The 71,626-nt window shown below is 40.4% G+C and overlaps 2 protein-coding genes across 3 annotated transcripts; both read right to left on the minus strand.

Moving 5' to 3' along the window:
- Positions 1 to 3,759: 3,759 nt before the first annotated feature.
- got1l1 (glutamic-oxaloacetic transaminase 1 like 1) lies at positions 3,760 to 24,160 on the minus strand. 2 transcript variants are annotated; one of them, XM_039802264.1, is made up of 9 exons: positions 23,636 to 24,160; positions 20,725 to 20,906; positions 19,468 to 19,591; positions 18,438 to 18,655; positions 18,181 to 18,331; positions 16,654 to 16,819; positions 14,899 to 15,041; positions 12,702 to 12,766; positions 3,760 to 3,947 (listed from the first exon to the last, which is right to left on the minus strand). In XM_039802264.1, the coding sequence occupies exons 1-9, from the start codon at positions 23,808 to 23,810 to the stop codon at positions 3,921 to 3,923; spliced, it is 1,251 nt and encodes a 416-aa protein (XP_039658198.1). In that variant the 5' UTR covers positions 23,811 to 24,160; the 3' UTR covers positions 3,760 to 3,920. The 2 variants fall into 2 exon arrangements, with proteins under 2 accessions (XP_039658198.1, XP_039658197.1); XM_039802263.1 differs by lacking the exon at positions 3,760 to 3,947 and having other exon boundaries at positions 12,017 to 12,766; positions 23,636 to 24,159.
- Positions 24,161 to 30,212: 6,052 nt separating this feature from the next.
- On the minus strand, positions 30,213 to 47,581 carry adrb3a (adrenoceptor beta 3a). Its single transcript, XM_039804308.1, has 2 exons — positions 45,756 to 47,581; positions 30,213 to 31,390 (listed from the first exon to the last, which is right to left on the minus strand). Exons 1-2 carry the CDS (start codon positions 47,054 to 47,056, stop codon positions 31,363 to 31,365), a joined length of 1,329 nt encoding a protein of 442 aa, XP_039660242.1. The 5' UTR covers positions 47,057 to 47,581; the 3' UTR covers positions 30,213 to 31,362.
- Positions 47,582 to 71,626: the final 24,045 nt, after the last annotated feature.

The raw sequence follows: 71,626 nt of genomic DNA on the forward strand, positions 1-71,626 counted from the left end.
CACAGCTATTCATTCAAGCATCTTTTTGGGCCCTCCTCACATGAGGGCCCTGGGTACTCAGTCCCCTTTTTCGCCCCGGTCCGACTCCCCTGCGCGAGGAGCTGCCGTTTCAGCGGCTGATGCAGTTAAGTTTAGCCAACAAAACGACTAGTTAAGAAGAAAAAAAAGATTGTGGTAGTGTCAAGGCACAATCCAGCTATTGTGTTGTGATTAAAGGAAGATTGTGAGCAGCTGGGAGAATGGACATGTGTTGCTGAGAGTGACTGAAGCTTTCCTCTTTTCACATCAAGTCGTGCGAATGTTATGTCCGCTTGAATGTCTACAAATGAAGCGGCGCCCGGAGTTGAGGACCACGGCAGGCCATTTCATCCTTCATTTCAGCCTGGCGAACCGAGTATTTACTGAAGATTATTTCGGGGTGAAGTCTTGTGTTTTCCACGGGACACCAACTCCGCTCCCCTGCTTGACCCAGAAGTCATAGTGGTGCATACAGCTATACATATGAAATACATACAAAATACAGTGCATTACTTTTCATAGCGAAATTTACAAACGGTTCATGAGAACAGCCTGAATATTGGTATTTAAACAATCCCCTTTATTCATGCTGGGATAACTGCACATGGAGTTTTAGGATGCATGTACACACACACACACACACACACACACACACACGCGCAGTTTGTATGAGAAAGTTGGTTTGTCTTCCTTTATACAACCCTATAGAATGGAACAACACTGGTACATTTTTCTTTATAAGGCCATATTACACAAACTGGGCCCTATTTTAACGATCTAAGCACACGGCGTGAAGTGCGTGGCGCAGGTGCGTTTAGAGTGTGTCCAAATCCACTTTTGCTAGTTTGACGGCGGAAAAAAGGGTCCGAGTGCCGGGCATTTTACTAATTTGCTGTTAAAATAACAATGAAATGCTGCGCTATTGACTTTAGACCAGGTTTTTGCTGGTCAATGGCGCGATCACTTCCCGCTGCCTCGAGATGACAATACGCCCAGAATTCACCTGAACACACCTCCCTGTAAGACCAGCACGCCCATGGGCGCAAAGATAGGCGCAGGTCCATTAGCTGTTTAAACGACGCGGGCGCTGGACGGGAAACGGACAACTGCGTCGGTCTTAAACTAGCAAAGACACTTGGCGTCGGGCTTTGTGTCGCGCTGCGCCGGGTGCGAGATAGGGCCCACTGCCTCCTTGTTTACGTTCTCTACTGATGCCTAAAACTATCAGTAATTTCAACCTTCAGACACATGGACACATTATGTATGTCATTCCTTGAACCCGTACTGTTTGGTAAAAGTGCTTTTTAGCTTTTAAAGTTTTTGACCCCTTAACTTGGAGTGAGCTACATAGTCACAGAAAACTAGATTATTTTATTAGCACGGAAGATTTATAAAAAAAAAAAAAAAAAAAGGTTTAAGGGCTATTTGACCATTACTACGGTGGCCGGGAAGTGCAATGCAACATTACAAAGAATGAAACACTTTTACATTTTGGAAAACAAATTTACATTTTGGAAAACAAATTTACATTTTGGAAAACAAATTTACATTTTGGAAAACAAATTTACATTTTAGAAAACAAATTTACATTTTAGAAAACAAAATAACATTTTAGAAAACAAATTTACATTTTAGAAAACAAAATAACATTTTAGAAAACAAATTTACATTTTGGAAAACAAAATAACATTTTAGAAAACAAATTTACATTTTGGAAAAACAAAATAACATTTTCGAAAACAAATTTACATTTTAGAAAACAAATTTACATTTTGGAAAACAAAATAACATTTTAGAAAACAAATTTACATTTTCGAGAAACAAATTTACATTTTAGAAAACAAATTAACAAGATGCAAAACACTTTTACCAGTCCCGAAACAAATTTACAAATGACAGATTCTTCACGGAAAGGGAATGTACCACATACCGGAAGTGATGAGGTGTTGTTGGTGAGCGCAATCAATTTGTGTTGTTGTGAGTGAGTATATGGCGTGAATGAAGTTTATGGTTGACGTGTGGTCGGTGTTTGGAGTTTTTGTATATGCCGCACCTGACGGGAACACAGGGAACGTATCGACCGCGCGGCCGGATCGGCTACAGCAAGGGGCAGCTGAGTCCGTCTGCAGCTGCAGAACCTGGAGCTCACTGCCCATTCCTGGGAGCCAAAACCGACACCACGCAGCTGGAGACCCAGGCCGTATTGCTGGGCCCGCTGGAGGGAAGGGAAGCCCGGGAGAATCAGATCCAGGACTGAACGGAGCGGACTGTCACAGCCTGCTGAAGTTTAAATCACAGGTTTCCTAAAGGGAGTCTGGCGGGACTCGGACTGGGCGCGCGAAACACGACTTAAAGTCTCGTTAAATAAATAAATACATGCAGAAATAAATGAATCATTAGTGGGGGAGTGAGCCTGGACATTTCAGTCTGTTTAAACTTCACTTTGAAGCAGAACCTCTTAGTTCAGAAGGGTGAAGTTTCCGTTTGTACTCATATCTGTGAACTGATTATAATAAATATTCTTTGTATTAACACATTAATTAGTCTCTTTGTCTTTTTGTTTAAAAAAACTAGAACATCGCATGAGATTTTGACGATTTATAGTGATTTTATTTCCGTTAGACCTTTGCCTACATTGACGCTGATGCATTAAGGACGGCCCATAGACAGTATATAAGGCAGTGCCTCCCCTGTTCCAAGATGGCGGCGCTCTATTGACGCATTCGATCCATAACTGCCGTAGTCAAGGGCGACATGTATACAAAACCTCATCACTTCCGGTATGTGGTACATTCCCTTTCCGTGAAGAATCTGTCATTTGTAAATTTGTTTCGGGACTGGTAAAAGTGTTTTGCATCCTGTTAATTTGTTTTCGAAAATGTAAATTTGTTTTCTAAAATGTTATTTTGTTTTCCAAAATGTAAATTTGTTTTCTAAAATGTAAATTTGTTTTCGAAAATGTTATTTTGTTTTCGAAAATGTAAATTTGTTTTCTAAAATGTTATTTTGTTTTCCAAAATGTAAATTTGTTTTCTAAAATGTTATTTTGTTTTCCAAAATGTAAATTTGTTTTCCAAAATGTAAATTTGTTTTCTAAAATGTAAATTTGTTTTCTAAAATGTTATTTTGTTTTCCAAAATGTAAATTTGTTTTCTAAAATGTTATTTTGTTTTCCAAAATGTAAAAGTGTTTCATTCTTTGTAATGTTGCATTGCACTTCCCGGCCACCGTACATTACAATGTTCTGTTACTGGACACTGATCTTTCCTTGTTTGAAGTAATTTGCTGTTTTTTTGTTGTTTGTTCATTTTGTGGAACTCTTTGTGCTGCTGTCTTGGCCAGGACTCCCTTGTTAAAGAGATTCTGAATCTCAACGGGAATATTCCTGGTAAAATAAAACACAAATGTAAAGCACTTATCCCAAAGTTGAAACCTGTGAATGAGTACAGGATCTGCAACACCGTCCACATGTAAGCCTAGGGCTGGGCAATATATCGATATTATATCGATATCGTGATATGAGACTAGATATCGTCTTAGATTTTGGATATCGTAATATCGTGATATGACATAAGTGTTGTCTTTTCCTGGTTTTAAAGGCTGCATCACGGTAAAGTGATGTACTTTTCTGAACTTACCAGACTGTTCTAGCTATTCTATTATTTTCCTTTCCCCCACTTTGACATTATGTCCACATTACTGATGATTATCTAAAATCTAAGCCACCAATTGTCAACCCTAGAATATCGCTGCAATATCGATTTTGAGGTATTTGGTGAAGCATATTGTGATATCAGATTTTCTCCATATGTCCCAGCCCTATGTAAGCCAGCTCACATACAAATCAAAGGCCTCCAAACAGCTCCGAACTAATGGCTCCGACTCTGTATGATGGTTGTTGATTAGCCTCGTTGTTCACCCGTGGGTCGCTGAAATGAAAAGCGTGCCTCCATTAAACACCTTGCTGCAACCTGTTCCAAAGAACTTAACAGCATCCAGTCAAAAATAATAATCTCACAAATGAAAAGAGAGAGTATTAAGATAAAATAAAAGCCGTTTGTTGTCCAAAAAAAACAATGATGCTGCCACACAGACACGCATGACAGAGAAGAGGATTACTGATTGATACATTCACATCATTTGGAAATGTTTCTTAGTTGAAAGGAAATGTTACGTAAAACATTATTTGGCAGTAAAACCCCCAACTAACCAAATACCACTCTTTTCATAAGAACGGTTACGCTGTGTGAAGCACCCAACCTCCTAAACCTGCAGCAAGAATATTATTTTTTAAAATAAATGATTAAAATAAAAATCAGTTGGCTTCTTCTTTCTTTAACTTCATCTTTCTGCCGCTTTGACAGTGAGATATGATAATGTTAAATGCAGTCAATTCATAAGAAGGAATTTGTAATACAAGGCAATATACTGTATATGCATGAGTCACACTGATGTTGTGTTTTAAAAGAATTAGGAACGGCCATGCATCACGCTGACGTATGGAAATAGGTTTACACAAGAAGCACAGACGATTGTGTCAATGTTCTCGTCAAGGCTGTTTACTCAGCGAACCCAGTTTAATTATAAAGACGGCTGAGATCTGGCGTGTACGCAGCATGTGTTTTAATATATTTGAGATTTCATTTTCTGACTGATGTTCACAGCAACTGAGGAATTCATGAAGCTGGAGAGTGTCCTTTTGCTTTGAATGCAGTAGGCAAGATAAGTTCTTCTGAGGCATATCTGTGTGACAGCTTCCCTCTGGCACTGATAAGCTCTTGATTTACCCTTTTATTAGACTGTGCTGGTGAGTGAAGTCTGGACATCATGTCGCTAACAAGGTGCAGCATATATGCCTAGTACCTAATACCTTCTTTGGTTATACAAAATGCATTTCCTCGAAAATGTATTGAATTTGAAACAAGTATACACAAATATACACAGGAAATGTGTAGAGTGCACACCAGATGTCTCAATTCAACAGAGCACGTCCATGTGAGAGAAGCACAGCGTGCAATCTTGGCTGGTGGCTGTGGCTCAGCTTTGACTCAACGTTAACCCAATACCCAAATTTCTAATATAAAAACTTTGAAAATGGGTCAATTTTACGGTGGCCCTGAGAGGCCACAGCACGCAACAATAAGACAACACATGCAACTAAACCACAGCACGCAACAATAAGACAACACATGCAGCTAAAACACAGCACGCACTAATAAGACAACACATGCAACTAAACCACAGCACGCACTAATAAGAGAACACGTGCAACTAAACCACAGCACGCACTAATAAGACAACACGTGCAACTAAACCACAGCACGCACTAATAAGACAACACATGCAACTAAACCACAGCACGCACTAATAAGACAACACATGCAACTAAACCACAGCACGCAACAATAAGACAACACATGCAACTAAACCACAGCACGCAACAATAAGACAACACATGCAACTAAACCACAGCACGCAACAATAAGACAACACATGCAACTAAACCACAGCACGCACTAATAAGACAACACATGCAACTAAACCACAGCACGCAACAATAAGACAACACATGCAACTAAACCACAGCACGCACTAAGACAACACATGCAACTAAACCACAGCACGCACAAATAAGACAACACATGCAACTAAACCACAGCACGCAACAATAAGACAACACATGCAACTAAACCACAGCACGCACAAATAAGACAACACATGCAACCTAACCACAGCACGCAACAATAAGACAACACATGCAACTAAACCACAGCACACAACAATAAGACAACACATGCAACTAAACCACAGCACGCACAAATAAGACAACACATGCAACCTAACCACAGCACGCAACAATAAGACAACACATGCAACTAAACCACAGCACGCAACAATAAGACAACACATGCAACTAAACCACAGCACGCAACAATAAGACAACACATGCAACTAAACCACAGCACGCAAACAATAAGACAACACATGCAACTAAACCACAGCACGCAACAATAAGACAACACATGCAGCTAAAACACAGCACGCACTAATAAGACAACACATGCAACTAAACCACAGCACGCACTAATAAGAGAACACGTGCAACTAAACCACAGCACGCACTAATAAGACAACACATGCAACTAAACCACAGCACGCACTAATAAGACAACACATGCAACTAAACCACAGCACGCACTAATAAGACAACACATGCAACTAAACCACAGCACGCAACAATAAGACAACACATGCAACTAAACCACAGCACGCAATAATAAGACAACACATGCAACTAAACCACAGCACGCAACAATAAGACAACACATGCAACTAAACCACAGCACGCACTAATAAGACAACACATGCAACTAAACCACAGCACGCAACAATAAGACAACACATGCAACTAAACCACAGCACGCACTAAGACAACACATGCAACTAAACCACAGCACGCACAAATAAGACAACACATGCAACTAAACCACAGCACGCAACAATAAGACAACACATGCAACTAAACCACAGCACGCACAAATAAGACAACACATGCAACCTAACCACAGCACGCAACAATAAGACAACACATGCAACTAAACCACAGCACACAACAATAAGACAACACATGCAACTAAACCACAGCACGCACAAATAAGACAACACATGCAACCTAACCACAGCACGCAACAATAAGACAACACATGCAACTAAACCACAGCACGCAACAATAAGACAACACATGCAACTAAACCACAGCACGCAACAATAAGACAACACATGCAACTAAACCACAGCACGCAACAATAAGACAACACATGCAACTAAACCACAGCACGCAACAAGACAACACATGCAACTAAACCACAGCACGCAACAATAAGACAACACATGCAACTAAACCACAGCACGCAACAATAAGACAACACATGCAACTAAACCACAGCACGCAACAATAAGACAACACATGCAACTAAACCACAGCACGCAACAATAAGACAACACATGCAACTAAACCACAGCACGCACTAATAAGACAACACATGCAACTAAACCACAGCACGCAACAATAAGACAACACATGCAACTAAACCACAGCACGCACTAATAAGACAACACATGCAACTAAACCACAGCACGCACTAAGACAACACATGCAACTAAACCACAGCACGCAACAATAAGACAACACATGCAACTAAACCACAGCACACAACAATAAGACAACACATGCAACTAAACCACAGCACGCACAAATAAGACAACACATGCAACCTAACCACAGCACGCAACAATAAGACAACACATGCAACTAAACCACAGCACACAACAATAAGACAACACATGCAACTAAACCACAGCACGCACAAATAAGACAACACATGCAACCTAACCACAGCACGCAACAATAAGACAACACATGCAACTAAACCACAGCACGCAACAATAAGACAACACATGCAACTAAACCACAGCACGCAACAATAAGACAACACATGCAACTAAACCACAGCACGCAACAATAAGACAACACATGCAACTAAACCACAGCACGCAACAATAAGACAACACATGCAACTAAACCACAGCACACACTAATAAGACAACACATGCAACTAAACCACAGCACGCAACAATAAGAGAACACCTGCAACTAAACCACAGCACGCAACAATAAGACAACACATGCAACTAAACCACAGCACGCAACAATAAGACAACACATGCAACTAAACCACAGCATGCAACAATAAGACAACACATGCAACTAAACCACAGCACGCAACAATAAGACAACACATGCAACTAAACCACAGCACGCAACAATAAGACAACACATGCAACTAAACCACAGCACGCAACAATAAGACAACACCTGCAACTAAACCACAGCACGCAACAATAAGACAACACATGCAACTAAACCACAGCACGCAACAATAAGACAACACATGCAACTAAACCACAGCACGCAACAATAAGACAACACCTGCAACTAAACCACAGCACGCAACAATAAGACAACACCTGTAACTAAACCACAGCACGCAACAATAAGACAACACATGCAACTAAACCACAGCACGCAACAATAAGACAACACATGCAACTAAACCACAGCACGCACTAATAAGACAACAAATGCAACTAAACCACAGCACGCAACAATAAGACAACACATGCAACTAAACCACAGCACGCAACAATAAGACAACACCTGCAACTAAACCACAGCACGCAACAATAAGACAACACCTGTAACTAAACCACAGCACGCACTAATAAGACAACAAATGCAACTAAACCACAGCACGCAACAATAAGACAACACATGCAACTAAACCACAGCACGCAACAATAAGACAACACCTGCAACTAAACAACAGCACGCAACAATAAGACAACACCTGCAACTAAACCACAGCATGCACTAATAAGACAACACATGCAACTAAACCACAGCACGCAACAATAAGACAACACCTGCAACTAAACCACAGCATGCACTAATAAGACAACACATGCAACTAAACCACAGCACGCAACAATAAGACAACACATGCAACTAAACCACAGCACGCAACAATAAGACAACACATGCAACTAAACCACAACATGCAACAATAAGACAACACATGCAACTAAACCTCAACATGCACTAATAAGACACATGCAAATAGCCCACACCACAACAGAAGTGTTTCCAGGGGACACTTTTAAGTGATGCACACGTGCCTCAACCATTGGCTTTCCGGTACATAGACAGACCAGCAACAGGACAATTTTAACAATTTTCGCCATTGTATTCATCACTAAATTCACTTCTGAATACGTTTTAGGCGAGAAATGAACTCTTTAGATTTCGAATATAGGCAGTCTTGCGTAAATCGTTACCGAATTGACAAGTTGCTTCAAAGTTTTCGGAATTGAGGAGCTCTATAAAGTGACGCAACAGCCAGCTAGCGCCTGCTAGACCACTGGAGGTCTCTCAGACCGGTCTCGTAAATAAGAGGCTTTTATTTTGCCGTTGATGGGTTATTTGTTTAGGACACAAGGGTGTTAATGCATAATTCAGATTTTTTTTTTTCAGATACAGAGTTTTTTGTGATTGTTGCGGGCAAAAATCCCTGATTATGCGGCACGTTTTCTTAAAAAATATTTATGGATATGGATGGATATTTATGCAATTTTATGCAATGAAATTGCGGGAACTTGCAAAAACTGCAGTTTGATGAAAAAGAGAAAAAAAGTGATTCCCCCAACACCCTGCTTTTTGATGATGTTCACGTCACTTCATAACGTCACTTCATAACGTCACTTCATAACGTTCCCATGGTAACAGGGGAAAATGGCTGCTCTTGTGTGAAGTAAACGCAACATTTTTCAACTTTCTGCTAAGATATATGTGACTTTTTTGCAACGAAAATGTGGGGATTATGAAATCATGCAAGCCCCGCATAAATATGCGGACTTTGGCTGATTATGCATTGAATTATGCGATCGCATAATCACGTTTTTCTGGAGGGTTTATCTGATTCCAGTGTGAACTGTTTGCGGTTTCGAACTGGCCCGCATGCGCAAAAGAACAATAACAATGACGTCAGACGCAGCGCGCTGTTAGGGAGGTTATGGAGGAAGTAAGCATTTTCGTTTTTTTATTTCAAAATGTTTGTGTAATGGCAGCCGTAACATTAATGAGCAGGTGCTGAGGAGGAGAAGAATGAAGAGAAAGAGAGCCAAATTGGCTATTTTGGCCTTTTATTTTTGGCAAATTCACCACAGAGGTCTATGTGGATGCAGAGACGAAGCCAGGAGTGGTGGGTCTGCGTTGTGAATAGCTTCAACGAGAGACGCAGTTTATTCAAAACTTTCTGTCAGTTTTTAATTTTACTGTCTGTGTCTAGGGCTAACTCCCTCCGCCGCATAATGTTGACAAATGTCGATGTAGATTTACGTAAAAGTCGCATCAAATCTGCCTCGGTTGTTCACACTGCGGCCGCATTGAAGAAAAAAAATCTGACCTGGTTCTGATTCAGGACCACATATGGAAGTGATCTAAATCTGATTTGAAAAAAAATCTGATCTGGGCAAGATTTGAGTGTTCACAATACTTCTGAGGAAGTCTGACCTGTTCACTTGACCCCAAAAAAATTTGTTTTGCCTTGAGCAAGACGCTGAACCACAAGTTGCTCCCCGGGTGCCGCTATGTGGCTCAGGGGTGGATATCACAGAGCACCTCCCGATACAATACCATCAGTGGTGGAATGTAACTAAGTACATTCACTCAAGTACTGTACTTAAGTCCAAATGTTGAGGTACTTGTACTTTACTTTTCTTTCCATGCCACTTTGTACTTCTACTTCGCTACATTTCAGAGAGAAATATTGTACTTCTTTACTCTGCAACATTCATCTTTAGTTACTTTACAGATTAAGATCTTTGCACACAAAACCCATGTAGTTTGTTTATAAAATACCATGTTGAATTATAAATTAAACTACCCAACAACATACAGACCTACCAGCACAACGGAAATGATTTGATTGACAGAACAGTTTGGATCGTTTCCAGTTTCTAAAATGTGATTTTTCTGCAATGAGTACTTTTACTTTTAATACTTTAAGTACATTATACTGATGATAGTTACATACTTAATACATTTTCAATGCAGGACTTTTACTTAGGTAAAGGATCTGAATACTTCTTCCACCACTGAATATGATACAAGATAAATGGCTCACCATACCGATAATATCACGATACAGCAATTCTGTGATAATCAATATATCGGTCTAAATATGAATACAACATTATGCAGGTTTTCTCTTTATTCACTGCAAGTCCAAACTGTTAACCCTAAATTCCACCAGGCGGGGGGGGGGCGCCCTGGTAGATCACCTGGTTGAGCGTGCGCCCCATGTACAAAGGCTCAGTCCTTACAGCAGCGGCCGCAGGTTCAATGCCGAGTAAGGCATCGTTCAACATTTATTGATACCAATACTGTGACTTCCGATATCAGTTCCTGAACAATACTTTTTTTCAATACCAGCTTTATGAAAGAAAAAGAAATTACAACATTGCAGAACAAATCTTTTTTTTTTTATGTTTCAGCTCCTACTACGTGAGCCCCGTCTCAAAAAACAAAACAAAAAACTCCTGCACACTAGGGGTGGGAAAAATAATCACAACAAGCACAGTATTGCGATATTTTCCGTGGCAATACTGTATCGATTTTCAGTATCATATTATTTACCCAGCCCTAATTCCGACCTGCGGCCCTTTGCTGCATGCCATTCCCCCTCTCTCTCCCCTTTCCTATCTTCAGCTCTCCTGTAAATTAAAGGCTTAAAATGCCCAAAATAATAATCTATAATCTTTTTTTAGTCTGTAAATTAAAATGAGACAACTACAGAGCAACTATGGGTCCAGACTTAGGACTTGAACGTGGATTGGGTATCTGTTATTTTCCTCAAACTGACGTCTGACATCCCGCTGCAAACCTCGTTGCCATCTTCCTCTTCGGCTCGTTATCTTATGTTTGAGTCATTCGTGTGTTGAGCGCCACCTCGAGGAGCCATGAAGTAGCCAAGCTGGGAGCAGGAAAATGTATTCAGATTCGCCTTATTTTATTATCCAGTGTATCGATTCTCGTATCGCACAAAGAAGGACAACGATATACTGCTGTATGGAGATTTCTATCCCACCCCTACTGTGGCTGTCCACTGCTTCTGATGCTTAGGATGGGTTAGCTGTGGAGATTACAGTTCACAACAATGTACTGTCATTTGTCATTGATTGTATGTGACAAATAACAAAAGTGTTTCTTCATCTTGCCCCAATTGTCCCTTTACACCGACAAGCCCCATATACAAGCCCGAATTCCATATATTAAAGAAAAGTGCTGTAAGTCACATCATATATTGAGAAAAGAAAGAGAGGCAAAATGAGTAAGTAAATTTAGACAAAAATGTAATAGGAATAGTTTGTTTATGGGAAATACATTTATTGCTTTCTTTCTTTTTTCTATTTGAGTTCAATGAGAACATCGATACCATTCTAAAATTTGTCCCATTTCTTTAATCCGTACAAAAACCAAGACGTAAAATCTGTGGTTTTGTCCCCCTGCAAAAACCCAACTAGACACTTTTTCACAGATGTAACATTTTACAGTACAGTACATTTTGAGTCAAGCAAATACCAAGCTAACAAGCTAAGCTAAGCTAACCAGCTGCTGGATTCTGGATGGTATCTCGTGCTCACGAGACAAAACTAAATCCCCATGTCCCTTTACGGTCTCCGTACAGGACTCACATCCTAAACATGTTTTGTCACCTGAAGGGCCATCCCAGCCCAGTCTCTGTTACTAATAGTCTCTGTAATAATGATTGCACCTCCGTCATGAAACATCGGCGGAGCAATCTTATTTTGACCTACATTTTTCTGAACGTCTACCAGTATTTATTTTGCAATAGACAGACTTGCAATAGTAATTACAGTGGTCTTTAAACTGAGCGTTTGAATGTGACACATGAAAGGGTTGATCTAAATGAGCGTTTCAGTCAGGCCCCTGTGAGACAGATTTCAGAGCTTGATTAAAAGCCTCATGGTCAGACTGAAGTGGTCACAGCCAGATGGATGGACTCGGCTATATAGTCCAAGTTTCGACCGTTGATTGCACTCACGTTTAGACAGCCAACGGGGAGCAGGTACACGTGTCTCCTCTTGGACAGAAATTCTACCTGCTCACCTAAAAAACACAAGAAATACTTTGAAAGGACATCAGTATTCAAAACAGCATGAGCTTTGTTGTTGTTCTTTTAAAAAGAAGAAAGTAAAGAAATATCATATATAATAATAATCATTTCCATTCCATACATGTGACAAGGGGGGGCTTTATATAAGCTGAAGCTTCTGACCCTACCCTTTGGTTAGGACCAATAAATGCATTCATTCACATTCACATTCATTGGTAAATAATCAAAAGACTGTAATAGTTCTAAAAATAAATATTTCACCAAAACCATTATGATGAACAGTGATTAAGGTTGAGGCCTGTACATGCACTTGTACAGACATAAAGCAAGTCAAACATATAACATAACTATGTATAAACTGCATATTATATTATAGGGCCAAAAGTCCAACATGGAAGAAATGGTCCGGTCTGCTATTTACAACAAGTCCTCCAAACAATACGACATTATCGGCTGTTTATTCCTACCCTCTTAATATGACCCACGGGAGCGTTTCATAGCGGTGGCAGGAAATACAACCTCATGTCTAAACCAGAGAACGTTAGGGTCACTGTTTTAAACACGTTTTGAAATGGTCGCAGTTTTGGTTATGTTTAGGAACAAAAACTACTTTGTTATGTCTGGGCACCAACACTAATAAGTTAAGTGTAGAAAAAGATCGTGGTTTGGGTAGATATCAGACGCTACTTCACTTCCGGTTACACATGTGACCAAGAGCGCGACGCAGCTCCGTTTGTTAGGTAAAGTTTTTTTTTTTAAAAACACTTTATTTTCGAACCGGACAAGAACTCATCCTGGGTGAAAGTCCTGCATTTATTTGACCCATCCAAAACCCCAACCTGCCTCCTTGAGCGCTCTTACCCGGATTTTCCACTGGGCTGCGTTGCAGCGTTTTATTCCGTCCTCCGAAACACGCCATTCCACACCGGGAGCATCTTAAAAGTGGAGCGTCTTGCTGCCCGACTCGCAGATTATATTGTCTCTACTAGTACTAAGTACTTTACAGAACAATTATGTGTTTATTAAGCTAGTATCTACCTTCAACTGCAAGCACTCCTGTCATTAAACTCCATGTCTTCTCTTTTATGGCATTGTCCTGATAAAAGGGATTTGTGATTGTCTATTATTCAGTCCCTCAAGAAAAATGCGATTATGCGATCGCATAATTCAATGCATAATCAGCCAAAATCCGCATATTTATGCGGGGGCCGCATTTTTTCAAATACGCCGCACTTTCCCCGCATAAATTGCCGATTTCCGCGCAAAATATGCAGGGCTTGCATGATTTCATAATCCCCGCATTTTCGTTGCACAAAAGTCACATATATCGTAGCAGAAAGTTGAAAATTTTTGCTTTTACTTCACACAAGAGCAGCTATTTTCCCCTGTTGCCATGGGAACGTTATGAAGTGACGTAATTACGCGACATGAACATCATCGAAAAGCAGGGTGTTGGGGGAATCACTTTCTTTTCTCTTTTTCATCAAAGTTCCCGCAATTTTTGCAAGTTCCCGCAATTTTTGCAAGTTCCCGCAATTTCATCGCATAAAATTGCATAAATATCATATAGCATATTCCATGGCATTTTTTAAGAAAACGTGCCGCATAATCAAGGATTTTTGCCCGCAACAATCACAAAAATACTCATAGGCATTTTTCTGGAAGGACTGATTATTAGATGTATCTCTCGTTGTCTGTGTTGTTGTAGAGGAGAAATATAGGATATTGGGGGAGGGTTTTGGTAAATTGACTGGATACTCTTGCTGTTTCACTTCCTGCCCCGCTGTCCGAGCGGCCCGCTGTCCGAGCGAAAATAGACCTGGCGCATATCTTTAGCGGAACGCTTCTGCACGCTTCTGGGACCCGCCGTGGTGCAGCTGGTGGAATATCAAGCATTGACTTGAATGGCTCGCGGTAGCGGTGACACCTCCGGAACACAGCGCAGACGCACCCGGTGGAAAACAGGGGTTATGCTTCGTCACCTTACTTCCTGCTTTGCTCCTGTCATAACTACTACAGCCACTAGAGAGCGCCGTCACTATAAACATTAATATAAGTCATAATTGCTGCTTGAACAAATGACTTATGTGGGCGTTTTTCAGGTGAGGACAGTCTCGCTACTCACCATTCAAGCCTGTGAAACAGTAGAGTCCACCTTGTTGAGTTAGGTGGTCCCAGCAACCCGGAGTTCCCAAAAGCCTCAGCCTTTCTCTCAAAACCTCTCTGATCAGCATACATCTCTCCACAATGCTCTTTAATTCTTGCTTCCTGGGAAACAGAGTACAGTACCAGTCAAAAGTTTGGCACGTCTTTTCATTCAATGATTTTTCTTTAGGCTATTATTTTTAGCTGATGTTGTGAATAATACATTCCATTCAACATTTCACTCTGTAAGAAGTCTGAAGAAAGCCTTTCTCATCCGTTTGATTTGTATCCTAAATTGCACCGTTTTCCAATTTGTGTGAACAGACCTTGAGACAATCTCAATTGACAATTTCATGTTTTATATTCTAGATCAGGGGTCTTCAACATTTTTTAATCCATATTTTTACATCATGTTTTGATGTTAAAATGTGGCACACTAAATCCTTAAACTTAACTGTACCTTATGGCTACCTTAGCTGTGGGCCATTAAGCCTTTCATTGTGTTGTGTAGCCTACATTAAAAACAATATCAGTGTTTCCCCTACCATTGGCCATTGACCCCCCGCGCCCCCTGAAAGAATGACAAAATTATATAATTATGCTATATATATATATTTATATATATATATATATTAAAAAAAACGCATGCTGTTTTCACACATACAGGCAATTTGCTTATTGTTCCTCGCCTTAAAAGTTCAATTCATTTTAACTATAGTCCCGCAACCTTGCCCCTATTTTCATGTGTTGCTGAGTAACGTACATTAACATCCCATGGTCTCATGAATGTAACATAACTGTAGCAAGCTCCTTCGTAGTAACTAGCGGTAAAAAATGTCGAAGAGGAGCGGAGAAGGTGACGAGCCTAAACAGCCAAAAATGTGTTATTTTTTCTTAAAAGCAACAAAATCAACTCAAGAAACAACTTAAGCAAAGCCAGCCTCTGTGGAGATGCCAACTGACACCTTGCAAGAGCACTAAGAGCTGCCGGTCAACTTTTTGGGGGAGAGTCATCCCCATCCACCCACCCCTGGCAAAACATTCTAGGAGAAACACTGCACATATTTTATAGTATGTTGGATTCATGTTAATGCATATTTTCTGACATGTTTTTGGATGATGGATGGAAGGATTTAAAAAAATGTTTAAACCATCCAACAACAATTTGGCGGCCCCCCTGCAGCAACTCGTTTGTTGAAGATCTCTGTTCTTGATTAATCAAAGTAGCCATGGTCTGCCTTGATCACAGCTTTGCACTCTCTTGACATTCTCTCAGCCAGCTTCATGAAGTCGTCACCTGGAATGCTTTTCAATCAACAGCCTTGTCAAAAGGTAATTTATTGAATTTCTTGCTGACTTAATGCATTTCAGACCATCAGTTGTGTTGTGCCGAGGTACTGTCGGTAGACAGTAAATAGCCCTATTCGACTCATCCATGTAATGGCAACCTCTCAACTAATCATCATTACTTTAAGACAAAAAGGTCTGTCAATCTGGATAGGAAGGCCAGGAGTTACCTCTGCTGCAGATAATACCTTCAATATAGTTCAGTACAGCATATAAACCACTGGATTGAATCACCAGTTCAACTTTTTGAAGCATTGCGTGCCTGTAGGTCGGAATGGCACAAAAAGTCCAACTATCACTACGTACATCTACTGATACAGTAGCAATATAGTCGCCCCAACAACATTCTTTAAATACTATTCACTAATTCAAGTGAAGCGCGACTCACCATTCAACAAGATGGGCAGGGTTACTGAGCACCGTGGCGACGACCTGTGCTCCTCCTATAGATGGCTGGGCCCACAGCGACCGGACTATTTTGTCAGCCTGACGCTGCACAGATAACAGGAGGGAGTTCTGCTTTAGGACGCACAGGAGGTGTCCAACAGCCTCACCTTACAAAGGGAAGGAGAATAATGAGTCTGATGTGAAGAAACACCATGTTCCAGCAATAGTGGTGTAATTTTATATTTCATTTTCTCTTATGTTTCTGCAATTGAAAATGCAATTGAAGAGGAATACTTTTGAATCAGAAAATAAAATACGGCACTCGTTTCCAGGTGAGTGAATATCCCCCAGGTCATACAGAAACAAGGAACAAGCTGATCTGCCTCACAATGAGAGACCTTATCATAATTGAAAGGCAACAGAAAGTGTGACTGTGACTATACAATGAGCATGCATTTTCTGGCGTACAATGTGTAAGACAAACATGAATACATAGTTGCTCTTGTCAGTTGTCAGTATACAGTACACATATATATAGATAGATATATATATCTATCTATATATATATATACAGTATATGTGTGTATATATAGTATATGTGTATATATATATATGTGTATATAATATATAAAATTATGTATTTTCAGCAGAAAACAGACAGCAGAAAAAGTCTGGGCTGTACTGATTCAAATTCACAGATTACAGTTTGTGGTGTGTTTTCCCTGTTTAAGTTTGTGTGACATATAAACAACAATCCGTGTTGCTACAAGCGTCAATGTTCGCCAACAAAACATGTAATCAAACAAAGGCACAAGTAGCCTAGCTAGCTAGCTGCCTGGCTAGGCTACAATGAAATCCAATGTCCGAACATGCTAGCGATTAGCCTGTCGGCTAGCTGAAAAGTTTGAGTGTTTAAACTAACATATACAGTGATCTATTTAGTGGTGTATGTGCCCTAATTAAGTTTGTGTGTCATATAAAACACAATTCGTGTTGATAGAAGTACCGATGTTCGTGTAGAAACATTTTAATCACATCAAAATTTTCATGATACGGCGCTGATAACCTCCGCCATCTTGGTCAGAATTTTTTTGTAACTCCCGCCTCCAAACACAAACACACGGACCTGATTGGTTCTCTAGTGGTCCTCATTTGCATAAAGTTAAACTTTCGTCAACTTTATTTCGCTCCCCTCGGCGATTCGCTCTCATCTCGGTGTGTGGAAACCTACCGTTAGTGTACAACCGTGTGTACTTCGTCCACAGCAATCCAACCAATCGGTCCCAAAATGTCCCAGTTAGAGAGTAAAAGCATTAAATATATTCTTTGTAAATCTTTACAATCATTCACCGAAGGAACCAAGCAGGCCTGCCTTGTTGAACAATCCAAATTTTCTTCAAAACCTGCCATTTTCAGCATGTAGCTCGCTAGCTTGAACTTTGTTGTTACCTGAAGCGAAGGGATTTTGAGAACGGCGACACACAGAGAGCATGTACTTTCTAATCAAATCTTAACATCACTTTCTCACCATATAATCCAAAGCAGTGGGAGAACGACTGAGCACAGAGGAGCTCCATCCCCTGCGAGGCACAGTACTGAACAGGCCAGGCATCCCGCTCTAAGTCGCCACAGCAGAGCGCCTGGGCAGGCAGCAAGAGGAAAGGGAAAAGCCTACGCCTCTGTTGAAAAGAGAGTGACGAGACAGCAAATGATGATTTAAGTGGGAGTAAGGAGCTACTTGTGTGATAATTTTAGCCTCTGAGCATAAATGTACACAACAGTTACCATGACGAGCTTTGTAATCATGGCCCATTGATTCTGAGAGAGGTCTGCTCCGGTGGGATAGTGGGCAGACGCTGACAGAACAACAACACTTCGCTCTGGAGCCTTCTCCAAATCCTGCAGAAGCTTCTCCAAACAAACGCCCCGCTGCTTGTCATCCCAGTAATAATACTCGCGGATATTTGGGATGCCCGCTGCCTGGAAGATACCAGCCAATGAGTCTGCAGGGAGGATCAAGAAAAAACATTACAGTGGATTCCAAAGCAGTACAAACACCTTAAGTTCAATGCTGCTTTAACCTCCAGTGTGTAATTACAGTGTGGAGCCCCTACTGTGAGCAAATACAATTTGTTTTTTTTTATAACTTGATGTAAAGGATACACAAGTAGAGCATACAGTTGCAATCTTCACACTGACAAGACAATATTCTAATGTGAAAAATTTGTAGGGCAACATGGCACTTTTTGCTTTTTTTCCTCTGTGGTGTTTTACCCCAAAGATCCATTTCCAAAGAAAAAAGAAAATTCCCAAAATGTTTGTGATTTGAAACATTGACTAAATAAACCAAAGTCTCGCATTGCCAGCTCTATCTCCACAGCGCTGTGGAGTAAAGTCTGGCTAGTCCACACAGCATTCTGAGATAGGAAAAAAAAACTTTTAAATTGGCATTTCTTTAAACCAATCACAATCGTTTTGGGCCGCGCTAAGCGCTGAACACAGGTACGTTGCCTCTGCAAAATAACCTCGGGAGGGAACTTGCAGGCCTGCTTTTGTTGCACAATCCAAATTTTCTTCAAAACTTGCCATCTTCAACGTGTTGCTTGCTAGGGCAAAGTTCGTTGTTGTTTCCTGAAGTGAAGGGAGTTTGAAAACAGCAACACACGAACGGAAGGTGAGGAACATCCATGTATGTCAAGCAATTATCCTGTAAATGTACTTCCACTGATCCAGAATAATGCAGAGGTGACAAGGGTGTACGTAAATGTTCTTTATTATCTTTAAATGCTGTTAAGAGGAAGTGAGGGGAGCTTACCATGACAGGGGGAAGAGAGGTAGACCGGCCCACACCAATCCGCACCCACATCATACCAGTGTCTCAAGAGTTCAGCCCCAAGACGCACAGCAGCGGTAAAACCAGGAGTTTGGACACCGAACGCCTGCAACGAAAATCAAGAAACACCAAGAGTTCTATAGTGCCACCGACTTGCATTCCTTGTTGTGTACCATTGCCGCTGTGCTTTAACAAGTTTTTTTTTTATGTATTTATATTTTATTTCTTCTTTATTCTGTATACTGTCCCTGTATAAATATGAACATATGTGTGTATATATATTAATGTAATTGCATTAGATGTACAGACATGTGAGTGTATAAATAGTTCCCAGTGTTCTACTTGCAAACTATATGTGGAACCTGGGGTTGGGGTGAAAATGTAAAAAAATAAGCCCTTTTGTGTTTATTGTAACATTTCCTGTGAAATCAATGAAAACATTATAAAATAAAGAAACACCAAGAGTTGAGTTATTAATATGGCTGATGTAAAAAAAGTTGAGTACTAATCTTGTATTGATTTATTCTGCGGATGAAGCTGGACAGAAATCCATTACAGATGCCTCTGCACAGTGCCTATTGATTGGTTGATTAGTGTGCAACAGGCTCATGTGTAGCTGTAATTTACAAGGGGGATGGGGGGATGGGGGTTATAATCAAAACTGGCCAGTGCAACCCCCCAAAAAAAAAATAGTATAATTTCCTTTACATAAAGACATTTGCACCATAAATTGATGCAGAAAAGGAATAATTCGTTGAAAATGTTTAATTTTGCTCTAAAGTAGAGAATTCATCCCCCCCCCCCCTATGTTGAACCCAAAGTTACACCTTTTGGCTCATGTTAGTTAGCATTGATGTTGGTGTCTCTCTCCTTAGGAACTTACAGCGTAAAAGGAGTAGTGCCTGTTCATCATCAACTATTAAATTAATCACAAACTAATTTGATTTTCACCATTTCCCACCATTTTAAAGACCAAACAACTAATCGATTAATCGAGGAAATAATCAACAGATTAATTGACTATGAAAATAATCTATAGTTATATTTGAGTGTACAATAAACCTTTCAAAGGATATCCCTGCCTCCCGTGTCCTGACACCCCTAATCGGTGACTAGCTTTCCTAACAATTATATACAGGCTACTGCGTCATCTGTACATGTTTGTGGCTGTGCACACTGAGGTGTAAATATATCCCTAAGCTACAATCAGTTACAGTGTGCATGCACAGCTGAGATTACCCGGTTCTCCACTATAGCCCGAGAGCTCTTCCCCAAAGCGACCTCTGTGGCTCGCCTGGTGAATTGTGTCAGACCAAGAGAAGATGGATACTCCGGACGAGTAGTGGGATCAGCGCTCAGCTGTTGCTTTATTCTTCTAACGAGACGCAGTTCAAAGGTCTTCCCTTCCTCGCTGTAATACTCTGCAAAAGACAGACATTGCAAATGTGTTTTCATCCAACAAAACACTGTATCAAACTGTGAAAAAGGGAAAGCCCGAGAGAAGTCTGTGATTGAGGCTCTTGCAAAGTCAAGCCTTGAATTGAATTAACACACTATTTCTTACATGTGTGCATTGCAGTGTCAATGTGTGATCTGTAGTAACCATGTCATCAGGAAACAAACAAGTAGCATCAATCAGGTTTAATCCAATGTGGTGCCTTAAAGTACATACTCTCTACTGACAATAAGTTAGTCTTAGTTTATTAATGTCTAAGTAAAGATTAGAACATTATTGAACTGCTCTGAGGTCTAAGCATTTTTTTTTCCAATCTTTGGTTTGCTTGGTCTCCTTGTGTAATAATGCTTGTGTAACCTCAACCCTGTAAACCACAATCAAGTTACTGGACAACCTGGGATATCAGGATATGCATGCTGCAGGGATGTCACATGAATGTATATATTGTTATACGACTACACAGACAAAAAGTCTTTTTGCTTTTTTTCTTATTTGCTTTTATCCAAAAAGTTAGTTGTGTCATCTCCTATGCATTTTAAGTCTGCGAGACATCAGGAGGCCAACCACACTCATTTCCACATTCAGCGCTGCCTAAATGACTTGCAGCTCTACTCTGAGAATATATGCATTATATATTACATTCATGCTGTAATATCATTATTTTTGTCTTGTTCGTTCCATGCTTAGTATGTGTAGCAGCGAAGAAGCACAATCAGGAAAGTGGCAACATCTCCAATTTTGTGGATGAATACACTGAAGAAGAAGAAGATAGTCAGAAAGACAGCCTCTGATTGGTCGACACACTCACCTGATAACATTCAAGATGGCTGGAGCTAACAGTAAACAGTTTGATTGTTCCTGAATTAATGTGCAAAGTTTTGGAAAAGTCACTGCAGTTTCAGGCCGGATTACAAAGCTTCTGAAAGGCTAGGATCATACAGAGGAACTTTTTGGAAAGACCCAGATTTTAGCTATCATGCTAAACAAACTGAATGACGCTAGCTTAAAGCAATGCAGAGATATTGAACATTACGTAACTTGATTTAAGGATTCATAATTATGGATTTTTTTGTACAAAGACACTGTGATTTGTTATGAATATACAAAAGACGTGTTCGTTCTGATTTATGGAGGAAGGAGAGAGGCTGGGGTCGAATTGAAAGATTAAGCAAAAGGTTTAATAAAACAACACGGTGAAAACAGTCAAAACACAATCAAACATAAAACATAAAACACTGCCAGTAGCAGACTGCAAAACATGCTTCCCCTTGTCGGGACACAGATTGCAGCCATGCGACATGACAAAACAAATGTTACACTGCAGCTGACAGCGGACTGAATCCATGATTCTCCTTGTACATAAAAATTCCTGTCTCTCAGGATAAGGACACACCTCTGAATTTCAGGTCACAGACTTAGGTTGTTTATCCTGGTAGTGCTGATTATATTCAAGTTTACAGAGTTTGCATTTCCTTTGTTCTAACCCAGACTTGGCACCAGGAGGTTGGAGACTCAAAGAGACGTTTCTCTTCATATGTTAATAGTTGGTTTTAACCTAATCTATCTGCAAGAAACAGGAAGAGAGGGGGAGAGAAATAACCAGCTGTTTTTACCTTAGTAGGCTAGTCATTCTAGATTCCATTCCTATTTTCATAACCTGACTGCAGCATACAATTTATTATTTAAAACATAATACATAAGCATAGTTTTAACTTTTTACAACCTAACAGATTCCATGCTGGATTAATAAGATTCTGGATGGACTACAATCGCATGGAAGACCTCGTTAAAACGGGACATCTCTCTGCTTCTAAACAACAAAAGTAAGTCTCTCCACTGTGTTGATCTGGAGATATTTAATGACACTAAAGGTATGGTCGACCTCAGAGGGTTTTGAGAAGATAAAGTGTAGACATGGGGGAATTTTTGAATTTGCTTGCAGGAAGAGGACTTGGGTCCACCCAGCGGCCCCAGCTGCCTGGTATTTTAAGTAAAAATATTTAGGCTAATGTCTACGAACCCCAGATTGTAAATCATTTAATAATTGAAAGTCTCAACTTTGATTTGAAGCTGAGGGAGACACATATAATGTATTACCTTTCTGCTTTTGTGCCATGAAAGCTATAGCTAGCAATACCTAGCATACATTTCCCATTATACATCAGTGTTTTCCCTAGCTTTCTGGAAGACTTGTGTATTTGGCGGGGGTTTAGGCGTCCTTCCTCAAGAAAATGTGACGTTTTTCAATAAAAAAAAAGAAAAGAAGCATTTTCCCCATTCTTTGTGGGTTTTTGTGTCTTTATGTAGTGGTGTTGTCTTTTTATGTTTTTCTTTGGAGTTGTTTTGGGGGTCTCTGTGATCATGGCGTCTCTTTGTTGTCCGTTTATGTCCCTTTGTGGTAGTTTTGCGTCTCTTTTTCACATCATTTTGGACCGTTATTATTACCATATCTGTGTCAAAAAAAAAAAGCTAGCATAAATAAAACTCAGAAAGCTAAAAAAAAACAACAACTTAGAAGTCCAACTACAGTCATTATACCTGAGAAAAGTCTTTTAGTTACATTCATTAGGCTTAGCTAGCTAGGTGGTGCCCAAAAACAGCTCTGGTGCTGCACCTAAACCTTATAATGGCGGGGAAAACCCTGAAAGAGAACGGAAAGAAACCGTTATACAGCAGGCTTATGAGCGGACTCACCTCTCCCTGCCAGGTAAGCCTTCCTGGCGTGAGTGTCCTTCTTGAAAGCGGACAGTAGCCGTGTTTCAGGACTCTCTGCTGCGGTGAGAGCTTTGGTAAACACGGAGAGATCAGCTCCCGGGTCTCCATTTAGCTTGACCCCTGTTTCATTAAGGCTGCTGCCCGGTCGGCTCATCTTTAAGCCAGCCAGGGCAATTCAGCCCGCTAGTCGCGAGCCTTTTGTTTGGGCACTGTTGCCAGGCTACAGCACGTATTTGGATACTGTCACCCCGGCAACGGTGATAGATGAGTTTATCACTCCCTAATTTGTGGATCTGGTGAGTTTACTTTCGCCATCACAGCGAGCAATCATCAAATAGACTTACTGTCTGGACATGAAAGGTTTGAGTTTAGCTTCGGCCTCTAACGCTGACAACAAATCAGTGCAGAGAAGAGCCTCTGCTCCTCATTAGGGTTAGTTTTGGTGGTTCTACACAAGGCATGTCACCTCTCTTCATTAATGAACCCATGACAATAACAGCGAGTCAAATGGTAGGCCTATATATATATCATTTAATTTATTTAACAAGAGTGTTTACTTAGTGTAAAATCAACATGAGCTGGACAGATTTTTTTGTATATTTGGGAAATAATTTTTCTTTAAATCAAAATTTAAATGCACTTGTCACATAGGCCTACACAATCACACACAATGTGCAGTAAAATTCTTCGTTTCTTTGATTTGTTTTGCTTTAATTGGGTTTCCCTGATTTCAGAATCCATGAAATATTTATTACAAACAAAAAAAAAAAAAAAAAAAAAAAAAAAAAAAAAACTTGCAAGGACAACTGAGAACAGAGAAGGTGAATAAGTTGTTGGCAGGTTCGAGGAAAAGTAGTCTGGTTTTAGGACTTCGTAGCTGAGAGATTATCGATGCAGCTGTGAAATCTAGCTATCTTATTGCAGCATCAGAGCCGTAAGGCTACTCTGAGGTCGAGTTTGTGAAGACCTGTATGCTGAAGGCTGCAGAGAAACCGCATGTACACCGACAAGCGACAGGCTTTTCCCAACATCAGCCTGATAAGAAACTCTGTGGCAGATAGGATTTGGGATCTTGCTGGAGTCGTTTCAATGGTCCGGGCCCACTTAAGATCAAATTGGGGCTGTATGTGGTCTATGAACTAAAATGAGTTTGTCATCCGTGCTCTAGATTGTGGAATTGTATTTCCTTTGTAATCTAAGTTTGCTGATGATGATGATACAAGATGTGTACAGAGTAATATTGTGTACGACGTGCATGTGCATCAAATCCCGCTCCAGGATACACTGAGCTTTTCTACAGCCGAGTGCTCTTCAGGTTGTAACAAAAAAGAAAAGAAGTGAAAAACAGTAATTTCATGGAGACGAAAAACTAGCAGTGGGTCTCACAGTTATTGCAAACCAGAATCAAAGTAATCACCTTGCAGCTTTTATGTGGAAGAGGTTCTGTAGTCCACTATATGTAGCTGGTAATCACAAATCACTGCACTAGATGGCAGTACATGGCCAAACCGGGCAGTTAGTCTTGTCAATTAGCTGACCAGGAGTAATTTAAGAAAGAGCAATTGAAGAAACACACTTTTCCTCAGCCTGCTTCGTCCACTTCACTCTGTGTTTTTTCTCAGAATACGGCTTTCAGAGAATCAGCAATTTGTGCAATGGTGTTATCATGCGAGAGATGTGATGTGTTGACAGCTGTCAGCAGAGTGTCTCTGCCCTTTCTCTGATGCATTTTTTTTCTTGTGTGATCATTACAGACTGGTGATTGTATAGGGAAAAGTTATTTTTATTTCATTCCGAGGGAGTGACAACAAAACGTTTACCTTTCACTTCAATGGGCATGTTTTTCCTCCCACCGCTCTACATTATGGCTGCAGTTGAAATATCCGTGGGATGTCAGGTTATCTGTGTTTGCCCAGTTGTCCATTACAGTCAAGCAACAAAATGGGCCCAGAAACATACAAAGGTAACAGCACAGAAGTCCTATAATTGGGGTGGCAGCAGTGGCTCAGTCTGTAGGGAGTTGGTTGGTCTCTGGTTCAAGTCCCAGTACAGACCAAAGTACTGAGTGTGGAAGATGCCAGGTCACCTCCTGGGCTCTGCCAAACTGCCCAACTGTTCAGGGTGCTGGTCCAGCACTGGCAGCCCACTCACTCTGACATCTCTCCATTTGTGCCTGAATAGGTGTCTATTTCAGTTTGTTCTAACAAACAGAGTGTAAATTGTAATTTCCCCACTGGGGATTAATACAAATTATAAATTAGAAAATAAATTAATGATTCTATGAATCTAGACCTGAGAAAAAGACTCATATTCTTATTTATCGATTAGTTGTCAACTATTAACCCTTGTGTTGTCTTCACCATCGTCCATGAACCTGTCATTCTGGGTCAAAATTGTAAAATGCGCTTTAAAAAAACCCTTTTTCTGACATTTGTGTCGCTTTTTCTATGCTTTTTTTGCCGCTTTTTTAACGTTTTTGTCCCTCTTTTCAACGCTTTTTTATTCATGGTAAATAAACCTAATTTAAATGACATTATACCTAATTTTTGAGTTTGAAAAAAGCAGATATGAATTATTTTGACTAATAAAATAGTTAAGATCAGCGGATGTTGAGTGGATCACAGACTGGTTTATGTCAAAGTTTGGTCAGGATGCTCTTTTGAAACCATTGACATTTTTTTTTGCAAATGCTATGAAATTAAATAAATCAACCAAAATTCAGTGGATGTAATCATTAATTTTACCTGCAAAGAACTTGGATGCATGGATCATCGGTTTAAGTCAATTTTTATGAAGAAAAATTTATGAAGGTTTTTAGATTCCAGCTCCTTAAAATGTGAATATGTTCTAGTCTCTTCTCTTCTCCGTGACAGTAAACTGAATATCTTTGAGTTGTGGACAAAACAAGACATTTGAGGATGTCATCTTGGGCTTTTGGGAAACACTGATCCGACATTTTTCACAGTTTTCTGACATTTTTAGACCAAACAACTAACGGAGTAATAATTGACATATTAATCGATTATGAAAAGTATGATTAGTTGCAGCCCTACTGTCACATCATGAGGCCATGGCAGCGGTTGTAAGATGGACCCAGTGTTATGTGCCCCAGTCACGCCACCATGTCACCAGGATGAATCCGTATTACTTTATCTAATTAAGGTTGACTGGACTGTTGACTCAATTATTTAAGGACTCCTAACTGGTGGGCTCTAAAGTCTAAATTTGGTATCAAAGGACTTCTTTTTTTTGACTGAGATGCCTCGTGTTCTGAAAATATCTGTCTGGCCTGAAGCAAACACTCTCTTTAAGGACAAGTTGTTGGCACAGGAAAGCCTCGGCGGAAAAGTTGGGTTAAACAGAAAACTACGTTTAAAGTCTCGCAATATTTGCATGTGCAATCAAGAGAAGAGAGAGACAAACCTACTGCACACTTCAAAGTAGATCCCAGATTAAAAGCCTTTTAATCAAACACCAGTATTTAATCAGAGTGCCTTTGTCACGATTAATATAAAACATCTATTTTATATAAATATTCCAGTAAAGCAAAAGGCATATATTGAGAGATAAAAAAAACAGTTTGGACTGACATTTTTTAAACATATTTGACTGCATGGTTTAATTTAATCAGCACTTTGTGTATGTTCTCTTGTTCTTATATCAAAAAGACAGAACAGAAAGATCTAAAAACACAGTTCTCTGAACCAGAATGCTTGTAATTTCTTACCTGATAATCATCTCGCAATCCCTTAGATTCATCTCGCCACCCCTGTTTTCTGGGTGTAGAATGCAATAAATGAGGGTCCTTACAAGTATAGAATTACAAACGTGTGTGTGTGTGTGTGTGTGTGTGTGTGTGTGTGTGTGTGTCGTGCAATATGCCACATATTTTTATTCTTGTCCTAGATTCGTCTATGATTCTTCACCTTTTTTGCAAACTGGGGAATATTTGATTGCTTCAACCGATAAACCAATGTTTGGGTTGTTAAATATTCATTTGGGTGCACTTGTGTGTTTCCTGTATTCATACTGTATCTTAATTGGTGGCGTCTGTTTTTATTTTTCTTACAAGTTTGGATTTGATTCAACTCTGCTCTTTGAAAACCTTGTAAAAGGAATGAGCTGATTTTTTATTTATTTTTTATTTATTTTTTTACTTCAGACAGGATAATTGCTTACACTCATTGCTGGAGAATGTTGAAGTAGTGACACAGCCCACCTAATGAGCCAACGCAGGTCCCAGTTTGTTTTCAAATGGCTTGTATTCATTCGGCCCTCAGTTTATTTTTAAAGCGTCCAAACCTTGAAAATTCCTCTCATGACGTGATATAACAGCAGAGTCAGAGGTGACGGTGATTTCGGTGGGTGGAGGATTACTCAAAATAAGAAACATGAAGTCATTTAGAATGGTCTCTTAAGTTCATATTAGGGCTGAACGATGAATCGTTTTCAAATCGCGATTTGAAAGAATGCGATTGCTAATCGTGAAGGCCGCGGTTAATTGAATCTGCAATAGTTAGTTGAATGTTTGTAACATTTGGTTTAACATGATTTATTCCTCTTTTTTATTATTATATTTACTGTTTTTGTTTAAGATAAATGCTGGAATAATGTTACAGATCACTAGTGATATCACGCTGGAAATTCATATCTATGTTTCTAATCAAAAAAAAAAAAAAAAAAAAAAAAAAAAAAAAAAAAATTTTTAAAAACAGTATTATTTTTTTTTTTTTTTTTTTTTTTTTTTTTTTAAAGAAGTATAAACTTTAGCTAATTCAATAGCAATCGCAATATCTGGCGGAAAAATCTCAATTAGATTTTCTCCTTAAATCGTTCAGCCCTAGTTCATATCAACGACGTTGCTCAGTGTTTATAGAGTAGTGGTTCGTAATGTGACTACCCCCTCCCCAGGGGTATGGATGGGTTTAAAAGTAAAATATAACAATGTTATTATGTCAGTGCTGTTTAAATTTCAACATAATGCACTCATGTTTTTTACATTATTACGGCCTTTCTTTACTTCCACAGTGGTGAGTTGGCACACAGAGAACACATGACCAATGTTGCACAGTTTCATAATATTTTATTTGTCAATGCAGCGGATGATGTAATGTGGGTGATAACGAAAGACAAGGTGTCTCGATGTAACACAATAATGGATGAGGTGAAGGTGATGTTTCATCCATTAAGTCCATTATTTTATTTTGACATTTCAGAGTGTGTTGTTGAACTTATACCATGGCCGCTTACCAAAGGTCAACCCAATTCTCACCCCCAACTAGTCAAATACTGACGCTTGGTCAGTGGTTGCTCAGCGACAGATACCGACGCAAAAGGCACTAGGGCTGGGTATTGCCAGGGATCGATTTTATTCCCGATTCGACTTTATTCCAATTCAATTTTATTTTCGATTTGATATATTTGATATCAATTAGGTCAGGAACATTTCAGTTACTATACCAATTTAGCTTGGGAATTAAAGAGATTCTACAATTGTACAAGGTTCCCTCTAACCTGCCGCATTATTAAAAGTATCAATGAAAAACTGACCCCAAAGCAGTTACATTAATACTTTTTATTTAACATAAACGCACAAAGTGCCGCTCTACAGAGTCTACACTCAGTGAGTTTTGAGTGACATTTCATTTAGATATCCTAAAGGTAACAGAGGGACCCCTATGAAAATGGCCATGTTTTCCCTCACCAAAATGTAGCCTATCTTTGGAGGGTTATTAGGTAACCCCCTTTCCGGCACGCTAACATGACATAGTCGGTACCAATGGTCTTTTAGTTTCATGTGATACAGACAAAGATTGGTTCTTGGATTTTATGAAACGATTTTGGATCATTCAAATGAAAATCGGAATATCGTTATTTTTTAATCCCAGCCCTAAAAGGCTCGACCGCGGCGCTGTAAGATGACGTAGTATGAAGAGCGATAATGACAGCGAGTAGTATGAAAGACTGAAAATCTGTGTAAGGAGGCATGTTGGGGTGGTGGATGGGTCAAAACAACACTTACGGGACAGTTAGTCCTAACTGTCTGTCCCGTTCTTGTCCCGCATGTCCCAACCCACGATATTTTCCTAACCTTAACTTAATGGTTTTCCCCTGCTCCCAAAAAATTCCGCCAAATCGGTCCCGACCCAGAGCGTCAAAAAGTGGCACCAACGGTCCTGACAAAACGCGTCGATAAATGAAGCCAAAGGGCGACCGTGAGGGTCAAATATCGCCACAGGTGGGATTACGTTGGGATGAGTTGAAAGCCCCCTACGTCTGACTGAGACGCTAAAGGAGACTTTTTGACCAAGCATTAGTTTTTGATGCCTGGAAGTGAGACTGTTGCAAAGGTAGAGAGTTTACTGGTAGCATGGAGCAGGAGTGTTATGTATGGCCACCTGCAGTTTGTAATTCTGTACCTTGCGCAGTAATTGGTAACACTTTACAATAAGGTACACAAAAAAATAGGTAGTTACTGTTTTTGAAAGGGTAGTTACCCTTTTTCAGAAGGGTAACGAATGATTAGTTACCCTTTTTCAGAAGGGTAGTTACCCTTTTTTAGAAGGGTAACGAATGATTAGTTACCATTTTTCAGAAGAGTAGTTACCCTTTTTTAGAAGGATAGTTACTGTTTTTCAGAAGGATAGTTACCCTTTTTTAGAAGGGTAATGAATGATTAGTTACCATTTTTCAGAAGGGTAGTTACCCTTTTTTAGAAGGATAGTTACTGTTTTTCAAAAGGATAGTTACCCTTTTTTAGAAGGATAGTTACTGTTTTTCAGAAGGATAGTTACCCTTTTTTAGAAGGGTAACAAATGATTAGTTACCCTTTTTCAGAAGGGTAGTTACCCTTCGGAAAAAGGGTAACTACCCTTCTGAAAAAGGATAACTACCCTTTTGAAAACAGTAACTACCTATTTTTTGTGTACCTTATTGTAAAGTGTTACCCAGTAATTTATAGTAATGGTTAACTGATGAGCGGAATCATGTTTGAGTTGTCCTGATGTAAGATATAAACAGCCAACCAATCGGAAATGAACATGTTCCATAGCCATGGTATACCTTAACATAGACGAAGAGATTAAAGCGAGATAACTATTGTGTGGATGCAGAGTCTAGGCTCAAAAACAGACCGATCAAGACTAAAAACAGACACCAGTATTGTTGAATATATGAATGCACACAGCCCTTTGGTTTAGCTCCTATTTTTACGCTGACAAGTCTGTGCCATGACAGTGAAGACAGCCATGCCAGAATCATGACCATGTAATAAGTTAAAAGTTGCTACAGATTCAGTGTATCAAAATAACTTACCAGATAATATACTGTAAAACATTAGTCCATGCTGTCATTTTTGAAACCACAGGCCACATACGCTGTGTCCAAAGGTCAACTGGAATGCATTTCAAACGTGCAGTTCAGGACACTTTGTTGTCACCTAATGTCAAGTGAAGTGCTGTGCTGCCGCAGTCTGTCTCCTGCCCACGGAGACGGTCACAGTGTTCCTGTCCAGACCAAATCAGCTGTTTGTCTTCAGTGGGTCCAGTCATCTCTTTGGGGTTAGCTACATTCAGCCAGGTTTATCAGGGCCGCCGGCTGTGCTTTTCTTCAGCCTGCCCTCCCTGCTGTTTGGTCTCAGCCTCCGCGGGGATCACACTAACGGCTGGGGAGCATAGTTTGCTTCAGTAGCTCGACTTTTCTACAGTTCATCCGTCCTTTTCCTGCAATGTGAAGCTGGAAATAGATGGACAAAAGACAAGTGAATATCACATGTATTATATCAGGCTGTTCTCATGGACCATTCCTACATATAGCTACGAAAAGTAAAGCGCCGTAATTTGTATGTATTCCACATTTATTGCTGTATGCATCCCAATGGCTGCTGTAAGAGAGCGAAGATCCGCGTAGGGAGGAGTTCGGGGTGAACGAATGGGTCCTAAAACACTGGGCTTTCAAGTGGGCGAGCCAAGTTTGTGTCCCGGAAGACTTTAAGGGGAAAACACAAGACTTTCACCCAGGACACGCATGTTTGTGTCCCGGGAGTACTACTTTCATATCACTTTCCGTATGATATTGAACATGTTCATGGGAATGTATTGCAGATATATATAGATAGATATACAGTATATGCACATGCATATATACTGTGTGTGTGTGTGTGTGTGTGTATATATATATATATATATATAGATATAGATATATATCTATATATCTATATATATATAGATATATAGATGCCAGGAGTTGCCCACAATGACAAGATTCATCTGTCAGTCACTTGCATTTGCTTTTTTCATCCTATTTCTCCATTCAATTCTTAATACATTTTCTATTTTTCTAATCTTCATTGGTTTTGTTTAACTGAAAAGCACTTGATAATGAGGTTATTAAAGTCCTCATTATATATTTGACTTGGTGTGCAGCCCTGTGCGATGCGACACTACAGGAAAACGTGCTGTTTTTGTGTATTACTGTATGACTTACTGTATGACTTGGCGTGTGCTGCTCACACACGCCAAGTCAAAAAAGGGTAACTACCCTTCTGGTAACACCCTGTACGCCATTCCAGTTTCTATCAGATAAGAAACCTGCAAGACAACAACAACAATAACGGTTTGCTGTCTTACAGGTTTCTTCACCTTTACTTCGTTTTTTCTTGTTACTTCTTTCTAATTACAGAAAGTTATCACAACGCACAATTGCACTCTTCCTTTTTAAGGTTTTTTTTTACCCTCAAAAAGACAGGAATTCTGATGCTATCACCTCCACATGTCTCCACAGGAAGACATAAACTACCTAGAACTAAGCTTCACAGAAATGTGTGTGTGTGTGTGTGTGTGGTGGGGTATGCAGGCAACAACTTACAATGTGGCTTCATCAGAATTCCCAGTTATGTTACTTAATTATTTTTACAATATGTAGAACGTTTAGTCTGTCTCTGTGATTTTAAGCCGATGCTTTTGGATGATTTAATGGAAAAAAAAAGACTCCAGTAAAAACACCATGTTACACATTCTGTTGAATCTCACATTCTCACATTCACGTAGGATTATTTTAAATTCCAAACCACAGACATCACTGGCACATGTTCAACAGTCTCTGTTCGGGTTAAAAGAGCTAAGCTCATCATTGTTAAGGGGAACCCATCCATCATCTGGGACATGTGTATTTTCTCTCTTTAAATCTGCTTGTCAAAGGGGAATGCAGTTAGAAAGCATTAAGTTAACATGATTTTTAAACTTTGAATAAATGTTAGGGACAGCCTCCGACATGCTATAAAGTCACTGTGTGATTAAAATGCATGAGTTTTAGCTCCTGTAAGTTTACAGTATTTAACAATCATACTACTGAGCGTAGAACCGGTGACAAAATTGTGCTGAAGATGATTTTACTTATGAAAAGGTATATAAAGTAGGGCCAGACGTTAAAGAAATGTATTCAGTTACCAATATTGTGAATATTTTAGCAATCTTAATATGAATCTCAATCCCATTTTCAATATGTAGCCTACATAGCCCGAATCACATTATACTGTAAGTAAAATAAGAGCACCTGGCTGCAACAACCAGACAGCTTCCCAGACATTTAAGCCAGTGGTTCTCAAGCTTTTTTCAATAATGTTCCCCCTTTGAACAGTTTTTTTTTAAGCCATGTACCCCCTAACCAGTGCGAGTAATTTTTGGTAGAAAAAGAAAAGTCTCTATAAAGAGGAACAATACAGCGACGTCAGCAATAGATTTACTAAACAACAGCCTTGTACCTGGAAAACATTAAAATGATCATGAGAAAAGGTGACAAAACCTTGGAAAAAGACAGTAGAAAGAAGGAAGTATAAGGCAAGAATAGGTCGAAAATAGTAATAAAAACTTCGAAAAAAAATCAGTAGATGGAAGGATGGCAACATTAGGGCGACAAAAGTGACAAAAAATTCCAAAAAGCGACAAACTTCGAAAAAAAGTGACAAAAACTTTGAAAAAAGCAGAAAAAAGTGACAAAAACTTTTTAAAAAAGAGAGAAAAACTTTGAAGAAAAAAGTCAAGAAGGAAGGCAAGAATAGGTCAAAACAAGCGATTGAACCTTCCAAAAAAAGGTGACAAACTTCAAAAACAGTGGCAAAAAATTTGAAAAAAGCTAACAACCTTGGAAAAAAAAGACAGAAGTAACTACAGCCTTGTAACTGTACCCCCCGAGTCCTCCAAAGTACCCCTAGGGGTACACATACCCCCATTTGAGAAACACTGCTTTAACCAACCAGTTAGCACACAATCCAGAAGTGTTAACTCAGCAACAAGAGTTCCATGTATCATTGGGTAGATTTCAGATCAAATTGTTTCAAATTATTTCAAAGTGCAAGCCTTTTCTAAGGTGTTTATAATGAGTCATATTGAAGCAATGTATTAGACCAGATATCTTCAACAGGGGGTCCTGGACCCCCAGGGGTTCCTCAGAGATACTGCAAAACATTTTTTTTTTTTTACTTTTTTCAACGACTAAAATGTCTTATCATGAATCCAACGTTATTAGCAGATAAAAATCAGCCTATATGTGAAAAAAAACACTTATGATAGGCTTGGCCATTTCACAGATGTAAACATAAACATTCTAAATGGCCCCAAGTCGACTTCCTGTTGCAGTGTATGTGAATGACATCAGCTGACAGGAAGTCAGCAAGGGGCCAGGCTGTTGCCTAGCAATGGAATTCCATTGAAAAGGAAAGTTCTGTGGTCACTAAGGTAGCCGTCCACAGATGCACGTAATCCTAAGGATTCACCATGCCACTTTAATGCCACATCAATAAAACATGATTTATAAAATCATGGAACAATTATTATTTTAGCATCTTAGTATTCTTAATCGTAATCTTTTATTTTTATTTTGAACATAAAATAACAATAAAGTAAAATATAAAAACACAATGAGTGCGTAGCAACACACTAAAAGGAAAAACAATATATATTAAGTGTTGCAAATAATATGTTCAATCTGTTCAAAAATGAGCGGGATGAAGCAGAAGCTTGTTATTCTATGTACTAAAAGGGTATGTATAAAGGCGTTAGGCCACCCTACGCGTTATTTTAGGCCCAGTTTATTATGCAACTTCATTTCATACAAGTATGTAGAAGGGTGTCACTGATCCGTCTATCTCTTAGTTAAGAGGTCCTTTGCTTAAAAAAGGTTGAAGACCCCTGTATTAGACGATCAGTTTAAATCAGGGGGTCTTCAACGTTTTAAGCCAAGGACCCCTTAACTGAAAGAGAGATGGAGCAGGGACCCCCTATTACATATATTGTATAAAATGAAGTTGCATATTAAACTGGGCCTTCAAAACACATGTAGGGTGGCCTAAAATCTTTATACATACCTTTTTTTGCATAGAATATTAAGCTATTAAAATAGCCTAAAAATTGTTGATTGCACGATTTTATAAATCATGTTTTAATATTAAACATACATGTGGCACAGTGAATCCTTAGGATTACCTGTATCTGTGGATGGCTACCTTAGTGACCAGTAACCCTATCATCAGTGGGGATTTATATTTGATAATATGTTAGATTTTATGTTAAGACTTTTTCATTTTTGAAAAAAATTAAGACTAATTTGGAGGCCCCCCCACACACACACACACATTGACTCTGAGGACCCCCTAGGGGTCCCAGACCCCCTGTTGAAGATCCTTGGTTTAAATGGATTTAAATCATTCATCTCTAGCATTTAGAGTATTGATATCTTGAATTATGCTGCTGTAATACACAGTCTTGATACTGACGTTGCTGTAGGGATACAGCATAAATAAGATCCAAACCGAAACGAATTAGATGTTATACTGCTCTCAAGTGTTTGTTGAACTCCCGGAGGCCACCATTTAAAGGCCGCGCTGCGGTGCGATTGTTCCTGATATCAGCCAGGCTTTTAAAAGGGAGAGTTAGAGGTTTCCCGCAGGTCACCACCACCATGTTTTGCTTCATCCTGCTGCTTGTTTCATGCTCTCTTAGGCCTGATCTCGCTCTAAGCTAACTAAATGCACATAATGGAAGTTGGTGTGTGAGGTCGGGTCGGAGGCACCATTAGCATACTCCAGAGAAAAGCCCAGATTTACAGGGTTCACAGCACAGGGCAAAAAGCATTAGTGCTCGCCGGCCGCTCTTAAAATGCCGCCAAAACATCAGGTTGCTCTAATGTGCGCCTACATTAGTTCTCACTGCAGTGTCTTAAGTTATTACAGCAGCACTAGGGCCACTTTAAAATCACACGGAGCTTTAACCTGCAACACATTAGCAGCTCAGTGTAGTACAAAGCTTGTCAGTCACAAGCTCTGCAGCAAATGTCTTTCACCAGTCCTCCACATTGCTATTTAACTTACCCTGCACAGTGAATCAAATACCTTCAAATGTCTTCCATATTTACTGCAGGGTTTGCTCTACCTTTTAATAATAATAATAATAATAGGCGCTGCACCCAAGCCGTCGTTTTGGACACCCCCTAAGCCGAATGAAAAACTAAACTAAGGAAAACTAGTCTTGCATTGCCAGACCTTCCTCCACAGCGCTGCGGAGGAGGGTCTGGCAAGTCCACACAGCATTCCGGGATGGTGAGAAGAACGTGCTCTGGTTTATGTGGTTTTGGTGGAACATGTGTACGTTCAGAAGTTGTTTTAGTCGTGCAACAGAAAACTCAGATTGGACAGATAGTCTAGCTAGCAGTCTGGATTTACCCTGCAGAGATCTGAGGAGCAGTTAACCATAGTCCTCAGAAATCCACCGGAGGTTAGAACGCCAACACAAAGAAAGAGGAAGGAAACGGACATCGGCCGAAAAAGAGGGACACGCGGCAGAATTTCTGGCGGCAATGGAGCAATCCCAGAAGTGTAACGTCGTGGATATAGACAAAAGGAAAACTAAAAGACTTTTCTCAGATCTAATGGTTGTACTTGGCACCCAGTGGACTTCTTTAGCAAATTTTGTCTTTAAGCTTTTTGAGTGTTATTAATTATTACTCTTAAGCTCTAGCTTTTCCAACGTTTTAGAGACATATATGGTAATAATATGATGTGAAATCGCTTAGTATTGCGTAAAAAAAAAAAAAAACATTTTCTTAAGGAAGGACCCCTTAACCTCTGCCAAATACGTGGCCCTGAGTCTTCCACAAACCTGGGGGAAACACTGTACTGCATGTAATATGTTTACACTCATACTGCAATAACAAAGTGACCGCTAACACAGCTTTGGGAGACATGTCCTCAGCACTTTTTGAAATGGCCCCTTCACTTTTTAAAAGCTTTTTAAAAAAGTGACATCTGTTCTGAAAAATCGAACACAGAAAACCCAGATATGTGGAATATGTTTTGAATGTGCAGAAAGTCTTGAACATGAGCTGAAATCTTGCTGAAAGACATCTGACACATGTCCATTATCCACATCTGTGTGGGAAATTATATCTTCATATTTAGCCACTATAATGACAGTTTGTTCCAGGAACACACAGTCACTTATAAACCTGAGATGACAGGATTATACACAACATGTCCTTTTTAGATTTGTCCTTATGAATATGTCCGAAATATTTACACGATCATTTGGAGTAATGAGCCACTTGTAGTGAAATTAGCGAGTCAGTATTTATACTGGAAATTATATTCTCCACCTCCATCTCTCTGTGCTTTGTGTAATGTCTGCTTTTTTGTGCCTTCTTTTTTTCTTTCTTTTTTAGCTCACCACAGTTGAAAGTTGACAAGCTGAGAATATTTACCATATTTATTTGTTTTTATATCATGAGATAATTATTTTGAGAACTACCAACTGGCTACAAAGATTTAATCGATTAGTTGTCACCTGTTAAACTAATTGCAAACTATATTAAATGTTTTCCCTGGCTTTGTGGAACACTTAGGTGCACGTATTTTGCGGGGGGTTTAGGGGTCCTCCCTCAATTTTATTTTTACGTTTTTTCAATAAAAAAAAATTACAAAATGCAATTTCCCCATACATTATGTGTCTCTGTGGGTTTTTCTGTCTCTTTGTAGTCGTGTTGTGTCTCTTTTTTTGTTATCTTCGGGGTTGTTTTGGGTCTCTGTGGTGATTTGCCGTCTCTTTGTAGTTGGTATGTGTCCCTTTGTGGTAGTTTTGCTTCATTTTGGACCATTATTATTTCCATATCTGTCTAAAATGTTAAAAAAGCTACAGCAGATATTAAATCTAAACACTCCAAAAGCTTATAGACAAAATTTGCTAAAGAAGTCCACTGGGAACCGACTACAATCATTAGATTTGTGAAAATTCTCTGATTCCAGCTCCTTAAAATGTGAATATTTTCTAGTTTCTTCTCTCCTCTGTGACAGTAAACTGAATATCTTTGAGTTGTGGACAAAACCAGACAGAGGACTTCATCGTGGGCTTTGGGAAACACTGATCAAAATCTTTGATCAAAACTAGGCCAAAAACCATTAATCGACAATGACAATAAGTGTGATTTGTAGCCCTACTACCAACGACAAAGGAGTCCATGAAATGTATTTGCGCTGCTTGTTGTGAGACATCAGATGTTGCCGAATCTGGATGGATCGGCCTCTGTGATTTCTTGTCCATGTGCCAACTGTGTTTCCTGTTCGCGTGATTTCTTGTTAAAGTTTCTCCTCATAGTTTTTCTAGTTTGAAAAGTATTTTAGCGTGCATTTGATGGCCATACAAGATATCTTTATTTCAGTTCTTAGAGCTGCTTTTCATTCATGTTGACAAGTTGTTTCCGGACGTGTGTCTCTTGATACTTTCATTGCGATGCACCCGCACAGCTGGGGCCCACAACCTGTTTCCTGTAGAGTAAGAGTTGATAATAATAATATTGTTCTGTGCTCTCACCACATCTCTGTCTGGCTGCTGTACTGTAACTCTGCAGTAAGGAATGTTAGTCCCTGTGTCTGCGCTCTAAACCAGTCTATTAGAAATTTCATTTCTGCTCCGCATTCACACTGCTATTTAGGTCACGACCTAGTTGGCTGCTGGCTCTTTGAAATAAAATGTTCCGCTCTCTGTTAGCTTAATTTTAGTGTTCTCAATCATGGATAAACTGTGCAAACAAAGTCCCTCCGCTCATAACACACAGCGATGCCTTTCAAATACATGGAGATTTTGTCTTAAATATCTCCATTACACTAATGCAGCAGCCGCCTGTTTTTACTTTAGATGACTGACAGAAACAGAGCAAGAGACTAGGCCTGGGTTGAAATAAATAATTCTCCAATTAAAATCGATCTTTCTTTGAGTGATCTGATTTGGATTACTGTCTGACTGTCATGTTAAGTAAGAAGTACTTCAAACTAACTTTTTGGAGGTCAGTTCTTAATGTAAACATTAACCTGGTGCATTATAAAATATGAGGGTTGCATCTTCTTGTACAATTTACAGCAGATGTTCTCTGAGAATCACTTTTATATCCAAGCTAAATTGGTATTGTGACTGAAATTTCCTTAACCTAATTCATATGGAATGGAATCGGAAATGGAATCAAATCGGGACAGAATCGGCTAAATTATTAAATTCTGTGAAGAAAAGAAGTCATGCGGACTGCACAACTTGGGACATTTTCCCCCTTGTCATATCACACGGTGCATTCGTGACAGATGCTGAAGGCCGCTGTGGATGTTGATAAGGGCGGCAGTGATACACCTGCATGTATTTCCATGAAAACAAAGTAGTATAATGGCCGTTCTGTGCTGAGCAGTGCAGCAGCTCTTCCCTAGTAACCATTCATGTCTGTGGTTCATGTACCTCGCTTTTTATCAGCTCCTGTGATATATCAGCTCCTGTTGCATGTTGTCCCAGGGTTTAGAGGAAATATGCTGTTCCATTGCTCTTTTGTGTTGCTAGTTACAAAGATGGTTGACAGGGATGGCTGACGCCAAGCAGAGGCCAGTAACAATTATTACATAATTGTCTAATCGCAATTTCTTTGCGTCATCGTGGTTTCTTTGTTCAACCGCAATAGAGCTCAAACAGTGATCGCCCACTTTTTAAACGGCTCTGGTTCCATAAGTATTTTTCCCTATTCAATTGTTCCATTGACATTGCAAAAATTGTTTATACAAAGCGTTTTAAGTCTGGAACCAAGCCAAGCAGCTAGGACAGGAATCATGAGCATAAAACATTTGATGCGGCGCAAAAGATAAACGACAAAAGGTACAAGACTTAGGTAGCGTTCCAGGCAAAGTCACGACAAAGTTAGCTAGCGCCTACCTAACATTACCTAACGTTAGCTAGCGCTAGCTGATACTAGCAATTTCTAGTCGGCGACATATTTTGGGCTTCATTTAATAAACATAACCTGTAGTAGTACACAATCGTATGTGTATTGTTTTGATTACAATGTGCGGAATTACTTTACGTTGCCTATTTATGTATTTATTTCTATTTCTCACCATTAATCACCGGCGTCTGTACAGCATCGACAGGGGTTGCCATTTTTGTTTATGTATGTGTGACATCAAAAACTGTAATTGGGAGTACAACCATCTGGTACGAGATCATGAGTAGTAAGTTACAGGTTTGACTGCCGTTCCAGGGTACTTTCACCGGTAGAAGGTTGTGAAAACACGGTTGCGGGCTGCCTGGAACCCAGCATCAGATGTAGACTTCAATGGTAGAAGCTCGCTAGCCATTCGCGGTTTCACGGGTACGGTAAACATTTCCATGGTAACAGGGAGTTAGACCAATCGGAGACGTCGCTGTTACTCTTAGGATTGTGGGTAGCATAGTATTTCCCCATAAGATCACGAATAAAACATGTTTTTCTTAAAACAAGGTTGATTTTATATGGACTTTTCACAACCTTGTTGCTTGTGGTCAGTCTACCTCTGATGTTTTGGACATTATGGCTGATAATCAAAATCCTTATAGAGAAAATCAATGGGATTTTTACTTCCGGAACCACACTATTGAGCTCTATTAATTGCTAACATTAGCCTAGGACCTAAGGGGTATGACTGTTGATGGTAATTGTTGATTTTGTTAAGATATGCCAAATTGTAATTGTATAAGTGATTATTGGTCGGACTGTTGAGCTAAAGCTATCCTAGCTAGCTGTCACTTGTTGTCACAGCAACTCCAAACATCCTGGGCTGTGGTTGGCTCAAGAAGGGATCGACCGATACTGGTTTTTCCAAGGCCGATATCGTTACCGATTTTTAGTAGTTAATGAAACCGATAACCAAAATATTTGGAGCTGATATGCATTTACAGTGAAAATGAAAGTCTTTAAGTCAAAATTAAGATTTTTGGAATGTTACAAACTCCAACACAAAACTTTGTTTAAATGCTTTGAGCAATTATTTAATAAACTACAAACTTTCAACATAATCCCCAGTAAAATATAGTCAAATAGTGTTGTGTGCGGGACATTACATCAGACTCAGTGGTGAGTGAAACCGAAGCAGAGGAACAGACACAGAGCTGTAGCAGAGCCAAAGTAGACCACTTTTGAATTAATTAACTTTATCGGTTATCAAGCGAACAAAACGCCGATACAGATAATCTGCAAACAGCCAAAAAACGGCACAATAATCACGCAGGGATGATAATAGCTCTATCCCTAGACTCAAGCCAGAGAAATCAAACTTGCTTGTGTTTCTGGCCCGAAATCTGCCCGACAAACCCGCTTATCAACACCCCCCCACCTTTTTTTTCCGGAGGACTATATTTTTTTATTATGATTTAAAATGTTAGTTGTTGGCACTTGTCCCTATACACGTTCATAGCATCAAAAATTACAAGGGGGATACAGTTATTACAAAAAAGTAATATAAGTAAAAAGAAGCAGTGATGACTAATTTGCCACGTTGTTTTTCTAATAGTGATGACTATTTTTTGTTGCTTCAAAAATGCCTCATTGGGCAAAATGTTACTAATATCTGGGTCACATGTGATATGGTATATAACCAAACGATATATCTTGGGATTCATTCAAAACTTTAATTTGTCTGAAAAAGTAATGAATAAATAAATATTTTTTAAATTTGATTTGATAGACGATTATACCGCAATTATTTCTGAGACAATTAATTGTACAAGCAACATTTGGAATTGTTACAGCTATAGCCAAGCATGGCATTATTGGCACTCAATGACTAACCACTTCAGCACTCCAGACTGAACCGGTTGTCGTATTCCTTCATTAAACCTGCCTCCAAGCGGCGGCCCCCGCCAACGCCGGAGTCATTCTGCAGCGGCTGGTCTCACTTACGTTTGTAATCCTGTTCAAAGTGCAGGGTAAGCCCGCTGAGCCTTCCCCGTGGGCTGATTTACTACGGATCACACCACCAGGCTCCTTTTAAGGAAGACTTTTATATGCTCCTAAATGTCTCCCGTTTTATAGCCCCATTGATTATGACTGTGAAATTCCACAGAGAGGATGTCATGTAAAGAGAAGAGAAGAATGATATATGTAGAGCAGAGTAAATATTTGAAATGAAACATCCCGTCGTAGAACTGGGCTGCTCATGAGAATTCACAATGCAAGGCGAGGGCTGCAGTGTAAGAGCTTTTTTTTGGGAAGATTTTATTATTCTCAAATTGAACTACTTGATTTTATATTTCTATGTGCATTACACAAATGGATGGATTTGAATCTTAATTGGAAACACTTTCAAACTCAGTCACTGTGCATTATGTTAATAGAAATTACACAATCTACAATTAAAATTTTGTGACAAGAAACCGCACTTAAAACCTTCACACATGTCCAGACATCAACCAAACATGGTGATTACATATTAGTTAGGATAAGTTGTTACATTACGTCAATGAATCAAGTAAAGTACATTCTTTGTCTTTTAAAACTGGGCTGCTGTAATAATATATATAGAATAAATGTTGCAACCAACAGAAAGCTTTCTGGGAATTCAATTTGAAATCTTGTTGAATGTTTGAATTTCTGACCACAATAAGTGATTTATTTATTAATATTGTATTCAAGTTTTAGGGGAAACAAGTTACCAAATTCCAATTCTGAGCACAAAATTCAATAATACAGCAAATATTTAAAATGATATACATAGGCGGAAATCACGGGGGGGTTGCAGTGGTTGGGGGGGTCAGGACCTACCCCATTTGAGGGTTGTCCCACCCACCTAAAAATATCATTAAAACCACGCTTTGTATTATAAATAATATAATTCTATATACTTAAAATAATTGTGTAAGTAGGAAAACAATACGAAGGCAATCGGAGTCCTCCAGTGGTTTGGTCCACTGCCTGCTTTTCCCCTTTACGTCACCTTCAGCAGCCGTTGACGTTGACTTTTGCCGAAAAAAGGTGACTGTGAGCCGGGTACGGAGCACCGTGAGGTTACCGTTTTTCTTCAGCGGACGATGCAGCTGAGTTTAGCCGACAAAAGGTAACTGTCCTGCGGCGACAACTGTTAAGTTTAGACACCAAAAGGACTGGTTAAGATTAGAAAAAAAGATTGTGGTTTGGAAACACCGACCCCCTTAAGTCACATGTGTCAAACTCAAGGCCTGTGGGCTAAACCCGGCCCCTCACAGATTTTGATCCAGCCCGCAAATCAGTTTAGGTTCACAATAAATTTTGGCCCGCCTATAGTTGTGCGCCAAACCAACAAGACGGGAAACTGTTTTCAAACTGTAATTACCTGACACTCAAAGCAGAATTTGGCAGATTTGCCAACTTTGAGACTCAGAAATTCTCCCAGAAGCAGAACGTTTTTATATTCAGGCTGTGAAACAGGTTGCTGTTGGTCGGCTGTGTGGTAGCATGCTTTTAAAAATGTTATCATTGTTTTGCTTGGTTTGCCAAACTCTATGATGGCTAAGTTACTTTTTTTGGGCTTTATGTCAACAAAATTGTAAGTGAGGGTGTAATAATACAGTCAAAAATATTTGACTTTTTTCAAAATAATACATGTCAATAAACTACATGTCTGGCCCTTGATGTGTTTCTGATTTTCCAGTGTGGCCCTCAGTGAAGTTGAGTTTGACACCCCTGCCTTAAGTAGTACATGCTACAATAATAATAGTAGTAACATTAAGGCTTTCCTCTGTGTTCACATATCCTATACAAGTAGTACATGCTACAATTGGCTGTATTATTTGTGTCTCCTTCAAAAATTGCTTTTGAGAAATTTTATGTTCATTGCCCCCCCTCAACATGATTATATGTAAATGGTACAATTCTTACATCTTAGATAGCCAGCATTTACTTAAAAGATGGAACACTTTATTTATTTTTGTACTCCTAATGATCTGCGACGGGCCCTCTCTCGACTTGCAGTGCTGTATTCCACCACAAGGGCATTCTGACTGGCTGTCAGTCTTGTAATCAGCCTCTCCAGTTATGGGGGAAGTCTTGTGTGTAAGTGATAACGATTTATCTACTGCAGGGTGTGTTGGGCAGGGCACACTGAGGCCCACTGACGTGCACAGAAACACACTAATATTTAGAAATGTCCTCAAATGTCACATGGCTCGGTGGTTTTACAAAACCACTTTACAGTCATCTTTGGGTCACTGTTTTTAGATAAAAGATAAACTATATTTACATTATGAAGGTTTCTATAAAATCCAAACTAATTAATTATATTGTTAACTATTGTTAAGTAGTGTGCATACCAGTGATATTTTTATTACACTAACATCAGCTGGATCCAAAGATTGATTAAAGGTAACAGTGCAGTAACCGATACGGGAACAGTCCTCAAATGTTTATTGAATCATGCATAAAAATCCAAATATTGAGTTTCACTTTTAGTTTTGGAAAGTTTTAACAGCCCAACAGCAGCCAACGTTTCAGAAATGATTTATTTTTCTGCACTGTTCTGCCCTGTCTATTTTATATCAGCAGCACACAGATGTATTAGAACAAGTCCAAATATGGATTTCTACTTTTAGTAAATGAACAGTGGGACGTAAAACTACAGTTTTCTATGAAACCCAAAGTTTCAAAAATGTTTTTTATTTTATTTTTTTTATGTTTCTGGCATTTTTTGTCGGATTTGTACTAGTGTGAAGGATCTGAAATATGAATAACGAGATTTATGTATGAAATATCTTACCCTCTTACACAGTTTTTTGCAAAAATAAAAATAAAAAAAAATGTTATCTACAGTCTTTTGACTGTTTTTGATATTTAAAGATATATAGTTTCTTGGATAGTTAATGTCTTTATACTGGACTTACTGTATATCAAGGAAAGTTATATTCTGAATGCACAATACCAAGAGCATGTGTAGATGTATAGAGTTAAACCTTCACAAACCAATAATGGATTATAATTTGGTAAAAGGCAAATATCTATCTATTTATAAGAAAAAAAACTAACTTCAAACTTGTTTGAGATATGTTTGAAACTAGATTTCCCTGAAAATGAAAATGGCTCTTTAGTTGTTGCACAGTCATACATGACTAATTATTATTTTCTATGATATTTTGCGTTTTGATTATTTAGTTGGCAGCTATTATTATAAAACTCTAACTACTATAACTATATATAAAACTGAATCGAGCTCACATGGGGGTTTTTGTCGTTGTCATTGTGACATGCAGTTGGTAACGGAAATTGTTTTGATTCTCTGTGACATCGATTCTACGCTGTAAGTCTTCACAGTTCTGCTTGAATGATCTGCTCCCATCTCACATGATAGACCACCGATGTTACACAGCACTATTAATAAGAACAAGATTCCAAAACCAGTGGCGACGGTCAGTCACACACTCCCTGATATACCTCTCTGTGATCTCATAGAGATTTGATCAAAAGTCTGTGAGTTACGCTCAAATAAGATGCACTGAGATTGCATAATGTAGTATCATCTATATTATTATACAATGTATGTTATTTAATTATCTTATAAAAAAAAAAAAAAAAAAAGTTAAAATACTGAGTGTGAATTTGCTTTAGTGCACGTTAATGTTGTATTGTGGTTGTTCATGATGTCCAGGTGTATATTAGCTGTCAAAATTCTTCACTTAAATTTCTTTAAACAGGGTTTTCATTGTTTGTGTTTTTTAGGCCGTGGGCATTTTGTAAAGCATTCATCATATGTGAAACACATTTGACTGTGTAGGTAAAATAAAGATAGGATAAGGGGACTTACAAATTGGATTCTGGCTCTGTTAAGTCACAGAACTGTATGCTGCCGTCACTTTTGCTGCTTCCAAGAGTACTGGCCAGACTCCCGCTGCCCTCAGTCTTACAAGTTGGAGACTTTTGGAAAGAGCTGGCCGTGCCTGACTCAGCCTGCCACAGAAAGCAGGAGCAGCGAGTCCGCAGCTCTTTGTAGAAAGTATTGACCCACATGGTTGACAGCCACGGACAGCCCAGCAGGTTCTTGAACGCGGTTCGAAACTCTGGACTCCTGCAGTAGATGATAGGATTGAGGCCGGAGTTGATGTAACCCAGCCAGTTTAACAGTCGGAAGATCCTCTCGGAGGGAATGTCTCTTTCAAATGCGTTGATGATGTTGGCGACGAAAAACGGCAGCCAGCACACGGTGAAGGTCCCCATGATGATCCCCAAAGTCTTGAGGGCCTTGTGCTCTTTGACGAGCATCAGCCGCGACGGCCTCCGCTTGGCACTCTTTCTCCGCGCCGCGCTGCTGCAGCCGCTGGAGCCTGCGCACGCCGTTTGCAGGACATTGTTGATGTGGGGGACGACTTGCACCTGCGCCGTCGGACAATCGTTCTGGAAACGCATGCGATTCTTATCTATGAGCTGGACCTGCCGTGTGGCTATTAGAAAGACTTTGGCATACACAAATATCATTATGAGCAGTGGAATGTAAAAGGACACTATGGAAGAGATAATAGCAAAGACCCTGGTGGTCACAAAGTCACAGCACGTCGGGGTATCGTAGCACTTTTTCGCTACTATGTCGTCTTCGTCGTCCTTGACGCGCCAATCCCCATTCATAATTGGTACAAAGGAAATTAAAGCGGACAAAACCCACACTAAACAGACTATTACCCTGGCCCGCCACTTGTTGAGAAGAACCTTGTGTCGGAGCGGCCTCGTAATGGCTATGTAGCGATCCACTGCTATGACGCAGAGCGTCTCGATGCTCGCCGTCACACACAGGACGTCCACAGACGTCCAGAAGTTGCAGAAGGTGTCACTGAGCTGCCAGTTGCCCGTCACAACAATGGTGGCCCCAAGAGGCACCACGAGGACCCCCATGATGAGGTCGGCGCACGCCAGGGACATGATGAAAATGTTTGTCGTCGTCTGTAGCTGTGAAGTGCGAGCCACGGCGATGATGACCAGCAGGTTCCCCACCACTATAGTCAGTATGATGATGACCAGGACGATGAGGCTCCAGGGTCCCGCCGCTGGGTGGTACGGTTCGGTTCTGTTGATCACATAGGACGCTGAAGTGCTCAGGTTGACGTCCATTATCATAAGCCAAGGTTGTGTTTTTCAGGTCAAAGTTAACAAAACGGAAGAATCCGCACTTCTTCCAACTATCATAAATCTGCTCACAAAATAAAAGTTTTTTCTTTACGTTGCAGTTACTTGCTTACATTTCACAGCTTGACAGTCTTTTTTGGCAGTGCTCAAAAGGCAGTTTCCATGTTTCCAGACGTGATGGCCGTGATGTGATTGTCAGTGGAAGTTCTTCTTCTGGTGTAGGCAATGACAGCATGTTATCCAAAAAAAAAAAAAAGAAAGAAGATGTATCCACAACCAAACTGTCGACAATGCTGCGACAATATTGGCTCACAGAGTTGCAGCACTTTTATGAATCCGGGAACATTAACATGAAGTGCGAAAAAAATCCGCCCGTGTCCATTTAAAAAAAACTGGGATCCACTGGGATCAGAGTAGTAGTTTCAGTGTGGACTGTTGGAGATCAAGCAACAGTGACGCTGTGGCAAGATCCACCAGAGTGCACCAGAGTGGCTGCCCACTCTTTCTTTTGCTCTCTCTCTCTCTCTTCTCTCTCTCTCTCTCTCTCTCTCCCTCTCCGTCTCTCGGTGCAGGTTGCCCAAGATTGTATTGGCTCTAATCACACCCTGGCTGAAGGCAGAGGGGAGGAGTTGAAAAATGTGCCTGAGTGCCGAAGCCATACAGGGATCAGCACCCTAATAGAGCCTCACACACATGCAAACAATCACACACTTATTGACACAAGTGTACAATACATAGGCAAAGAACTAATCCTACACTAGAGTGTGACAAATGTGCAAAAGCTGCAAAATGATCTTTGTGACACGTACACACATTGTTTACTTGTAAGTTTAAAAGTATGTGATGACCATCAGCCCTTTATTCTTTAATGTCACTGATGCTGTGTTGAATGTAGCAGCTCCACTAAGCCTGTTAACCCATTAACTGTATCTGTCACCTGACTTGTGTCAACAATATGACAAGACTTTTCCACTGCTGGCTTCTGTTCTGATTGTCAAATGATGCTGGGTTATTTCAAACACACTACCAAGGCTCAACAACATTTTATGTCATTCATTTGAGCACCATCTTTTGCAGACTATTTTGATCACAATTTAGCTGTTAGATTGGGATTATAGCTCGTTATCTTCCCTAAGGTTTATTTGTAATACAGGCACAAGGCTGTTAGACTGTAGAGAACAGGAAACAAGTGCCCTCCCTTTGACTCAAAGCAGTGAAAGAAAATAATGGATCACTATCTTGCTGTTGCTCAAGCCGGTGCACTGAAGAAGAACAATCGGACAAATGCCTTTCATGCGATTCCCTTTCAGATACCCAGCCGTCTCTCTGCTGCGGTGCTAACTCTCTTGTCACCGAGCAGTTCCTTCTTTGGTCTGATCGTACAACTGCAGCTGTTATTGCTCTGCGTTTATTCCCACCTTGTGTTTAACTTCTACCTAATGAGAAGATAAACACGGGAATACTATGAGGAAGAATTTACATATCTGTTGGCAATTTTGCAACTTTCATGAAGATTTGTCGCCCTGAATATTCCAATGATTTTTGTGTTGATTCATAGTTTAAACCTTTGTTCTTTAAAGCTGCTTTAATCAATATTTGGACATATTACAGGGTTTTTCCTGCATTTAGGAATTTTTGGCACCTCACCTAAGGACCACCAGTGCTAAAATGATAAGAATTGAGAAAAAATAGCTCAGAATTGCCGCTGTGCGCTGCACTTTGACCTAATTGCCGCTGACATTTCAAGGCGCAACAAATTCCAGAACGTTCCTGCGCTGCGTTTTGCCTCTGTGCTCTGCGCCCTACCTTGCGGTTTTGCCGCGGATCATGTGTAGACAGCTTTAGCCTTCTTCTAAAATATTAGAAACACTAAAGTAAAACCAGAAAACTGAAGATGTAATACATTTTGACGTTGCTCCATTATTTCTGAGACCAAAAGTTTCAGGTAGTTTGCTGGTGAATTTCTTACCTAAGCACAGAGCAAGGCTATCTGTTTCCAGTCTTTATGCTAAGCTAACCAGCTGGCTCCAGCTTCCTTGTTATAGAATTTTTTTTTATGTTGTTTGTACTTTAGGATATAGCATCGTATTTGGGTTATTAAATGCATTGTGACAGACACACGCATAAACTTCTTCATATGTATCATTGAACATAAGTTTTTATGTCTGCAGTAAGTGAAGAGCTGTCTTCATCTGTACTTATTTGTTGCCAATAAACGTCACTCCTGAAACAAACGGTCTTGAGAGAGAATCTAATAGATGTTTAATCAAATTGTAGTCAGTTGTGGCATGCTTTTCTTTGCCAACACATATGCAACGCCTCCCTTCCATTTGCCCTATTTTAGTTTAAATGTATTTTTATTCTGGGTCACGTCACTCAACTCATCCCATCTGACAGGAAGTTGTGGAATTGTGAGTGCAGTCACAAAAGGGAAACGCGGGCAAAAGCAAAACACTGGCCCCTTTTTAAACTTGATGACCAAGAGGCCCCATCTGATTGATGAAGGGCCGCGCTGATGGAGCCCTGACAGCTTGATTGATGCTCGTTTGTCTTTGCGTGAGAAGATGCCATTGGTGGACCTGGACCTGTTCCTAGAGCAGTCATGCACGGCAGCTGGCGCAAGAAGAGCTGCTGATAGGCCCTGCAGATTTCTCACCACTACATCAGTGTACTGTGCATGCAGTGATTTATAATGCATAATAAGTCATTTGCAAGAATAACTTTATCCGTGCCTGAAATGGGCTGGTACTCAGTAGTACTGAGTAATGAGTCTGATACTTCAGATTTTTAAAGGTGCCCTGCCATACAAAACCGTTTTTACTTGCATTTTTTGAAATATGTTAGGTCCATATGTGTTTGTGTTATGTCGTGAATGTGAAAATGAACTGCCACCTCCTCTGTCAGCTCTAGCCACTGAAAAGAAATAAGCGGAGAAATCAGGCCAATTCCAAAAGCTGGTCAGTCTGACATCATGCTGCCTGAGCTCATTACTATTCGTTTGCTCGCCCAGTTGAGCTGGGTAAAGGATTCTGACAGCCAGGCTCTCATTGGCTAGCTGTTAGCCAATCAGATTCAAACAGCTTAGCTTGTTGAATATTAATGAGAACTGGCAGAAATCGAGTCTTCCTGCAGGCTTTCTATACCATGCTAGAATGGCTTGAAACAAGGTAACCAAGGCATTTTTTCCACAAAAAAGGTACTAACACTAATTAGTTAGGTTTAGAAAAATAAAGTGGGTTGGGTTAAAATCAGACGCTACTTCAATTTCAATTTGATATTTGAGATCATAACAGGAGTTATATCAGGACACTTTACAGCGATTAGGTCTAGGCAAAATTCAATTCTTTACTTCCGGTTACGCATATGATGCAGAACGTGACATAGCTCTTTCTTTTCAGTAGTTAAAAAAAAACTCTGTTTACTTTTCATTTTTAAGCGGGACTCCCCCTAACCCACCTTTGGTGCCCTTATACTTCGCCACTTTGCTTTGTTCCCGTCATAACTACTACAGCCACTAGAAGGCACCGTCGATAAACTTAAATATAGGTCATAATTGCTGCTTGAACAAACAAATTGTGCACTGTAATAAATTTCATGTTAGTTTAACTTGGAAATGCAAGTTCCCCTGCTGCCTTGAAAATCGAAGTTCACTCAACTTGAAGACTGCCTTTGTTTCAACTTAGAAATTAAAGTTAATGAGGTTGATGTAACTACAGTGTTCTAGTTTTGTTAAAGTTGTTCCTTTAGTTGATTTAACTTTGTATTACTTGCTTTAACTTCATACTTTAAGTTAAAACAAATCAATTATTTTCTTTAATAATGCCCGAAACCTTCTTTGCCTAGTATAACAGACATACCTTTCTGCTTTATTTTAACTCACACTTTCAAGTTAAAACAACATAACCACATTTATAGCGGAGATACCATGGGTGCTTGGGTGGGGCCCCCCGCGCGCCCCCATGCGCGAAATAGCAGCCTCTCTGCTGATCTTGTGTCACTTGACGCAAAATGGCCGCTAGTGAAAGTGACACGCTGCAGATTAATGGCTGAAAGGAAACCTATTACTGCTCAACGTCTAACACCGTAATACTCCACCTCTTATCAAACGTAACAGTCACTTAACTCATGGTTACAAATGTAAACCAGCACAACAATGACAATTACCAGGCAACAAAACACTACATTCTAAACACACGTTTAATAAACATAATTCATAAAGTTACATTTGTATTTCGAACATACTGCAAACTTTTCAGCAAACTCTATTTACCGCCTGGCATCATGGGAATTGGCCAGCCAATGAACCAGTTGCAGTCCTGACTGCAATTGGTTGATAACTTAACTTACATACCTAAGTTCAATCAACACATACATTTTTTTAAATAGTCAACCCAACGAATAAATGGAAGTTTAGCTTTCAAAAACTCATAAAGTTGAGTTCAAAATCGACAACTTGTATAAGCTCGTTCAGTTAAAAATAAGAAATAAGTGGACATAACTAAATGGGTCTGTAATATTTTACAGTGTGTGAGCGTACAGTATATCAGGGGGAGGACACTCTCTGATTCATGATTTATTGGGGGAAAAAAACAAACGATTCCATGTAAAAACCTGACATTCAGTACCTCCATATAGCCTGAATGGAATAATCATTTGTTTCATAACCACATTTTCAGACACTGGGACGATTTGACTGTGAGATTGGCGTCGATACAGGCTTCTTAAAGGTCCCATGACATGGTGCTCTTTGGATGCTTTTATATAGGTCTTAGTGGTCCCCTAATACTGTATCTGAAGTCTCTTTTATATAGACCTTAGTGGTCCCCTAATACTGTATCTGAAGTCTCTTTTATATAGGTCTTAGTGGTCCCCTAATACTGTATCTGAAGTCTCTTTTATATAGACCTTAGTGGTCCCCTAATACTGTATCTGAAGTCTCTTTTATATAGGTCTTAGTGGTGTCCTAATACTGTATCTGAAGTCTCTTTTATATAGGTCTTAGTGGTCCCCTAATACTGTATCTGAAGTCTCTTTTATATAGACCTTAGTGGTCCCCTAATACTGTATCTGAAGTCTCTTTTATATAGGTCTTAGTGGTCCCCTAATACTGTATCTGAAGTCTCTTTTATATAGACCTTAGTGGTCCCCTAATACTGTATCTGAAGTCTCTTTTATATAGGTCTTAGTGGTCCCCTAATACTGTATCTGAAGTCTCTTTTATATAGGTCTTAGTGGTGTCCTAATACTTTATCTGAAGTCTCTTTTATATAGGCCTTAGCAGGCACGGCGCCAGGATTCCAGTTTTGGATGGGCCAGACCAATTGTGGGTGGGCCTTAAATTAAAAACGTTATCAAATCACTGTTTAACCTAATACAAATGACTGACTAATATACTGTTATATTATATATATTATATGTGCTTACATAATAAAGATTGTAATAGCTTGATGCTATTTAAATATGTTGTTGCATTGTAAAAAGTTTCGGTGCAAAGGACGGACCTATCCGCGATCGCTCTCCTTGGTTCTGACCAAAAGAAGAGCGCTTTGGAATCTCCATTACACACCATACCTGGCTGCGCTATAGCGCATCTCTCCTAACCTAAGGCCTAGAGACTGTCAAGAATCAAAAGGACAGTCAGGAATCTAATATTTCCCCAAAACATATTTTAGTTCTGCTCGTATAACATGAGGCCGAATATTTCACAATTCTGTTCAATTGTTTTAAGTTTTCAACAATACAGATCAACAACACTGCCTGACAGTTTCAATCAATACTCGGCCACAGAACTTGTTCATTGACAACGTCATCTGTCATGTAAAACAAGACTCAAGTTATTTCCTACCGAGACAAACTGTTACTTCAGTGTGATGATTCATGTTATAAACATGTTTAACAAAAATAAATAAATTGCATTAACAAGCCCTAAAGCATTATTGGCCATAACAAGAGAAAACCATGAGGGAAAAACAACTTGACAACAGTAACAAGCTGTTATAGAAATAGAATTGTGACATAATACAATACAGGCAGAGTAGCCTTCACATACCTTACGGTGCAGATCCACTTGTCCGTGCGACGCTTCTGTCGTGTCGCGCCCCACTCTATTCCTATGGGTGACGTCAAGTGACTTCAACGCGCACGCAAAGGATTCCGGGAAGGCGGCGCTACATTTGAAAAAATTTAGCGCGTCAAGAAGCTTGCGATGCCCAGCTTTATGCAAATTAATCTGTTGAACGCGAAGCGACTATCCAGTAGAAATAGACGAAAATCTTTCAAACTAACCTTTGTCGATCTGAAATGAAGACAGATTCAGCAACTGCATGGCCTATTTCTCGCTTAAAATGTTTTCAGAAACACATTTCGGTGAACTATTTTTGTAAAATATGAGATCGTATTCTCAACTAGCCGCCATGACACTCTGTTGAAATTCTTGAGTAGCCAAACCCACGTCACGCGTTCGTCCAATCAGCTGCTGGTCAGGGGCGTGGAGCATCAACCAGGGCTGTATGACGTCGCGACACCACGCTTCAGTCGTGTCGGACATATGGATCTGTACCGTTACTGTTATCCTCTGGCAGCCGACACAATTAAACTCCCTAAAGCAGAAGAAGCGACCTGATACTTTAGCACTGGTTGAGTTGCGGGCTCATCCACAGAAGACAGATCCACAGGGCTATATCATCCACCCGCGAGTCAGAGACAGAGGCGCTAGCACCGGCGCTGGTCGCGCTAACCGCGCTAGCATCGTGGGGTGGCAGAGACAAAGATATGCTAGGTGTTGTGGATCTCAGCTCTCCTTCATCTCCTGGTTGCAGCGATGTCTCTGAGACCGTTCGTGCACATTTAAGGTGCCTAAACAACGACTGTTGCAACACTGTCCTTTACTGGAAATGATTTTCACACTCTCAGATCACTTGGAGCTAGCCTAGCATACCGACAAGCTACAAGCTAATTGTTTTTGAAAACTAAACATTTAAACAATTTTAGCACAAATTATGAGATTATTTGCCGATTTTTAATAATTCTTCACCAAATTATAATATATTAATTAATTAATGTTTTTTGAAGAAAAGTTTTAGGTATAACGCCCATAACGCCTTGCCTGGTCCTTAGTGGTCCCCTAATACTGTATCTGAAGTCTCTTTTATATAGAACTTAGTGGTCCCCTAATACTGTATCGAAATTCAGCCTTGGTGCAGAATTACAGCCACTAGAGCCAGTCCCACAATGAGCTTTCCTTAGTATGTGCCATTTCTGTGTCTGTAGCTATTGAGGAGGAGAAAGGGGGGGGGGGGCAAGGTGGAGGGTGGGGGTGTGGCCTTGACCAACTGCCACTTTGCTCGTTTGAAAGCCATGATGTCTCACTCTCATGGGTGGGCCAAATTCTCTGAGCGGGCAAAGCAGAGTAAGGGGAGGTAACCTTGCTCCTTATGACCTCATAAGGAGAAGATTCCAGATCGGCCCATCTGAGCTTTCATTTTCTCAAAGGCAGAGCAGGATACCCAGGGCTCGGTTTACACCTATCACCATTTCTAGCCACTGGGGGACCGTAGGCAGGCTGGGGGAACGCATATTAATGTTAAAAAACCTCATAAAGTAAAATGTTGATGACATGGGACCTTTAAAATCAAATCGATGAATAGGTGACTAATCGAGGTCACCCCTACAAGAATACAAAAATGTATCCAAGACATATGCGATGATCATGACTTGCAACTACTAAATTAGGGTACTGGCACTTTTGTATGTCCAATATCAGGCACTTAAACTTTAAACATTTTTAATTTGTGATGTTCCTTAATGTAAATGTGATGTAATTTACCAATTAAGGCCGACAAATTCACTGTCTGATCTGTTGAATCATGTGTAAATCCCTCAGATTAACATCCTCACTAAAATATTTCCCTGTTCCCTGCTTTGTGTGAATAGAGTTGTAACTTTGGAGATATATTTGACGGCCTCTGCATAAATTCCTTGGATAAAGAAGGAAAAAATGAATTTACAGTGTGCAGAAGAGTCTGGGATTTGCTCAGTTCATAATGGCAGCTTGTAAATCATCAGAGCAGTCATGAGGCTTTAGAAAGCCTGTTTATTACACCCTCACTCTTCACATATTCTACTATTTTTTTTTTTTTTTTTAAAAAAAAAAAAAAATTTTTTTGGCAATCCCATCTATTTAATGCAAGCTTTCAATTTCAATACAATTCCATCTGCGGGCCAATGCCCTCCCATGCTTGGAAATATCCATGCAGTCACTCTCCCACTTATTGCCAATGGAGGAAGCCAGAGGGCGTACATCTTGTCGACATGAGTTTGCTCATATTAAGCAGGACTGATTGTGGGCCATTTGTTAAACATAGGATGTGGATTTTTCAATTGAGTGGCTCCTCAAGTTGTTGTTTGGATCTACCCAAGTGGCGACCATTGCTTTTCCAGGAGGAGACAAGAGAGACGTTTAATGTCTTCATCCTGTCAAACAAAAGTAGAACAGGAGCCAGCGGTAGGAGTGTAAACACGCTATACAAAAGAGATCCAACTATTTCCTTTTTTTTTTTTTTAAAGGCTCCACTTTTACTGTAATCCGGCCGCACAATCTCGTTCATGTTCATGATCCTACATGTTTAAGGACTGTGAACGAAATCTAGATTAAAATCCCATCATACTTTTAGTTTACACACCACACCTTCGCCGCAGTTTGGATTGTTGTGACTTTTTAGCGCAGTTTAAGTTTGTTTGTTTGGTAGCTTTTTTCCTTCTTCTTTTGCACAGGAAACTCTACATTAGCTGGAGAAGCTAATCAAGTCCTGAAGGAGGAGGACCCTCAGACCCCAGAACACACTAATGATCTTGTAGAAAATGTGTTATATAATAATATGCATGACGTGCGTATTGTGGCATACGTTAAGAATGTGAGGAAAATGATCCGCAGAAATTAAATTTGACCAGAGAACATTGTTTCCTCATGTATGCATCCTGTGGGGCTTAAAGGCCAAAAGCGGTTCCCCCAGTCAGCAGATATATGGTATGAGATCATGTGTTGAGGTGAGAGGAGGCTGGTTAAGAGGCCGAGCTGTTCAGCCTTCTGCAACTATCATGTCGTGGGTAAATCGCACTCATTATGCTCTGAGTGGAACCACATGCTGAGATTTAGCCAAGTCTTTTTCTGGGGGCTGTATACAGGGAATATTAAAGCACCGATGTCCCCCTCCATACACTCTCAGGAGACTCATCCGAGACCAGTGTCAGGCTATTTCGGGGGCCATCTTAAGTATTTCATTCTGAAAACCACGCTGAATGCATACAGATGCTTCCGGTCTCAAGCTCATGTTAGTACAATAAATGGAAATTTCTTTTGCATAATCCGCATCCACATCTTTGTTGTTACATTGAATCGCAAAATTGAACTCTTGGTCAACAGGAGCAGATTGTTACCGGGTTGTAAATCTACGAGACTGTTGGCGACAGCCATTACAGCATGCTTTTAAAAATCCATACAGCCACAAGGTCCGCCATTATTGCTTAAAGGCAAACAATATATTAGAGTCCGAGGTTGGCACTGTCTTTATATCTTCATCATCATCATCTGCATCAGTGTCAGAGTGAGGAAGGCGGGAGTGCGGGACGCTGGCGCCAGAGACGGAGATACACAGACAGAGAGAGGAGGACTCTGGTTCACCTCTCATCTGTTCCCGCGGGGATCGATGACTACTGCTAGCGTCAGCAGCATGTTGGCCCTCTGCGGCCGCCGGGAGTTTAGTCGACATTAATCACCATGATTGTTCATTACCACCTGTGATCTCACTGAGTTATTGATGGCGGTCCAGGTGAGATCCGATGAAATCCTCAGTAAGGGAAACATGCTAGATAAAGATTAGGGCTGCGCTAGTCTGGCATTTGTCACAAAGTAGACATTTTACATCCTTTTAAAATTCCCAGGCTTGATATCACACACACACACACAGAAAGGTTGGTGTTTAGTTTGAAAATAGTCTTTATAGGATTTTCTTTCTTAGTAGTGGAAACAACAAATAGAAGATCCAATGTAATGCAGTCTATACAGTCTGTGAAGAAAGGACTACGGTCTTTACCCTGACGGAGGCAGGAAAGGGGCTAGTGGCACCCGTATTGTCCAGTCCACTCTTCCTGGTCGGGGTACCCGTGCAATACTGGTGCGCCGATCCGCCAGATGTCGTCTGCGCACTTCTCGCTGCCGACAGCCTGCCCTTTTTCTCTTGGCTCCAGCTCCAGCCCGTCTAGCCTCGCGCGGTGCCGCACCCTCGGAGTGTGCTTCAGTCGTTCTCTACCGCCGTCTAGTCCCGCACCACCTCAGGTCGTTTTCACACCAGAACACTTATCACTCCTCGATCTCGCGTCTAACCCGGTCATTAGGAGATGCGCCACCAGTGTGCTGGAGCGCGTCCTCGTGCCAATCTAGCATCTCCCCTGATTAGGAGATGTGCCTCAGGTGTGCTAGGAGGAGTCTTCAGTGTCTGTGCCAGGCAAGCAACCAAACACAACCAAAAGCAAAACCACACTATATACAATAAAAATAAGAAAACACTAGCTGCCTGGCTACACTTTGTGACCTTCCTCCACAGCGCCGCGGAGGAGGGTCTGGCTAGTCCACACAGCATTCCGGGATGAGAGAAAAACGCTGCTCTGGTTTATCGGCATTTCTTTAAACCAATCACAATCGTCTTGGGCGGCGCTAAGCGCCAGACGGAGCAACGTTGCCTCTGCAAAATAGCCTCGGGAAATAAGTTGTTTTGGTGGAACAGGTGTACGTTCAAAGAGAAAATTCAGATTGGACAGATGTCTGGAATTACCCTGAAGAGATCTGAGGAGCGCAATATTTGTTAAAGGCAAACTATGTTTCCAACCATTCTGAATTCTGAATTTGGGGAGTGGTGGCCTAAAGGTGGAGTTGCTCAGTGGCCAGCAGATCAGACTGTGGTTGTACCGGGCAGCTTCCAGGTGTGAATGTGGAACTGTGTGAATGTGACAGGTCGTCATTGCAAATGAGAATTTGTTCTCAATCGACTTACCTGGATAAATAAAGGTTAAAAAAAAAAATAAAAAAAGTAATATGGTGCTGCAGAGACCTGAGGCCTGTACCACGAATCAAGATCAACATGCCCTGGATTTATTTCCGTTACCGGGCTTCAACAACCGCGGTCCCGCATAAACTCTGTCAAGACGGTGGTTATCAACTAGTTCAATCAACCCAGGGTTTCCCAATCCAGCGGCGCGCGCCTTCACATAAAAGAGGCGGTGTTTGCTCTATATGGCCAATCACAAACATCTACCAGAGCCGCATATTTTACATAAGAAGACCAAACTAGGAGTTTATAAATAACTAGGAGTCATAAATATGAAGAACACAGACACGGTTTTACAGGCAAAACGCAATACAGTCGCTGCTTCCTAAAACAGGAAGGAAAGTAAATGGCCAACGCTGTAAATGTGTAAATCACAACTCTTATCAATATCACTTCCCCATCAGTCAGGCCCAAGATCTGACCATAATTACACTTGTGCTTTCCATAAACTGTCGTTGCTTTAGCCTATTATTTCAGTTGCAGTGGTAAGCAATTGTGATAGCAAATAAAATAAAAATACATATATATATATATATATATATATATATATATAAACATAATTCAAACCGATGCGCATTGGCAACACACGGCTTAAGAAGAATGAAAATATATATCTTTCATAAAAATACCCATCAGGGAATGTTAACAGGCTGTCTGTCTGTCTGTCTCTAAATGTTTTAACTTTTATGAGCGCACCTCTCTCTCTCGCTCTCTCTCTCTCTCTCTCTCTCTCTCTCTCTCTCTCTCTCTCTCTCTCTCTCTCTCTCTCTCTCTCCACGCACCGAGCTCCACCGGATCTTCTAAGAACGGTGACGCTGTTATGCGGTAGGCATTAGTAGGCGGTGCTTTTACACCGGTTGATCTCAAATCTCCAACATAACCAAACCTAACCTAACCTAAACATAACCTGCTCCCGAGCAGGTTATGTTTTCAGCATAAGTTACCGTAGCGATTTAACCCGGGAACAAGTGATCCAGCGTCGAGATACACAAAACCCTGGGTTGAACCTGAAGTTACCTCGTTAACGCCAAATCTTGCTTCGTAGTACAGGCCTCTGAAAACCTCTTTGTTTGGTTTTGATTCTCGCAAAAATCCTAATATAACCATTTTAATACTTTTAATTTTGTTATTTTTTTTTTTATGAAAACAAGAATAGTGATACAAAAAATTTGCATTCCCTCCAATATCCTGAATCATATTGTAATATCAGTCAAAATAATTGCAATTAGATATTTGTTCTCATATCCTGCAGCCCTAATAAAGATTAGCCGCGTTGGAAGCCTTGATGATCGGAGTTATGAAAGTCCTGTCAGTGCAAAAGGAGAATGTGAGTTCACGCAACCGTTGATTGAGCGCAGAAAAGGAAAATAGTGGGCACAAGAACAGCAGAGAGCAAATATGGGTGATTATTGTTTGTACTTTTAAGAAGCATCATTAGACATCTTAAATGTTAAAACCCTAGATAAAACATTTGCAAAGCGCTGGAAAATGTTTTTAAACCTGCATTGTTTTCATCATTATGAATCTATTCTTCGCTGTAATTGCCACATTGCTATCTTTTACCAAACTTTTCAGTAGGCTGCGCATCCTCATGTGTGTGTGTGTGTGTGTGTGTGTGTGTGTGTGTGTGTGTGTGTGTGTGTGTGTGTGTGCTGAATACAAGAACCTATGTCGTTCATACATGTATGTATGTTATGATACGATACAGGGAATGATCTTCAACTCCACAGGACCATAATACTATCTATCCAAGAAATAGATCCAAGATTCACACCGACTAAAATAGAAAAAGATTATACAAGGTAAATAAAGTAAAATAAAATAAGACAAAAAAACGTAGATACTATACAAAAGAGTGCAAAAAATCTAATAAATTATGAATACTGTAACTTGAGTATGAGTACTACTGTAAACAAGGAGGAGAAGGAGTAGAAGTAATAAATATATACGTGTTATAAACACTATCCTAAGGGTAATGGGTCTGTGAAAACTATTGGGGATATTGCATTTGTCACAAGAATACATATTACAATCATACGTAGTTCACAGTCAACATCCATCAGGCCCATCCTCACACCGAAAACAACCATATGGGTCGATTATGCAAACAGCTCATAATGACCAACGGTTACGTTTCTTGTTAAAGGCCGCCGAGGGATTGATTATTGGAATTGATTGGTTGTTAACATTCTGTTTTATGTACCAACTGTTTTTCTTTTACGGTTTTATTGCTTATTTCATCTATTGAATCATTACTGTGGCTGCTACAGTAATCTACTGATTTCTCCTGAGACACGACTTTTTCTTTTGTAGCTTGGCACATTAATTGATATTATCTGATTAAAGCTATAGTGCGTAGTTTCTGTCTCCCCCATGAGGTATTCTAAATAAAGACAACAAAACTGTTGGTGCATCCACAATGATACAAGCCTTCAGTGACCGCCCCGCCTCCACGCAGGTGCTAGTAGCCAAGGAGGACACGGAGGATAAAAAAAACATGATGGACTCTTCAGAAGAGGTCATTATCTTCACTTGATTTCCACACAATCTTCTGAACGTAGCCATACTGAGAAATCCAGAGAGAGTCGTGTGGAGCTGATAGTCTTAATTAGCTTTGTAGCAACTCATTTGGCAACGGCATTGCATGGAACGGACGTTCGTTCATAGCAAAAGTTACGCATTTAAGCTTTAACAGACAGACAAGAACAATGTTAAACAACAGAGTCGCACGCTCATGAAATCTGGTCCCTGAGACTTCAGAACACCACTTTGTGTTTTGTTGCTTGGCACATTAATAGTTATTGAATGAGTGCAGAGCAACTGTTTGTGAAACTGAAACAGGTTTGAACAGATTTGACAACATCATGTTCAAGATGGTAAGATACGGCTTGTTCCAGGAATCACCTTGTTGGCCAGTCATCCCTATCGGCACCATGTGAATTACAAACCAGTTAATTTGCTTTCTTTCGGTCTATTTATATCACATTTGTGTATTCAGGAGTGTTTAAATTGTTCCAACAAATGCTTTTGTATCTATCCAGAGCGGCCATTTTGCACAGCAAACTCTCACCGTCCTTCTCTAATATTCTTAACATTAGCGAAAAAATAGACACTGTGCAGACATTACCTGCAGTGACGTGCTGACATGCTCCAATACACAGTGTGTACAGTCACACATTTTCCAGACTAATGTCAAAGCCCAGTGCAGCGAGGGAACAGTTTGGGCCTTGCCTAATAAACAAGGTGTACCACCCATTTTCTCTGGCTGCATGAAGTCCACTGTATAATAATTAAGACACGGGAAGCCCGTCAATCAGCCTTAAGATGTTCTTTTTTTTCTAATAAGGACATAAACAGTCCTTATTTGGGCTCACAGAACCGCTTTTGACTGGCCTGCATCCTCAGCGGTCATGCTGCAGTAACCAAATGTTTCCACAGACTTGTCATGTACATTTGCGAGCACAGTGCCTCTAGCCACAGCGTTTCAAGGCAGGTCATTGTATCTCGCTTCGCGCCACACCACCCACATTAAGTGGCCTCATTATAGACCACTCATTTATTGTATTTTAAGGGTCAGAAGAAAAGCTCTCTGAATAAGTCTTGGAAAATGCTGTTTTTTTTGTAACCAGGACTTCTTTACAACAAATATGTGGAGATTAACCTGAAAGATGAGATTTTGACTTTTATTCATGCCTTAATCTCTAGCTTTAGCCTGAACCCTCCTCTCTTAACCTTAGGCTAACCCATTCCCCCATGTACTACATTCCTCCGATTATATTCATCCCACAAACACACACACATAAGCACTTGTATACATTAACACAAAAGCTATATGTATTAAATATGTAAACATCACTGTCCAGGGGGTGAAACCCACATATGCTGGGAATGTATCAAGAAACCTCCATGGAAAGATAATTTCAGGTACGTGGGTGGAGAGTGAACTGTGGACAAACCTGTGCAAGTCAAAGATGTGTATCTGTGTTTTTTTTATCTTGAAACTATAGTTAAGTACACATGTGTCACACTCAAGGCTCGCGGGCCAAATCCGGCCCCTTTTGTTGCTTTTTCTAAAGTTTTTGTCAATTTTGCAGATGCTTTTGGCGCTTCTTTCCACGTTATTTCCGGGGTTTTTTGTCTTTTTTTTTTTGACTTTTTTTCCCCAAAATGTTTTTGTCACTTTTTTCTATAATGGCTAAGTAACTTTTTTTCTGACTTTTTTAGGCTTTTATGTCGACCAATCTGTAAGTGAGAAGACTAGGGCGCCCGGATAGCTCAGTTGGTAGAGCGGGCGCCCATATATAGAGGTTTACTCCTCGACACAGAGGGCCCAGTTTCGACTTCGACCTGCAGCCCTTTGCTGCCCCCCCGCCCCCTCTCTCCTCTTTCATGTCTTCAGCTGTCCTGTCAAATTAAAGGCCGAAAATGCCCCAAAAAATAATCTTAAAAAAAAAAAGTGAGAAGACTTTATAAAACATGCAACAATACAGTCAAAGATATTTGACTTTTTCTAAATAAAAGTATGCCAAAAACATGAGATATAGGCATGGCAAAGGAATAGTTTAGCAACCTATGTCTACCAGAGAGGATAAGTTAGCTGGTAGTAGTAGTTAGTAGCTAATGTTAGCTATGTGTTAGCAAGCTAAGGCCCTCGCAAACATAATACTGCATAGCTTTCTGTAGCCACATTCCACTATAACATAAGTTAAGCATACTGTCAAAATGCTTTAGCTTCATTTACAGATTTAAGATAAAAATCCTAAAACTGACATTTGGATATTTGACTTGTTTGGCGTGGCATTAGCTTAGTGTCTCCCCATTCTTCCTGCTGACTCCTCAAGTCTGTATCCACTTTTGCCTTCCAAAAAACTCAAAATTATCGGTTCGGCAGTTTATAAAAACTTAAGTCATGGGGTTTTGGTAGTAGGTACATCCTATCGCGCTGCAGCTTCTAGGCATTTTTTCTGTTATTTTCTAGCAAATGGAATTGACAAGGAGGCACCTTTACACAATACAAAGTCAATGGAGAGCAGAGAGTTGTTTTTCCCTCCGTTGGGGGCTGGACTTAAATGCCAGTGCTGTTTCTATGTTTCTGATTTAGGAGCGACTTTGTGAGTTCCTCTTAGATTAAGTCCTCAGGAATTTGGACTGACACCCCTTTTTTAGTGGTTTGTCCTGACTTAGTTAGGAGCTTTTAGTCTTCAGAGGTTTTGTGTACACAGCCCCAGATGTTTTTATTCAATGAATAAATCAATGGAAGTAATCCAAAAGTTATGTGGCCTGCAACCCATCACATCCCATTTTTGACAAGTTACAGGTGACAGCGTTTTGGGGAATAATGAACAAGACTGTGTGAACATTTTGACACGTTCAGCAGAGCAGCGTGCTCACACTGCTGCCAACTGGTTATATTGCCCGTGAGAAGTTGCCAAATTCATTCACATCCTGTGTACACTATACCAGCTTTGTCTATCTGCACAATGACACTATGATTGGTTATGTTGACCTAAGAAGAAAATGTATTTAATATCAAGATAACAATTTAAAAAAACAAGCTCATATAAGTGGTCTTGGCATCCATGCAGTACTGTGCCGTGTTGTTTGTTTAGAAAATATAGCTACCAGATTGCTTAAGTCATAAGATTTGTGCCAATGTTTTTTTTTTTCTTGTTTTTTTTTTAACCAAAAGTGGAAAAACTGAGCTGAATGTCGGATGCTATAAAGCAACATTTGAGTTTGGCAAGACAGACTTAAAGATTATTCAATTAAAATATCTTAAAACGACTATACCAATGTTATATATATATTTATTGAGTTGTGTACTTAATTATCTTAAATGTTTCCAACAGTGTTCAAACCCTGAGTCATTTTACTGTATATCCATATCCATATAACCTTTGACCTCTTTACTCACTGTAATTGTACGTATCCACTGCCAAGGGTCATTTTCACACTTCCCATTCATTGTTTATGTGAGCAGCCGCGCAGTTCATTCTGGTTGTGTCGCAGCATAACCAACCCTGGGGAAACTTGATCACTCTTGTTACGTCTAGGATAATACCAGAGCTTGGTTCTACTCATGCACTTGTAAACTAGAAAAGCTAACCACTTAGCCACACAAAGGTAAAGTTTAGAGGCCTACCTGGCGTCCTTCGGCTCGGCTTGTCCTCAGCTTTGGCACCGTAGGCGACGCCAGGGAGGGGCTTGTGGGTGCTGTAGCTACCCCTAGGACTCTCATAGCACACCCTCAGCACCCCCAAGAAATTGCTGTGGTGTAAAAAAAATATTTTCCTTAATGCTAAAATGAATAAAACAAACAAAAAAAGATTATTTTCAGAACAAAAACATAGAGCAAGCACAGGTGATACTATTCGGCCAATGGGTGCAGCACACATTCAACTTTTGACCTTAATTCCGCAGTAACCTATTTACACAGAAGAAGAATGCAGTATTTGGAGCGGTTAGGTTTATCGAAGTGAGCGTAACTTTAGTAATGGGTCGTTACTACCTAAACGTCAACGTGTGGAGACTTTATCAAAAAAACATGTAAATGAGACTGAGAGATATGGTGAACCTGTCACCAACCAGGACGAAGAAAAGCGGCCGGAGGAAGAAGATGACTTGACCACGGCTGTGATTGCTGCTGAGGATGCCTAACGTTACGCTGTGAGCGACATTAGACCAGGGGATCGCACAGCGAGGCCACAGGGGGTGAGGGGTCATCCAACAGAGGTCTATGCAAGAACTTCACTCTTATCTCTGTCTCGTAGCAGAACATTACAGTGAAAATGTGTTTTACAGAACTGAATAAATGGATCACCGAATCCAAAGTTATACAGGGCACAGGACATTGGTTTATTTATAGCCCTGAAAACGTGTTTGAAACAGGTTCAGTGGCTTATTTAGATGTATTATAATAATAATAATAATAATAAATTGAATTTATATAGCGCTTTTCATGGACTCAAAGTCGCTTTACAGGGCAGGGTAGATTATAAAAACATAACAAAACAAGTAGAACAAAACAAGATACAGATGAAAAAGGGAGGGGGGCAGGTGGACTATGGGTAGGCTGAGGTGAAGAGATGGGTCTTGAGGCGGGACTGGAAGATGGTGAGGGACTCAGAGGTGCGGATCTCTTGGGGGAGGGAGTTCCAGAGCCTGGGAGCTGCTCTGGAGAAGGCTCTGTCCCCAAAACAGCGCAGGTTGGACTTTTGGATGGAGAGGAGACCGGCTGAGGTGGATCTGAGGGACCGTGAGGGTTGGTAAGGGGAGAGGAGGTCAGTGAGGTATGAGGGGGCCAGATGGTGGAGGGCTTTATAGGTGAGGACCAGGATTTTGTAGGTGATCCGGTGGGAAATGGGAAGCCAGTGGAGTTGTTTTAGGACTGGAGTGATGTGGTGCCAGGATTTGGAGCAGGTAATAATGGTGGGCGGCTGAGTTCTGGACCAGTTGGGGTCGGTTGATGTTGGTAGAGCTGATGCCGAGGAGAAGTGAGTTGCAGTAGTCCAGTCGGGAGGAGATGAAGGCGTGAATGAGTCTTTCAGCAGCGGGGGGTGTGAGAGAGGGTCTGATTTTGGCGATGTTGCGGAGGTGAAAGAAGGAGGTTTTAATGACTTGACGGATGTGAGGCTCAAGGGAGAGGGTGGAATCAAAGATAACGCCAAGGTTGCGGGCCTGGGGAGATGGGGAGACAATGGTGCCGTCGATGGTGAGAGTGGGGTTATTGGTTTTGCTGAGTGTGGATTTGGAGCCGATCAGAAGGAATTCTGTTTTGTCGCTGTTGAGTTTGAGGAAGTTGTGTTGCATCCAGGTTTTAATAGCTGACAGACAGGAGTTGATGTGGGAGAGGGGAGGATTGTGGGGGGATTTGGTGCTGAGGTAGATCTGGGTGTCGTCAGCATAGCAGTGGAAGTCCAGGTTGAAGTGGCGGAGTATCTGACCAAGAGGGAGGATGTAGATGATGAAGAGGAGGGGGCCAAGTACGGAGCCTTGGGGAACACCTTGAGTGACTGTGGCTGTGGCAGAGGTGTGGTTGTGGAGAGAGATGAAATGGGATCTGTTGGAAAGGTAGGAGTGGAGCCAGCTGAGTGCAGTATTATGTCACTACAGATATGAAAAACGTCGTTAACCATGTGTGCAAGTATGAATACTGTGTGAGGATGCATGTGTGTATGTTTTTATTGTAATGTGTGTAGTTGGCTGTGTGTGATTACAGTATTTAGCCTGACTCTTCTGCAAATATAAGCTACTGTATGAGAGCTGCAGTAATGATTGTGTAAACCCGGCTTGTTGGCTGATATTTGAAATATGTTCGGTGGGCTAATCAGAGTTTTATGGTGCTGTTGTATCGGCAACTTTAGTGCATGAAAAACATCAATCATTTACAGCAGTCTCTCACTGAGCTGTTCCCCCGCAACATGTGTTCTCTTGAGTCCGCCTCACTTCCGCTTATCAGCCCCGTGAAACCGATAAGCTACACCCACCCCAGCCCTGTGGCCAATAGAAACCAACAGGTGGATTTGAAGTGACAGTAGCATTCCAACGAGTTTCGAACATTGACATATATATAATGGACCAATAGACCCCGTGTCTCTGGACGGAGACCAGTGAAGGATATTAGAATCACTTTTCCGGTGATCTCTTGCTTTACTGAGCAGCCTCCAACTGAGAGAGACAACGTAGATGTGACGTGAGCAACGTGTCTGAAAGTTGTAAGTCTTCTGGTAGCTGTGCCAAGAGAAATCTCAATCATTCCCAATCTTAAAGAGACGGAGAGTGTAGGTATATGTAAGGAGATAACATAGGCACAGGCTAATTATTGATCACTAACATGCTAGTTAACATTAGTAATTAAACCTAGACAGCTAACGTAAGTCGAAACTGCCTGCAAGCTTCTCCTGTACTATATACGGTAATTCCTCTACTGTGCGACAGTAAGTCACTTGGTTATGACACAATCGTTAGCCTATTTTTACAAAATCGTCTGCTACGGAGCCATAACGTGAGGTACAAGGTAATGGAGCCTTTTATGCATTGTCGTGTTTCTTTAGAACTTAACAATGGACAAATAGAGTCTTTAAACGCTTCAGATGTAAAGTTATTCGCTTTCAAAGTGGCGCCAAAATGTATGCTAGTCAGTGGAATGCTAACGGGAGGTGATCTCTTTGTAGCGTCAAAATGGCGCCATAGGAGGTTCGAGTTCTGAAGCGAAGCTTACCCCCTTGGTTTCGAGAAGCGGGGCGTCGAGTTGCCTGCCCCTCATTTGCATAAAGTTGAATCCAGGCTACTTTATGCAAATCAGGGGCGTCCAGTTCGACCCGCCGCCTCTCTGGAATTCCCCAAAATCTTTTAAACTGATTCAGATTCATTTCTCACATAAAATGCTTTTTAGAAACCCATTTTGGTGAACTGAAAAAAAAGAGAAAGTATCCGAACGAACCACCATGTTGGTCTGGGCTGAAATCCGGCAGTAGACAGCCCACGAGTGAAGCATTCGTCCAATCAGGTGCCGCCATCGTGGTTGTAGGTGGGTGTAGCCTGTTTTCTTTGCTTGTCAGTGGTCATTAAAAAGAAATTGATAACTGCTAGCGGCAAGCCCATCAAGCGTCTAATACCCACACCCAAACATTAATAACAAAGAACACATTGCTATTCCGATGATAGAAATCTGGGTTTAATTTATGATGTTGTGGCTTGTGTAGTCTACTATTGAAGGATCTTACAATGGTTTGGTTACATAAAGTAAACATTTACTGTAACTACCTAATGTGGCCTCTGATGTGAAGACAAGCCCCCATATGTCTAAGAGGGGGGGGGAGGGGGTGTCAGCAAGAATTCTTTCTGATATTTGAAGACTCGCTGGGTCATGTATTCGGGAGGGTTATGTGCTTTTTCTTTTTTGCTAAAGGGAATGTAAACAGATTTTTTGGTGAGATTAGGGGAGGTTTTTCATCCTTATTCCAGCCCTCCCTTGTAAAATTGATTTGTATTTTTTTTTTTTATTATGCAAAAAATAATAAATAGTTCTGTCTCTGTATTAGGGCTTTTATCAAAATGAATTAGATTTAACATTTTATTTTTTATCTTAAACTTGACTTTATTGTTTAAATTAATTTGATTTAATTAAAATAAAAGAAATTAATTTGATTGAATTGTTTGTATTCATCTTTTGATTTCATTTTTTGTTCATGATGTGTCCGAGTTGTTGTGGTTCAACACATTCTTATGCTAGATTGTAAGGGAGGGGCTGTATGGGGGCTCTTATCTCACAGCGTGTTCGCTAATGATCAGCACTTTCTGACAGCAACTTCACCAATATTTACATTTCTGTGCTGGTCATGATAAAAGAGCAACTGAAGTCTGTGTGTCTATGCCTTTCTCCTGATGAGGATGTCAGCATTTATTTAGCATGATTTTTTTAATTACAAACTGTAATTAAATGCACAGACCATAGAGTAATAGAAAATAAGAAAATGGAGGCCATGCATTATTACGCCAACAATATCTGCAGAATCTATAGCTGAGAGTTTCAAGAACTTTGTTTGGTCTTTTGCTTTTTACCTACAGCAGGGGCGATTCTAGGATCAGACCTTTAGGGGGGCTCAGCCCCTAATGAGATTGTGACCTCAAACCTCAATCAGTAATTTCATTAGCCGATAATCACTGAGCTAGCTACTGAACAACAACGTCAGCTAACGTTAATACTGTATAAGTCACAGTAATAACGACCAATTTGAAACAATGTTCTGCTTACGTTTCAATTTGGGTTCTAATCTGCGCCATGAAATGACCAACTTCTTCTCTGGGGACTACCAACGTTAAACTTCACAACCGCACTCCTGCTCTCCCTCTGACAGGTTAGATAGAGACTCAGCCAAAGGCGGGACTCTGGCACCATAACCTCCGATTGGCGAAAAACTACGTTTCTGTTGACCCTTTCCTTGACGGGGTTACAGGTGTATAGCATCGGCGACAGCGACACGGGGTATTAAACCTGTTTCAAACCCTTTAAACCTGGGGGGGGCTGAGATTATATTTAGGGGGGCTTGAGCCTAAAATTGCCCATGACCTAGAGTCCCAGTTTTGTTTGTGTTCTCATTTTTTAATTGCAATTTCAGATGCAGCACACCACTGTTTTCAGGGAGACAAAAAGCACAAAAAAGAAAAACCAGTTCATGCTAACTGCAAGGTTCAACATGCACATCTGCCTGGCTGTGCACATTTTAAAAAATGAACTTGACCTGTGCTCAATGGAGAGGAAAAAAAACTGAGATAAAAAAGTGAGTGCGCAGTGAAGCAAGCTATCCATTGGTGCTCCGTGTGACTGCACCTTTAAGACTGTGTTTCGGCAGGCTCGAGCCCTGGCGCCATGAGAAGCATATTGTAATAAGGCTTAACATGCTGATTGAAGATAAAGCGGAGAAAAGGAAATGTAGAGGAAGGGGAACTGGGTTGTGTAATCTACTACTGAATGATCCCTTATTGAGGAGAACAACATGCTGTAGAATTATCACTTTATTTTTTTGGGATTATGCTTCTTTAAAATAAAATCACGGTCTCCTGTTATTACTTTTGGGAAAGCTTCATGGCAGTATCTCTAATTGGTGATCCCAAGGGGCTTTAGAGATAAAGGGACAAGAGGCCAATGGGGAGGTGGGGGGGCATCTGCCTTCCTTTGTTCCTAAATTCCTTAGCTGCACGCAAGTCCCTTGACATGCTCACCTCCTCGATGCCAGTTAGACTAAGATTAGAAGGAAACACCTCAACGCTGCTTTCTCATGCAACATGTTTGCCTGCATGTTCGTAAAGAATCTCGACCGGCCAGTTTGTGCTTGAATTGCACCGAGGAGACGGAGCGTGAAGAGGGATACATGTGAAAGTCTGAACGCGTGGGTGGAGGAGAAGATAGGTAGGAGAGGTTTCAGACTCAAGGTCGCGACAGAAGAGGGACAGGAATGGCATGAAAACACGCGAGCGCGCCATGCGATAGCATCTCTTCAGCCGGGCTTCCTTTTGCTTTGGAACATTGCTCGCATCGCTAATGGTATATGTAGGCGGTCGACGAGCTTAGACCTGTTCCTTTTGACTTTTAAAATAGAACAGCCGGCCCCTGTGTTTTGGTTCTTCCTCTGCGGCAAGCCCAGTTGAGTACCAGCCCAAAAATGCAAACAGGACATCTCATTGCTTAGGGGAAACCAATCCGCATAACATAATGTAGGGGGGAAAAAAACAACACAGCTGGAGAAACATGCCTTGTTATCCAAAAGTCATTCGATATACTGCCTTTCCACACAGCCAGAATGCACCTTTTAGAGAAATTTGCATAACATGCTCAAGCTTTGCATTATGCACTACATGGAACAGCAGCCACGCCATTAGACACCTCGCACTAAAACCAGAGGATGAAGCAAAGTGTCAGGCGGGATTTATATTTTATCTATGTGGATATTGACGTTCTTTCTCTGTTGACAATTTGCTGCATATATTTACATGCAAAGTGTTTGTGCAGCTCATGTTGCCACCTTATTTCCTGTTTTCTAAAGCTGGTTTTGATGCAAGCAGTGTGGACAAGGTCAGCCAAAGGGGTAGAGGAGTGGGAAATGGAACCATGATAACGGTGTTGATTACAGTTTAGGACAGCGGGACCGATTTCTAATGGAATTACACATCATTGAGACTCTGATTTGCTCCTGTAATTACCATCTTATCAGCAGCTAATGCCACTGCGATCAGGTGGGAAAGACTACCTCAGTGTGTTTCTCTGTTGCTGTCGGAGACGGAGATAGAAATCTGATCGCTCAAAATGTTCCTTGAAAAATGACAACCCAGCGCCTTCTGATAAATGTGACCAGGGCTCTGGACTTGAGGTTTCAGTCAAACGAAGACTTTATCTGAGTCTTTATTTGGAATTGACTTCTCTGAGACTTTAAGTTTTGACCTTAAAAAAATGAACGAGAGAGGTAAAATGTCCTGTTTATTTCTAATGTTCAGCATCACAGTAATGCCTTCTATCTGCTCTAACTGCTTTTTGGCCACTTTGGGGTAGCAAAAACAAGCTGTAAACACAACACGGATATATTATCACCTTTTTATTACACAAAGTCTGCTTATTCTATATAACAGACCGAGTACTGATCATAGACTCTAGCGGACCATTTTTCAATCAATATTTTTGCTCATACGGAGCTCATACCGCTGATAAGTGGATCACAAAGGGAGAGAGAGGGTGGAGGAAATGGTGCGTTATTATGGAACCCACGCAACTTCTAGGCAAGACCCGCCCTTCAATAGCAATCACACGCTACTATTGGCCAGGCGTCCATGCTTACGCAAGGTTACATAAGGTTACGTAACGTGACTCAGGCGTCCTCAGCGGGTTACCTCTGTGCGAGTAGCCGTGATATAAGCGCGACAGTCTATATCCACGACCTTCAGCTTACGGGATTGCTCCGTTGCC

Source organism: Perca fluviatilis, chromosome 6 (genome assembly GCF_010015445.1).
Source record: "Perca fluviatilis chromosome 6, GENO_Pfluv_1.0, whole genome shotgun sequence".
In the NCBI taxonomy this organism is placed as follows: domain Eukaryota; kingdom Metazoa; phylum Chordata; class Actinopteri; order Perciformes; family Percidae; genus Perca; species Perca fluviatilis.

Bases quoted from the DNA above. Each gene is read 5' to 3' on its own strand.
- got1l1 (XM_039802263.1), bottom strand. From the start codon at position 23,810: ATGAGCCGACCGGGCAGCAGCCTTAATGAAACAGGGGTCAAGCTAAAT. The intron at 20,907-23,635 runs GTGAGTCCGCTC...TGTCTTTTGCAG, and splicing joins GGCTTACCTGGCAGGGAGAG to AGTATTACAGCGAGGAAGGG. The intron at 16,820-18,180 runs GTGAGAAAGTGA...TCCCTTTGTAAG, and splicing joins CCACTGCTTTGGATTATATG to GTGAGGCTGTTGGACACCTC.
- adrb3a (XM_039804308.1), bottom strand. From the start codon at position 47,056: ATGATAATGGACGTCAACCTGAGCACTTCAGCGTCCTATGTGATCAAC. The intron at 31,391-45,755 runs GTAAGTCCCCTT...ATCTATTTCCAG, and splicing joins ACAGAGCCAGAATCCAATTT to CTTCACATTGCAGGAAAAGG.